At 37.3% G+C, this 72,089-nt stretch overlaps 1 protein-coding gene across 2 annotated transcripts; it reads left to right on the plus strand.

Moving 5' to 3' along the window:
- Positions 1-2,049: 2,049 nt before the first annotated feature.
- On the plus strand, positions 2,050-38,301 carry ThrRS (threonine--tRNA ligase). 2 transcript variants are annotated; one of them, XM_089240060.1, is made up of 19 exons: positions 2,050-2,185; positions 4,863-4,895; positions 7,966-8,147; positions 11,118-11,233; positions 11,333-11,580; positions 11,774-11,838; positions 14,090-14,168; positions 16,085-16,231; positions 17,194-17,292; positions 19,450-19,545; positions 22,835-22,905; positions 23,065-23,227; positions 25,129-25,266; positions 26,535-26,612; positions 27,484-27,584; positions 29,173-29,277; positions 32,689-32,761; positions 35,102-35,216; positions 37,912-38,301. In XM_089240060.1, exons 1-19 carry the CDS (start codon positions 2,132-2,134, stop codon positions 38,058-38,060), a joined length of 2,112 nt encoding a protein of 703 aa, XP_089096186.1. In that variant the 5' UTR covers positions 2,050-2,131; the 3' UTR covers positions 38,061-38,301. The 2 variants fall into 2 exon arrangements, with proteins under 2 accessions (XP_089096186.1, XP_089096185.1); XM_089240059.1 differs by having other exon boundaries at positions 2,077-2,352.
- Positions 38,302-72,089: the final 33,788 nt, after the last annotated feature.

A 72,089-nucleotide genomic window follows, 5' to 3' on the forward strand; every position in this document is an offset into this window, starting at 1 on the left:
CCGTTCAGAACATCCGAAAGCTGCGCAAGTGTTGACCATTCTAATCAAAAATAAGACAGCACGTGCAGATCGTCATACGAATAGCCATAAGGAAAGCATTGCCAGCGAGATTCCCTGAACAGCCTTTTGACCGGAATCACGTGACTCCGATCTTTGCTTCACATTGTAACCCCTCGCGCGCTCTCTATATCTTAATCTAACTCTGTGGTACCGATAGTTCAACATTATACTAGGCAATTCCAAAGAAGATTTAAAAAATATTGTAGAGGCATTTTCTCATCGAGTGTGTGTCTGTAGCGAGGTTTTACTGTATATACAAACCCCGTTAGCGTACGTGGGATTTTCTAATCGGGGGGGATAGGCGGAGATAGACTGGGGAGTTGGAGGGGCCACGATGATGATGTCAGTTCATATATACATTAGATAAGTCGACTTCACTTTGACGCTTGGAGCGTGGTGAACGCCCCTCCCCACGCCCCTTCCCGTATTTCCGCCTATGGGGGGAAGGAAGCATTCACTCAGCATTTTTTCCCTTCCCGAAAGAGGTTTCGTTTCTTTTACTGCAAAAATAAACCATAATCTCAGCTCGGGGGGTGAGGGGGCCCGTGAAAAATTCTGGCCTGGAGGCTCGGCACTAGCATGGGGCCACGGATTTGAAATTCTCTAATGAGGCTTTTGGGATCACGATATTTCCCTCTTGAGAGATATACAAGGTAACCAGGCGATTTCCTGTGTGACTCATGAAAGAAAGAAATCTAAATTAAAGAAACAGAAATAAAAATAGTTTTTTTTTCTTTTAATAGGAGCTAGATATTTCCAAATTTTGTTTTAAACTTCAAGTTATCTCAATCTGCCTGTTTTTCTTTCAAAAAATGCTTGATTAAAGCTGCGGAATTTCTTCAATGCAATTTATATGGGCCCACACATAATTAATTTCAAAACATCCTAAACTATATGGATTGAACCATTTGGATTGAATCATAAGACAATACGGACAGGGGCGTAGAGATTTCATTCGGGGGGGGGGGAAACCCAAAGTGATTGAACAATAGATTTGGCCATCTTTTCCCCTTGTTCCGGTCATTTTCTCACATTTCGAGAGGGCAGGGGGCGAGGAAGAAAGACCCCCAAGTCCTCCCCCCCTTCGCCCTTGAATACGGAGACGTTAATTCCAATTTTCGCGCTTGAGAAGATATAAATAAAAAACTGAAATCAATGTTGTTGCATGGATACCCACCTCAAAAGTGGGTCTAGCTAATTATTTTGTATTTAGTTTTCTGGGCTTCGTATTTCTAAGCGAACTCAATACTTCGAAAATCAAAAATTCGATTCAATTTTTAAAATTATTGATGTGGTGGAAAACTCCACTAAATTTCCGCATTTCTATACTAAAATCAGCAATTTTAACATTGATCTCTGAGGATAGTATTTGTTTTCATCGAGTCACGTGATCTTCCGACAGAGATGTTGGGGGACACCGTTCTCAGCAATGCCAACGCGCGGACCGCTGACGTTTAGGCTGACCATTTTTCCTCGAGAGAGATACGGGACATCGCCAATTACCGCAAAAAACGACGCCAAAACCAAAAAAAGTTGCTAAATATTGTTGAAATTACAGAGAAATCACAATGGCGGGAAACATTACTGCGAATTGCAGTGGATTAAAATGTATTCCACGAAAAAAAAAAAAAACCGTTTACCAATTCAAATGTGGGAGATTAATATCCCCATATATAGTTGTAATTATCATAAAATAATTTATGAGTTGAAAAATAATTTCAATCTTTGACTTCAATAAAGAATAAAAATGCAAGTAGGCTTCGTGTGAAATACGGGAAAAACCGAGACACTTTTGCCAAAAAGTCGGGACGGCGAAAAAAACAGAAAATACCGGAACTGTCCTGGAAATTACGGGGCGTATGGTCACTTTAGTGACGCCATACTCCCTCCAGCAATATAAGCTTCATTCGAGGTAAAAATACCATGGAGCTGCTCCATGGTATTTTTATCTCGAATTCTAGAAACCTCCAGATGGCCTTTAGGCATAAAGCCCTGTATAATTGAGGAAGAAGTAGCGTCAATGCGTGGATATTATCCCAGCGCACAGTATAATTATTTGTGATCAGTGAGAATGCCGGGGAATAAGTCAAAGAAAAACGATGTGATTATCGGTGATCATGAAAAGGCATGATTTAATTATTGTGTTTTTTTTTTTTAAATCTTGGAAATTATTTAATGATTTTTGTGCAACGTGTATAATTGGTAGAGTAAATGTTGAAACGTGCCAGTGTATTATTTAAGCGGCTGCGGACGAATCCGGCATGTGTTGTTTTTGTTGGACAAAGATTAATGGTTCGTTTTGTATTTGAATTGGTGTGTGAAGTTGTGTCCTCTGTATAGTTTAAAAGAAAAATAGAAGTGTTCACATTGTAATCGCTGTAATTTTTATTTTGTTGAGTGGATTCGTCATCTACATGAACAGGTGCGCGGATATTACAAATACAAATACAACGCCACAACAGGCAAAATGCCCAATGAGGTGTCTGAGGAGGGCTTGATTATTTTTATGTTCAGGGTGCAATCAGGGTCGTCTCAAGAACATCATGGGCCCCCAGGCCAAGTGATGTTTTTGAGGCCCCCTACCTGGAAAATTCTCGAAAATTTAAACCACCTTTCATTTTTGAAACCACCTTTCCTCTTGAGACCCCCGGGCCGTGCCTGGGTGAGCCCATGCGTTAAGATGGCAGTGGGTGCAATGCATTTTTGATTGATGGTTAAATAATTCCTGATTATGTGATTACATCACATTCTTTGTTGTGTTGCATCATGCCATGGCGTTATTGCGTTACGTAGGGTACTACTCTTGAAAATCCATGTTTTATTTAGTGCTCATTCAAGTATTACATCAGCATCGATGGGGGAAAGGGGTTTTCTGATTTGCTGACTTTTGATGACGGGGGGGGGGGGGGGTTGGATGATGCTTCTGTCATCAACTACCTTTTATGAAGATATGAAATATTCTTAATGGCATCTTATTCGGTGTGCCAAAAACGGAAAAAAAACCCTTTTCGATAGTTATTGGGCACCTGAACTAACATTCTTCTTATTGATGAGTCCCCTACAGAGCCACTTTAATGATCTTTAAATGTTTCATGGATTTTTCCTTCAAGTGCTCTGGAAATGTTTCCGGGCTGCTTAAGTGCTCTGGAACTGTGCAACGCACCACTCAAGTGACCCGTAATTATGTCGGGGATCACTCAAGTAATGTGGGAATGTTCTGCGGGTAACGAGTGATATACAATCGCACTGGGCCGCTTAAGTGTACTAAAACTGTGCCACATGTCACTCAAGGGATCTCTAAACATGCTACGGATTGTTCAAGTGTTCTGGAACTGTGTCACAAGTTACTAAAGTGATCTTTGAATGTGCTACGGGCCTACTTCAGTGATCTGAAAATGTGCCACACCAGCCACTTAAATACTCTGCCATTGTGCCACGGGTCATTTAAGTGCAATTGTAAATGTGCTGTTTAGTTCATTTTTATGAAATTGAGGTTTGAGGGGCAACAGCTTTACCATATATGGCTTAAAGGGTGGGTTGCAATGAATTTCTTAGAGAAATTTTGAGTTCTTACCTTTCAAATAGCATTGCAATTAACATAAATCGACTATAATTACATATAAAGGTATTTTCTTTCGAAATTTTAATTTTTTCAAGAAATATTTTTTACAGTAAAATTTTTTTTTTCATCTGGGGGAGGCACACGAGACCACCCCCCAATGCCCTCCCTCCTGCGTATGTAAGGGGCAGTGCTGACAAAATTTTGCTGGGGAGAGGGTCAGAGTTTTACTTTTGCTGACAAGTGGGGCATCAAAAATGGCTAAAAATTTGCTTACATAACACTTGAACCGCCTCTTATTCTATTCATTATAAGGTACCATGCTCATATGGCTTTTGATCAGTCAGTTAAACTGTCATATACTTGTATACAGGACAAGATCAGTGGCGGATTAAAGTCGGTCGAGGTCCCCGGGCAAAAAAGAAAATATTGGACATCTTAAATTAGGAAAAAAATGTGGATTTTTGGTTTTTCAGGGCCCCCTTTAGAAGTCGGAGGGGGCCCTGGTGCACCCGCTGTTAAATCCGCCTCCGGACAAGATGATTTTAGAGATCAGAATAGAGAGAGCTATAGTATAATATCTGTTATTTCTTTGATGATTTCTTTTCTAGCCTGTTGGCTTTTATGAAACTGCTCATTTGTAAAAGAAGTCATGTGCAGAGATACCGGGGGAAGTGGGGGGGGGGGTAACATTGTTCTTCCCAGTGTCAAAGGTGGAGTCGACTGGGTTGAGAAGGGAGTAATGTGGCCGAACTGGCATGTGGTGGTGCCATTTCGACCCCAGCAAGTATTTATATGCATTTAACAAATCAACAAAAAGAGTTTTCATAAAAGTAATGGGTTTTCCCACATGACTTCGATGCTGGTCAATTTTTAGGATGATCACTAATCGGCGATGAAAGAACCAGCAAGTCTTATGTAGGAGTGTGTTGAGTTGCAGCTTGAGCAAGCCGCAACGAAGTGGAAACACTTTATTCGGGCTATGATCAAAATCATTGTGGATCAAGGGCAGTTTCAATAACTAACCAATAACCTAATCTGTATCAGTATTATCTCTTATTCTGTGTCTAGTTTCATCAAATCAGAAGTTTTTTTGATAGTCCAAAATCTGTGTGTACACAATATTTTTGATAAACTTTAAAATCAAGTTTATAATTGTTTTGAACTGTTTAATTTAGCAATATTTATTGATTTAGTTTGATTATTTAATTAGTATATCAATTGTTTTTTCTTTTTTTTTTAGGCTGCAAAAGCAACAACGGTCACCGTTGCAGAAGTAAAATTTTTAATTATTTATTCATGCAAAGTTGTTATTGCCCTACCGACTCATTTCTGTTATTTCATTTGAAATTATCTTTATTTCCATGTGATGTCCATATATTGTTTTCCTTAACTATGTGTTCATTTCATTTGAATGTTGTCATTGTGACCCCTCTTTACGGCTGGCGGGGGTGTTGGTTCTCGTTATCACGGAAGAAATCAATTTAAATGGAGTATATTAAGACTGAATTATAGGATCAAGGGAGTGATATCGATATAGAGGAAATTGCTATATAAGATAGTTATTTATAGTATATTACTTCTAGCATAGAGCAGGCCTGGACAAATCACAAGAAAATCTATTCGCGAGAAAAATTTTTTTAGGTGCCAAAAAATTTTGCCCTGAGAAAACTGTTCAAAGTAATGCTTCTTTTGACTTTTCAGAGCATAGTGACCCTCCATCCCTCTTTCATGTTGGCAGATATGCAGCTATATATTCCAAACATTTTGTACTGCTATCAGCCTGCGATTTAGTAACTACACAAATACAAGGCCACAACAGGCAAAATGCCCAATGAGGTGGCTGAGAAAAAGATACCCATAACAAATATGGACGCCATATATTTCTAAAATACAGCAGCCCAATTAAAAATGCAATTACAAAAACTATAAACAATATATATATATATACATGATAAAATATTATACAATGCCCATAAAATGTATTTATGGTTGCCGTATTTTAAGTATTCAAGGAAAATACCAATTTTTTAGTCATTATGACCTGGAGCCTGGGATTTGTCCATCCCTGACAGAGATGGAGAGGGACTCTTACGTACTATACGTATTTCTAAACTAAAGAACTATTATTGGTTATATATAATACGAGTGTCACTTCATTTATTTTGGTTATAAACCAATTTTAATTATGATTGTCGTCAATATTTCAGTTCTCTCTCACTTTATTACCACCAAGAGCTCATAGCATTAATTTTAAATGACTATCAGAAGCATTATATGCCCCATATCTCCGCCCATGTCGTGTTTCTAATTCATTTGATATATTTTTTAACTCATTACCCCCACATCCTGGAGCAGAGTGCATAGACTTTCAGACCTGACAAGGTCCGGGTCTGTTCCTTCCGGGGCATGTGGGCTCCCCAGGCCAAACTTTCACGGTCCCTTTTATGATAAATTTATAGTGTGAAAAAACAAAAATTAGCGAGAATCATTCCGGGCCCCATTGCTGGACCCCTGGCCATGCTGGAAAAAATATTATTCTTGAAAACAGGTGGCAATTTCTAAAAGGTTTGGTGATTTCCATTATGGCAGTTATATTGTGGTTCAGGGAAGTTTTAAAAACTGCTTAACCCTAGAATACTAACTCTACATCTCAGAAAAGTAGATGTATAGGCAGTTAATATGTGGTTTTTATTTAGTTTTTTTACAGTTAGTATTATAGGGTTAATGCATATGAAAGATTTGTTTTGCCCGATAGTGTGGAATTCACATAATTATGCTTCACGGTAAGGTTTTGCTGCTGTTTGTAAATTCAAATGTGCTGTGTTTGCTCTTCTGTGTAAACATTCCCTGATGTGATGTTTACTTTGTAGACGTTGCCTTTGCAGAGTCTATGCAACTTAATTAGCCGTAGTGTACGCGATATATTTATTTTCTGAAGATACGTAAGCATTCCCTTGTGCGCACCTGACAGGTTTTTGCTTTTGTACGAAGGTTTGAATATTTGTGTGAGAAAATATCTGGGAATGTTTAAAACAGGGTTGGATTTTTGACACGAAGCGTCAAAAACTGGTTTAAACCGTCAAAAACTTAGATGAATGCTTTAAAATAATGTTTTGAATGAAATATGTATAAAACACGATGAAAAACTTATTGCATATTTGCACATACTCTTTTGCATATTCCAATGTTTTATGTTTAAACGTTAACCTATTGCAATAATTAAAACAAAATATTAATAATAATTTGCAATTTTGATGTCATCAACATACAAAAAGATTGTGGAACATATAATATATAATCATATGGTTTCATTCAATATGGTTGATTACCTGTGCTCAATTTGCTAAGCGAAATAGAGTTTATTCAAAATATGTGTGGTAGGACATCAGGGTTAGGTTTTTGACTTCAGAAACCAACAAAAACAGTCAAAACAATCAAAAACTTATTGTAAATGTTGTCAAATAATTTTTCTTAACTTGGTAGATAAGTTAAATAACAAAACACTTACTTTTCTGTAGATGTGTTCTATACTTTGAATTATAATTACAGAGCATAAAATATTTCTTTCGATACTTTATTGTTTCTTGTCTGCTCAAAATTTTAATCCACCTAAAAATTTTTGTGCAGCATCTGTTAATACACTAATTAAACTCATTTATTCCCACTTAAAATTTTTTTAACAGGTTGTCTAAGTCTAGAGTTTAAAAATTTCCCATAGACAATAATGTCAGGTTTATAGTTGCCATGATGGCCTCTCACAAGGATTTGTTAAGCCCTTAATCGTTGATGGAATCAATTGAAAGGTTTTTTAGGTTTACTTATACTTTCACTCACGGGGCAAGACTTGACAAATACCAGGTCGCCACAGCATCTGAAAAATTTGTATTGGCACCTAAACTTTTCTATGTGTATTCACTAACTTAAAGTCGAGTAAACCACAAAATGTTTGGGACTTAGCCAACATAAAAGAGGTGTCACTATGTCCGGAAAAGTCAAAAGAAACATTATTTGTGACTTGTTTTTGTTTTTCTGTGGATAAACAATTTTTGGCTCCTAAAAAAATTATTCTCACACCTAGATTTTTTTTTGCAATTTGTCAAACTCTAACTCGGGTTTGATAAATCTTGGGTGTGAGGTAAAAAGGTTATTGAAAAATTGGTATTGGCACATCCAACTTTCTGATCGTGGTTGTTATATGAATTTACTATGGTTCTAGCAAGTTTGTGCTATTTGTCATCAAACATTTCAAGCCAATTAGTATGATTTACTGTCCGATAAATTGCTTAGATAATGTAATCTTGTGTTTCACTTTATTTTAACACCTCTGTTTTTTAAATCTGTAGCTGGACCCATGGCCAGCATACATTCAAGAAAGATTGGAGCTGTGGGACACATGGAAGGCTGAATATGTTGAGGAATTGGCTGCCAAAACCCCAGAAACTATAGAAGTCACTCTTCCAGATGGCAAGGTCGTATCTGGTGAATCGTGGCGTACTACCCCATATGAAGTTGCTCAGAAAATAAGGTATTTTGCCATTTAAGTTATCATCAACTCTCATGTTCGAGTAATGTGTCATTGCTTGAATAATTGCTAATTAGTAATAATTGCTCAGTAATTATGCCACTGCATATTGATAAAAAATGTGTTTTGGTAGTATAAAGAGCTGTTCGATGAAGAATGAGTCTGCTTTGCTTACCGGCAAGACCCATCTTTTGCTATTTCAGCTAATAGATTGAAGCATGATTAGCAGCTCAAAATATTCCGTTCTACTGCCCCATCCTGCAGAATTCCCTCTCCATTGCCCCTAAACTTTAAACAGCCCATAGGATCCTATATCACAACAGCTGCCAAGTTTCTGGATTTAGTCCAGCAATTCCGGATTTCACTACTTTCTTATGGCTTCTGTATTATGAATTCATATTGCTGGTTTTTGAGTATTGCCATCAACTTAAAAAGGATAAACTTGACAAAAGGAAAATAAATATTGTGTTTGCAGTTTTTTGCTACTACTATTTTTACTTTTTTAGAAAGCGACGCTCGTCCCCATTACATGAAAAACAGGCAGAGATAGACTTGAAAGTCTGGGAGGAGGGGCATAATGCTGGAAGGCATGATGATGTTAATTCACATATATACATATGCAGTGGTACCTGAGCTAACGAAGGTGATTCGTTCCACATTTATGTTTGTTAGCCAAAAACAAATCGAATTTTTGTTAGCCAATTTCTCATAGGTTTCTATGTAAAAGCTTCTGATTTGTTCAAAGTTTGGCCCAAAATTTAAAAATAACTTTTATAAATAAGGAATAAAGGATTTAAAAAGAGGATAAAAAACTTTAAATAATTTTTTTACTCGATTTACCCAACTTCTATTATCCAACTACTATAGCTTCTTCCAGAATTTTAAAGTCTATTCAGGGTAAGCTTGTCAGAAGCTGATTCTTTTTCAGAAGTTGCTTCTTTTTCAGGGGAAGTTTAAAATCTGTCCAAATCCAATTGAACTTCATAATTTTTTTTTAATGTTTTGGAAGAGAGTGATGCATTTGTGTCTAACCAAGGCACACAGTCTGTTTGTTTCAGCTTTGTCTGGATGCCACTATTTGGCTAAAGACTGAAAACACCAAGAGTGTAACATTTTTTGTACCTCCTGTTGGCACATTTTTTCCTTTGTTGCTGCTTTCTTCCTCTGAACATTCATCTTTGATGTTCCTTTCTTTTTTAAACTCTTCCAGTCCTTCTGCCGGTAAGTCTTTTGAGTGTTCTTTAGGTAATTCTATTTTTTGCATCCTCTTCATTCACCTCTAAATGTAAAACTTTGTCCAAAGGAGACTATTTATCTACAATGTCAACATTTTCAACAACAAGTTCCAGGAAAGATATTAAAAATCAGAGTGATATCATTGGATTTGTCTTAATGAGATCTATCTGCAGACATCACAAACTCTAATATATTCTGAATAGTTTCTGAGATATGAGCATTTAAATCCCTCTCCCTTATTATCCGTCCTTTTAAGGCATTTTGTTATGCAATTTCTTGAGGATGCACCCAGTAGTGTCGGATGAGACATATTCATGTCAAAACACAGGTACTTTTTAAAAAGATTTTCGGTTGACAACAATGAGATGTGAGTGACATTAATTTCAAAGAACTCAACCAAAAATTTTTGTTAGCGCTCCTCCACAGAATCAAATGTGGAAAATCTGCCAAAAGTCTTCGTTAGCAGAGGCAGTAAAGACCTGAAAAAATGTTTGTTAGTAGAAAAATTTGTAAGCCAAGGTACCACTGTACATTAGATCAGTTAGCTCCATTTTCTATGCTGGGGGTGGGCAGTGCCACTCTTGCCCCCATATCTCTGCCCATTATGAAAAAGCTATCGGGATATCATATTTTCTAGACTCCAGGCACTGTAGCCTGTATGAAAGGTGGTCAAAGTCCTCTAAATCTATGAACGTTAACAAACATAGCAACCCATTCATGTTGAAAACATTTTTTTTCTTATATATGTTTTATCGTAAAACTGCTGGTAATCACCATTTTTCTCTATGCATTACTATACTAGACTATCTCCATACTAACCATACTTCATAGCAGAAATTACAAAAATCAGGATTTATAAAACAGAAAATACAGGACATAGGAGTTGCTGACAAAATTCTTAATTTATTGTTGGAAATTGCTGAGGGGCAGGAAATTGAGGGCTTCTACAAAAATCTGCCAATTATAATGATTTTATGAAAAAAAAAACACATTCAATATAACAAACAATCTGCAGTGGTGTCAAAGTAAAGGGTGCTCAAACACCTACAAAAATGTGTAAAATGGATTTGAGCACCCCCAGAATTGATTCAAAACTTAAGATTTCTCACATAAAACTTGGTGACAAACAACTACAGGTTTGAAACATTTCCGACACCTCTAATGCTCAGCAAATGTCAGAAATTCATGAAAGCATCAGTGAAAAACTGGACATTTGTTTAGAATAACAGTCGGACACCAAATGATAATAAAAAGTATAGCTATGCTATATTTTATATGAAATATAGGTAATATATGGTCACCTTATGTATTACTTATTTTGATTCTTATTATGCCTGTAAAAAATTTTGAATGTTCACAGGTATGGTTGCCAGATTGTTGAGTAAATTGTCTGATTTTTGTAAGAAAGTGCAGGATTTTTACTTTCTTAAGGTTGGCAGGTGGGCATATCCATAACTTTTACCACACCACCCTGGATGATTCCACTGCCAACTTTGGGAAACACTAGTCTATATCAATACAAAATTTTTGGACTTCATATAAGCGTCATGTTTCCTGACATCTATGATATGAATCCTGCTGCGTTTGGACTCGTACTTACTCCATATACGCTGATAAATTGTTCGATGAACAAACACAGTTTATTATAGTGACATTTTTCATTGCATGTATTTTCTTCAGTAAGCATTACCAAATTTTGGTCTGAAATATTGAATAATATATTAATTTTTCTATCAGCCAAGGGCTTGCTGATAATACAGTTATAGCAAAAGTGAATGGAGAATTATGGGATTTGGATAGGCCCTTGGAAAAGGACTGTTCTCTGGAATTGAAGAAATTTGACAGCGAAGAAGGTAATTATTTATCATCCCAAAACTTATAAACACAATTTACAGGCTATGTATGTTAATCTTGCAGTTTTCTGATGTGTGTTAAAAATTTTCTAATTCCAGGCCAACAAGTGTTCTGGCATTCAACTGCGCACATGCTTGGAGAAGCTATGGAACGTGTGTACGGTGGATGCTTATGTTATGGACCGCCGATTGAGAATGGGTTTTACTACGACATGCACCTGAGTGACAAAGTCATCTCAAAGACAGATTTCCCATCTTTAGAAAACATCATGAAGTCGATCAGCAAAGAAAAGCAGCCCTTTGAAAGACTGGAAGTGTCCAAAGAAAGGTTATTGGAAATGTTCAAGGTAAATAAAAATTATTTCTGTGTTAAACGTAAAGGTTTTTATTTTTCTACTATAAGCAGAGGTACATTACTTTACTCGTGCTAATACAAAAATGATACTGTATCTACTTGAATCTAAGTTCTCTCTCTTGCAACTGGTACTGAAATTTTGCTAAATATTTAGCACGTGCTAATGTATTTAATTTCTGTTTTAGTATAACATGTTCAAAGTTCGTATTTTGAATGAAAAAGTGAAGACACCAAAAACCACAATATACAGGTAAATTGAAATTTTACGTGCATCCAGTATTTCATTTATGTCTCTGGTCTGAGTACTTCACATTTTGGACAGTTTGACAGCTGCCCAGATGTTGGATATTGTCTGTAATGTGTCCTTGAAGAAAGCTGTGATGTTGAAAAAACATTAGTAGCGGTAGCTAAGAGACAAAATCACATTATCTTATTCTGCCAAATTTAGATAATGTATCTATTGTTATTGTTATCATCTACAGCTGCCAAAAATTAGTTCTTTGATCCCTCTGTTAGGCACAATACAAAAAGTATTATTAAAACTTATTTGTAATGAATCTATATCAGATTGATTGTGTCCACTGGAGGGCTAAAGAAGGATATGGTGTTAAAAGGATGAATGAATGAATCGATTGAATGTGTTATCCGTGAAACTTTGAGGGCATAAATCATATTTAGAAACAAAATTACTGTAAACCAGGCATCTTCAACTTTCTGATCAATCAACCATCCTGATTAAACACCTTGTACAAATTGCACTAAATGCAATGATTAATATTTATAATATTAATATATGATTAACACATGATTAAATTCATCATGCTTTCATGTTGACCTTACCGTAAGGGTGCTCTTTTCTTCAATGTATACAGGCAGTGCTCACGAATAGAAAATTGTGGAAGACCTTCCTGCTGTGAACTATTGCTACTTAACTGTACATGCACCTAGTAGACATTCCCCTGCGGGAATTTCTGATTGATAAGTGCATGCCAAAATGTGTTGTATGCTTATATGTCTGATATCTCAGACATATCTGACTTCTATCTTGTAAAATTTTTTCCGTTATCTAAATTTTTTTGCAATGAATCAAGCCATGGTTTAAGTAAAAGTCTGATATATACAGTCAAACTTGTTTAAATCAAAGTCCAAAGTTACGTAGGAAAAAAGTTTGAATTATCCAATTAATCTATCCTAAAATGGCTACAAATTGCAACATAATCATCAACATTCACATAGAATAATAATTATCAATTATTAAAACTTTATTGCCAGTTATAAAATTGTTTCCCAAATTTAAAAATTTTTTATAATTAAAATAATTGATCTTAGCTTCTGCATTATTCCACTGTTCTGGAATTAGCAATTCTGTAGTGATGTGCAAAATTTCTTGATCATGCTCAAACCCTGATTTGTGGGAACGGTTCATGATCACTTATTACAAAACTGTTTCCTAAATTTTTTTTATCATTCTTATGCTAACAAGGAAATATACTTCAATTAATGCAGCGGTTCTCCGTGTACACCTCCCAGGGGCTCCGCGGTGACTCAAGGAAAATAAAATTAATCAGATTTGATAGAGATGAGTAAATAAGATATGCCTACAAGGCTCTGCCATAAAAAATCATGTACAAAAAAGGGCTCCTTGAGTCAAACAGGGCTCCGCCATAGAAATTATATACTGAAAAGGGCTCTGAGAGTCAAAAAGGTTGAGAACCGCTGAATTGATGTATTACAATTTGTACTTTGACTGTGAAAAGATTTAGAATTCAGATTTTGAATGGTACACTGGCGTGGTAGCCCAGGTGGTTAAGATACTCGCCCAAAGTACCAAAGGATGTGTCGCGAGTTTGATACCCAGTTCATCTTTGTCAGCATACTTTCCTGACACGAGTACACCAGAAACACTGAACATGACCACAGAAAAAATTGCTACCATAGGGAGTACTACATCAGAGGGTTAACGCACCAACATCTCGACGAGTATAAAAAAGGCTGCCGTTTGGAATCTGCAATAAATTGCAGGTCTCGGTCTAATTAGCCCTCGTGTGTAGAAAATAACCATGGTGCAACAAAATGATAAAATTGAATGGTACACCTTGATCCATAGGTTGAACAACATAATCGGTATTAAGTGCTACACAGTCTTGATGCACTTCGGCTGAACAATGTTAAAATGGACATTAAATTATTATAGAAATAGTAGAGAAAAAAAACCGAATTCTCTCAAACTTTTATCCGACTTTTAAGATTTGTTTTGTTAAATTGTTCAGAATGTTCGAAAAAAAAAGAAGTGAATTATGAAACAAGAAATTTATCTTAAAATTAGATAGAAAAACTCCAAGGGAGATTTCATAAAAGTTCGGATTATTCAAAATTTCAATTACTCAAGTTCTACTGTAATTGGTAAAACTTATGAGAATCTTTATATTAATATTGCGTTTTTGTATGATAAATCTTCATAAACCTAATATTCATGTATCTGCTTTTTGAAAATCATTTAGGTGTGGGCCTCTTATTGATTTATGTCGTGGACCTCATGTTCGACACACTGGGAAAGTGAAAGCTTTGCAAGTGGTTAAAGTAAGTATGCCATCAACTTGTATTAAATGCATTGGTTGCTGTTGTATTTTTTACTGTTTTGTCAGTCTTTTGGGTTTTCTGGGCTGCAATGAGAGGAAAAATTGTTCCGAGTCATTCTCAAAATGGTATTATCAAGGTCAGTGTGAGAAATTTGAATTAGTTTTCTTTTTTTTAAATACAGTGCACATTACAATGTGTGATACCATTGAGACTTTGGTGTAGTGACCGATCATAGACTATGCTTTATGGCATCATGATGTCCGTTTTTTGTGTTGCTGCATTTTAAACCTGGCAACAGATCGTGAGACATTTGAATGTCTTTCGTGTGTGATGATGTGTAGTCGTAGGTAATGGATGTCATGTTTAACTTGTCCGTGTTTGTAAATAAATGTTTGTATTTTTAAAAATGTAATTTGCATCTTCTCATTGTCATTGCCTTTACTGTGTTTTTCATAGCAGTAATCATTTGAAAACTACATCTAAACAACCAGATTCAAATAAGATGACTGTATGTCATGTTTATCCGGGTTCGAACCCCACAGGGGTGGTCGGCTGAAGTAGGTTTTCTCTGGTTCCCAACTTCAAGGCGCGAATGCGAGCCGATCTCCCCGTTAAAAAGTCTCGCCACAGAGAGCAACAGCCTACAACGTTACAAATATTCAATCATTACACTTCACTCACAATTTGAAGTATAGATGGCAGCACTGAAATATCATACACAACACTAGCTACACACTCAGACTGTTAGGTGCACTCACTTTGTTCCAGACTCTGCCACAAAGCTGGGCTGGAAGAGATCTCGGCAACGGGATAAGCCCGGTGGCAGAGACCCTGGCATTCATTCATTCATTGTATGTCATGTTTGGTGAGAGAAAACAGTGCAGCTCTGCTTGCCAATGTGAGTTCTATATCATCTGCCCCCTACATTACCAAACTGCTTCTGTACTTGATGCTGTGATTTTGATAAGCCATGTGCAGTAAATCAGTTGCTTCCTGAAATCATAAAATTTTTCGGAAAAGCAAGCTCTTCTATGGCACAAATCAGTGCAACAATTTGATTTCCAAATGATATGCAAGACTTACAAAATTGTATGCCAGCTGCTTTCCATGATTACAGTGCTGAGGATTACATAGATATAGATGACAATGCACAAACTGAACTGACACAACAGACATAGCTTTATATTATTTAAATATTATTTATTATTTTAGAAAAATTGCAATATACAGGGTGGATAACTATCGGTACACACTACATTTTACTGGCAAACCACTGATCCTAGAGGCATACTTCTGATTAGCAAAAAGTATCCAAATAATGTAAAGAACTCAGATGCATTGTTCATGTTGCAAGGTGTTTGCACAGTTATTAAAATAAAAATTAACCTTTTATACTGTCCTCGCATGCCCAAAAATCAAATTAGAAATTTGTTGTTCGTTCTCTGGTGATGCCAAAAAAAAAAAAAAAAAAAAATTACTGAAATATTTGAATTCAAAAACTGGAGAAAAGTTGGGGGGGGGGGACATAAACTAATGGAAAACACCCCCATTTGTTGTTTTTTCCTGATTTTGGATATCTCTGCAAATATAGCACTTAGAAATGTGAAATTTCCTTTGTTGGCCTCGAGAGAGATGGCAACTCTCTAATTGGGTTTTTGAAAACTGTCCATATAAAAAGTTAATTTTTTATTTTAATGACTGTATACCCCCCTTCCCGTTGCAACAGTAGTGATAACATTGATTTTATTTTATTGGGGGGGGGGGAAGAATACTTTTTTGGCGATGGTGGGACATATAAAACATTGTTAAGTAGATAGATAGAGAGTGTGTATGCCAGTCAGTCATTGAGACACATGCATTTTTAAATTCGACATGATGTTCGTGTCTTTACATGTTAATTTTTTTTTTTCTTTCAGAACTCATCAACTTACTGGGAAGGAAAGGCAGATGCAGAATCTTTGCAGAGGGTGTATGGAATATCATTTCCTGATTCAAAGCAACTTAAAGAATGGCAGAAGTTTCAAGAAGAAGCAGCTAAAAGGGATCATAGGAAAATTGGAAAGGTTATTTATATATACTTATGTCTCTTGTAAGTGGTACTTATTTTTACCCCTTCACAGCGGTACATCTAGAAATTCTCAGTGGCCTTCTCATAGAGATAAATGAAATCTGTCAGTGAAGAAAATATACCGGGCTAGTTTATATTGGGTAAATTTTGTACCAATATTATGGGCATAGAAACACTATTGCTGCATGCATTAATAGTTTGGAATTTTTTTTTGCACAATATCATATAGCATAAAATTCTAGATCAGACCTTAGGGTACCATCTTGTTTTGAACGCTTAGGCTAGTATTACACTATAAAAGTTCTATAAAACTTGACAAATGCAAACGATAAGCTTATTTGCTTCATTCGCTAGAATCTGCATTTGCTCCAATGTAACCAATAAGCTTATTTGTTGCATTTTTCAAGTTTTATAAAAGAACTTTATCAAACTTTTATAGTGTAATCCCAGCCTTAGACACTACTTGAAATAAAAGTATTTCAGGGATATTTTTCAAGCCATCTGAAAAATTGGACCCTTCACGAAATACATATTAATGAAACCATAAATTTGGAATTTAATTTCTTCTATGAAAAATTAATTACACTATTTTGCTTCCCACAAAATTACTTATTTTTCACAAAAATGGGAAATTTTCACACAAACAGGACCCTACAAGAAAAGTCTAAACAGACCCCTGTATTTGTACATTTTAAATCCAATTTAATTCTGCGTGTGTGTACTTATGAAATCAAAGCATATAATCAAAGCATTTTGAACAGTAATTTAAATTACTTGTATTTAATATTTAGCAAGTAATTGAGTTATTAATTTTCAAGTCTGTATAATTAAAAAAAAAAAATCTTTTGTAACAATTTAAAATCCATTTTGCAGCGTAGATTGGATTGTAATGTTACACTTGCAATTGCTTTCCTGATTTGTTGACTATACTGGTTTCATTTTTTTTTTTTTCACCAGGAACAAGAACTATTTTTCTTCCATGAGCTTAGTCCTGGGAGCTGCTTCTTCCTGCCTCGGGGAGCTCATATATATAACACGCTAATAAAATTCATTCAGGTGATTATGCATTTTGAATCAAATTTGGACAGTGTAATGTTAACTGAGGGGATGATATCTTAAAATCAGTTTCATAAATGAACAAAAACATTAAATTTGGGATGCCGGGTAAAATATTTAATGGGTTAGTAGAAATATTTTACCATGAATTTACAAAATTAATAGTAGGATATGCATTTGAAGTAGCAGAAATATTTCTACAATTTTGATGATGAATTATCTGGCATTTTAGTATAAAAATTTGAATGCAAAAGAAATTGAAAAGCAGTATGTCTGTAGCAATAACTGAGCAAGTTGATATATACATTAAAACCTGTCTTTAATGGAACCTGTATTGAGCGGAAACTGGTCTTTGACAAAAAAAAAATCTTGGTCCTCTGATGGCAATACCAAAGTAGACATTAAAAAAACGATTGAAGAGAACCTGTCTAACTCGAAAACAGAAAGAAAAATATCATGCTCTTAACAGAAAATTTCACACAAACACTAAGAGTGTTTCCCAAATCAAGGGGATCACACACAAAATGTTGAAGTGCTCAACCAAAATTTTTTAGCAATCTGTTTGCAAGTTCTGTATCATCCACCCTTACATTAATGAAACCGTACTTGATACTGTGATTCTAATAAGCCATATGTAGTAAGGCAGTTTGTTTTCTGTGTGTATGTGTGGAATTGTTATAAAATTTTTCGGGACAGCAGGCTTTTCTATAGGAGAAATCGTGCAAAGGTTGAATTTCCAAATGATATACAAGATTTACAAAGTTGCATGCAAGCTGCTTTCTGTGATTGCAACGTTGAGGATTACGTAAACATAGGAGGCAATGTACGAACTTAATCTTACACTCACATTAAAAATTTTATTGAAAGTAAAAAATTTGAGTATGAAGATGAGATAAATGTCATTCCAGAAGATAAACAGTGTAGGGTGAAGTTTTATACAGATGCTGCTACTACTGAACCACACATGCACCTCGTCCATATTCCTCTGCAGAACTTCTAACGAATTGGTGCATGTTGGAATGTGCGTGTCCGTGTTGTGAACCTAATGTGAAGCTTGTTTCTGTGTAATGCTTGTTATAGTGCTGCCATCTTCCTCCTATTTTTTGAAATAATATTTAAGTGTAGTTATTGAAGATTTTACTGTTGTAGGCCTGTTGCTCTCTGTGGCGAAACTTTTTAATGGGCTTGCATTCACACCTTGAAGTAGGGAACCATAGAAAACCAATTTCAGCTGACCACCACTGTGGCGATGGTGGGGTTTAAACCCAGATCCTTGTGATGAGAGTCTGTCACTATGACCACTCGCCCACCACAGCAGCTTATACAAATGCTGTCAAAATCTTGAAAGGAACTGCAGTAGAAAAGAAATTAGTGTGCCAGCCAAATTTTCCAGAAGTCATTTTTTTTTTTTTTCAAGAGTAACGGCAAAAATTTTTTTTAGGCTTTTTCGGTACTTGGTGGACTTATATTGGTAAAAACAGTTACACAAATTTAGAAAATTTTGTGCCATCCTCAGTCTCTCATTTAGTTGCACACTGAAATGCCATTTGGTGCGTGTGGTATGCCAGTCCTTGGTACCGAACATTGCCAAGTTCTATCTAACAATGATGTAGCAATGAAATACAATAAACCTTGATTATGTGATGTAATTGGAGGGAGCATAACTTGGTGAATCTCGATAATCAAATACACACCAATTTAATAATGACTACCAAATACATTTACCAATTGTAATTGGATGTGCATTCATTAAATAGATTGCCAATTTCGTCATCCTTTGCTTTGCAGCTCAATCCACAACAATGCTACTGACATATGTTTGTCTTTATTAACATAATTTTCATGGACTAAGAGCACATTGAGAGAATTTTAAATTTGCGTGATTTCCTCATCACTGAGGAAAAACTTATCACTTGAAAAACAAACAATATCAGTTGACAGAGTGTACTTTATACAAATCCATTGTAATATAATGATTTACCCCCTTCCCCTATAATTTTTAATTGCTCATCTGTTCATTTCTATAATTTTAATAAGTGTATTTGAATGTGTGTGTAATATATGGAATGACTCGAACATAGTAGGCCTAATGAGTTTGTTAATGAAAAATTGCTTTCTCGAAACCTTGCTCATAACTGATTTTTCTCCTTCTTGCAGTCTGAGTATAGGAAGAGAGGATTCCACGAGGTTGTCAGTCCTAATGTGTATAACAGCAAATTGTGGGAAGTTTCCGGTCACTGGCAGCATTATGCGGTGAGTATTCCAATTGCCAGTTTCTTAACGCCCAATTCATTAACTCTTGCATAATATTGTGCTTTCCCTGGAAATACGACCCAACCAAAAAATTAGCAGTTGTGTTAAAATCAGTGTGTTGATATTAGTTCTATGCTGAAAATAAGCCCCAGTTCATGTAATAATCTATCAGATTGCATTCAATATGTTTGCTGCTATTCATGACAGATGTATTAAATTATCTATTAAAAATATATATATAATTAAATAATATTGACACATGTGTATTAAATAATTGATAATACATGTGTATTAAATAATTGATAATACATGTAAAATAATAGTACAGTAGATGCCACTTATTAGAATCATGGATAATGTTACCATTCAGTTATTTTTTATCACCCTTGCTAAGTATGGAACAGACCAATATCATAAGATGGGGGAATTTATTTATATCTTTCATACCCCTGGTAGAACAAAGTAGTATGTCTAACTTTATAGCGGTGTTTATGAGGTGAATATAATACTGCTACGATCTGTAGGCGATAGATGGCACGATTTGATCGATTGCTCTCAGAAATATCGAAATAGTTTGATATCGGTTTCGGTTAAATGGAAAAAGTTCCGATTGGCAGAGGGCTAGAAGAAAATTCCAGAAAGCCCCGCCCTTCAGGAGAATGGTTCAACCCCCTCCAGACAGACCGTATGGTGGCGCCGCCGACTAGGAAACTGTAAGATAGACTTTTGTGGAATGTTCTTTTTCTCGAAGTTTCTCCGTTGTTATAAATAGTGCGGCACTCACAAGATGGCAGGACACAAGAGGCTAGACAGGCTCAAGCAGACTCGAATGGAGAGAGATCCGATGAACAGTGATTTGTGATTGAACGTTGTTAGCTCTCTGATTAGCTTGTAAATACGTGTAAATTGCTGTTCTGTAAATAAATCTGTGTTTGTCCGTTGAACCGCTTCTTGTTTTGCAATCTCGAAGTCTTGTGGAAAATTATCCGCAACAATACTTTCCTTGTTAAATGTATAAATTTCAACTTAAAACAACATTTTAATTTTAAGGAATAATTATCTTTCATTTGAATTTTTAAACATTCAAATTGTTCAAATCTTTCATTTCAATTTTAAAATATTCCCTTTTCCTTAAAAATTGATATCTTCTAATTATCATTTTATATATAGTCAATTTATTTATTATTTATCATATTTACTCAGGTATAGGAGAGAGGAGGGGTTTTAGTAAATTTTCACTGCTTTAAAAACCTAGGTCGTCCTATATGCGTGAGCGAATATGTAAACAAAAAATGTTTTTGAAGGTAAAAAAAAGTTTAAAATGGAAATTAATTTAGAAAATAATTTTGAAACTAATGACAGTTTTGACTGATTGAAAATGGTAATTCAGGATTCATTGAAAATTTGATGTTGACGAAAAAATTAAGTGTCAAAATCTAAGAGTAAAATAATTCAAAATTAATTAATATGAACTATGTGGGAAGTAAGAAGGCTGTTATTAACAAAAATTTCCATACTCAATTCACCATGTCCTAATCTGGCCATAATAGCTGGTATGATCGATATACCTGTAGAGCTGCTGTTTCAATGGCTTTCCTATGGTAAAGGTAAAAAAAAAAAAAAAATTATTCAGTTCTTGGTTAGTTTCTTTCAACTGACCACATTCACAATTCCTCAGCCGGAAGACTTTCCCTTGGGAATATATTGAACGTTCCCCCATGCATTATAAAAAGTACCTTAATTCTCATAACACATATTAGACAGTTTCGTTCTAACTCCTCACAATTTCTGAATGACAAAAAAAAAGGATTGTAGTTTAAAGGGGGGGGGGGAATCTGGTTTTAGAATAATTGAGAAGAAGAAAAAGACTTTTTTTTACATTTCGAAACTTATGTGGGAAAGAAGAAATTATCCCATTAGACTGACGGACATATGGTCATTGTGTATACAACCAGGACTTTTCTTGGATATAGTTATCAATTGGTTATTGTTATCACTGTGAGTCTCGTAAGTGGTATACTCTGTAAATACCCCTAAACATTTCCAGAGTAGTGATTCCTGTTATAATGACTGCCTATCTCCAGACTCTTGATATTGTAATATTAAAAACCATCCGAGGAGCATTCGTTTATGGAAATAGAATGTACAAGTAGATGAAATCGACTGGGGGGGGGGGGGGGAGAGAAACTATATTAAGTCTACCTAAGATTTCAGGGTTGTGATTCAGGTGAAGAATTGAAAGGACAAAATCACTTACCCTTTCAAGAGTTGTCCAATGCATTAGAAGCAGACTACTAGGACAGAAAATGCTGATTTGAGACGAGCTCTATTGCTGGACATGAAATGAGCACCTCTTTTGTTCACGAAGTGCTCATTTTAAGAGAACTCTGCTGGACATGAGAGATTGAGACCAATCAGGTAATCGTAAGAAAATTCAAACAGTACTTTGTACGTAATGCATAAATAAATGAAGATTTTTATACATAAGGAAAGGAAAAAAACACCACCTCTGAAAATAAGCCCTTAATCCATCTTTTGGAGAGAAAAATATAGTTGATGCTCGATATAACACCTTCCTTTGTCTGGTCAAAAACAGATGTTATATTGGGAAGGTTGTTATGTCGGAAAAAAACAAACATATGATAGTCGTTATATGAAATGTTTGGGACTTATCCTACTAATCATTATAATGGTATGGTCACTATAATATGGGATCGTTATATCGAGCATCGACTGTATAAGACTGCCTTATTTTCTAGAAAAAACTAAGTGATGCTATGAAATGTGTTTCTGTGATTTTATGAAGTCTAGTTCTATGTTTAGCAGATTTAAATTTGTGCAATATATTTTCTTTTTACTTGTTCAGACCTGTTTTTTTTTTCTTCTTTTCCATGCATAGTAAGGCAATATGATGTATTCTTCTGATCAGTGTTATGCGAAAATGTAATTCTGAAGAGTGTGATTTTTCATTCCTCTATAGTTTAAGGAGCATTTTTGAGAAAAGAGGGGTATTTTTTTTTTTTTTTGACTGAGAAATAACTATTAAAAAAATACCTAGAATTCAGAGGAGTATTTTCACTCTCAACAAAATTTGAAGGAGTAAAATTGAATTTTGATGTTTCAATTATATGCATGTACATGCCTATTGGCAAACACTGCTCCCTACAGTGTATTTAGTGATTTTGCATGCAGAAACATTTCTACTATGCACACCTACACAACACATAGGGATTGAATATGAGTGTAACTATTTCAGTTTTTATAGTATTTTTTTTATCTTGATATGCAGGACAACATGTTCTCTTTTGAAGTTGAGAAGCAGAAATTTGCTTTGAAGCCTATGAACTGCCCGGGACATTGGTGAGTTTTTCTCCCCATGATTATAGGGAGAGATTGGGATGTCTATACAGTTGATTTATGTTGAGGATCTTCGAGAATGTAACAAACTATTTTACATCGTACAAAACAGAAATTTTATCTCAATATGTGTTAATATTTGACCAACTTTTCTCTTTAAAGCCTAATGTTTGACCACCGTCCTCGATCATGGAGAGAATTGCCTCTTAGGATGGCAGACTTTGGTGTCCTTCACCGTAACGAGATATCCGGAGCTTTGACAGGACTCACCCGTGTCAGAAGGTTTCAACAAGATGATGCTCATATATTTTGCACTGCAGAGCAAGTAAGTGTATTTTTATAGCTGGAAGTCTCTCAAAGTAAATTAGGTGGGGAACAAAGTTCTTGACAGAAATTTGTTTGGAAAAAAAGAATACAGAAAAAAAGAGCAAGAAATATCTTTTCGGAAGAAAGTCATACAAGATTATTCCACGGTGATCCCATCAGACAGACATTATGACCTTCTTGTGTGTCAGTGTGCATCTGGCAACCTTTTTTTGCTCTTGCATCGGGCAGTTTCAAGCTGGATTGTCGAGGGGAATGTCTGTAGCAGAAACAGTATCCTACTGTTCTGACACTTACAGTGGGCTCTCCTGAGACAGAATTTATCATGTTTGCAGCCCTGAAAACACTAAATTTGGATTTTTAGTGGGACTAAATGATGTGAATTTTAGATTTTTCAACAGACATTTTACATGTCCCATATTACACCTAAATATTGCAAACAGCAAACAAAATTTTGCGTAGTACTAGAGCACACTTTAACGTTTCTAAAATGATCAATATTATGCAAATTGGACTGTAAACATGACTTTACTGCAGTTTCTCTGGCACTACTAAAATTTTTGGCAAGAACTTTGTTTCCCACCTAATATGTTTTTGTTTGAAATTTTGTATTTGAAAATATTCGCACCCCCTTGTGTCATTTCAAAAGTAGTTTTGAAACTTTAGGTAAAAAAAGTCTCTGAAAATGCATTGCTGCATGCAAAATTTGGGTAAAATAATTTTCCGTCAAATAAAAAAAATAAAATTCTATACAATGAGACATAAATGGGGGAAAAACATAAATGAGACTTCCCTGTTATCAGGATTAGAGTGTTGAAATGGAAATTCTAGTGTGTGATCTGTCCAAGGAATAGCTGAAGTTTTGGTTACAATGGCACCCCATGTTGTCCAAACATAACTTCAATCCCGACCTGTTCTGACAATAACTAATCATGATAAGTACCTAACTACTAGTTAACCATACGTATCTCACATAAACATACCTCTGAAGAATTTCTAACAAATTGGTACATGCAAGAACATGTCTTGCTTGTGTATATGCATGGCCCTAATACATTTGTTTTCAGAATTTTTGTTTATATTTTGGTTATAGTTAGCCACCTGATTGTCAGATGTCATTTAACACTTTCGGGTCTGAGCTATTTCGACCATGTCCCTGTGAACTGAGGGTTTTTGGCACTTTTCGTGATTTTTTAAAAATACTTAGAAATATACATCTCAACAGTTTTTTAAACTACAAAATTTCAAACTCTTTTCTTTCATAATATAGCAAGTATTTAAGGGTACTAATAATTAATATTTAATGAGAAATAATTAAAAAAAGGATGTTTTAGAGTTTTAAAAAAGTTCAGCATCATTTTTAACAAAATTTCAAACAATTCTGAATTAAATTTTTAATATTTTAATTTTGATTTTTTTTAAATGAAATAAAAACCTAAATTTATAGATGACATTTATAGATAAAATTGATTGATATGATGAAATTCATAGATAAAATTGATTGATATGATGAAATTTATAGATAAAATTGATTGATATGATGAAATTTATAGATAAAATTGATTGATTATTAAAATACTAGTACTGCAGAACCGTGATAACTTGATTATCCTGGTACTTCAGCATTTAATCTTATGGCTGGCACAATACTAAATTCAAAGGGGAAGAGGAAATCTTTTCATCTTCACACAAGAAGGCTAAACCTTAATTTACCTTCACTATTATTACAGTTTTCACTGTTATCACAATTAGTTTTAAGAAATTGTATGTTCGTTTACTAATTTAAAAATTTGTACTGTTTGCTCTGCCAAGAAAAATTTAATTAAAAAATTATTTTTTGAATGCATAATTTTTTTTAGAATTACGAGTATAATTTATTTTTCCTTCAAACTTCAATTGCAGATCAAAAGTGAAATTAAGGGAGCTCTAGATTTTCTTCAACATGTGTATGGGGTATTTGGATTCACATTTCTGTTGAAGTTATCTACCAGGCCTGAAGATTATTTAGGTGATATTGAATTATGGAATGATGCTGAAAAGGTATGTTTAAAGTGTAAACTTCTGGTTGTTATCTTAAACCACACATGCTCAACCCGTGGGCCAATTGTGGCCCTCAGAGTCATCTCAGGGGTCTGTCCAGCTGCAATTTTTCCATTATTCAGACTTCAGAAAATTCTGCATCTGAAAAACGAACCCTTCACAAAATTTTGGATCTGAAAAATGGGTCATTCACAAATATAAATTAATGTAATTTTAAATTTAGAATTTCATTTCTTTTGTTATAAATTAGCTAAATTATTTCACTTACCACAAAATTACTTATTTTTAACAAAATTAATGATCCTTTTCATAAAAATAAGGGAAATTTTCACAAAAACAGGACCCTATAAAAAATGTCTGGACAGACTCCTGTATCTTATGTGGTCTGCAATTGATAACCAAACCACTCAAGTGACCCGCAAAAGATTATTGTATCACTTACGTGGCCTGTGGCACATTTCCAGATCATTTAAGCTGCCAATAACACATATCCAGATGCCTTTAAGTGACTCGAAGCAGATCAGATCACTTGAATGACTCACAGCACAATTCCAGTTCACTTAAGTGGTTTGTGGTGCATTTGCATATTACTTGAGTGGCTGGCGGCACATTTCAAGATTACTTGACCTTGGGTGACCGGTGGCACATTTCCAGATCACTTGAGTGGTTGGTGGCACAATTCCAGATCACCTGAGTGTCTTACAGTGTACCTACAGATCACTTGAGTGTCTTGCAGTATACCTACAGATCACTTAAGTGGCTCTTGACAGATTTTCAGATCATTTAACTAATTCAAAGTATATTTACAGTTCACTATGGCCAGTGACACATTTCCAAACCAATGAAGTGGCCCACATGCACTAAAAAGGTTGAGCACCCTTGCCTTAAAAATACTAATAATTAAATCATAAAAAATGAAAGTCAAGGTTGTTTAATGCTTCATTTTATTGTTTCCTTATGATGACGAAATAAATGCTAATTTTTTTTCTAAAACCTAATCGAACACTTGATATTTTTAACGGGTGCATAAACATGCGATTGATTTTAGCACTTATCGTTGATTGACTAGATTTATAAGAATATTTTATTATCAGAGAATAGGATGGTCTTTTCTCAAACTTTTTATTATAATAGAAAGTCTAATAGATCAGATGGCTTACCATTTTAAGGAGTTGTGATGATTTTCCAGAAAGATAATTATTTCAAATTATCCTTCTTAATTATAATAGGGATATAATTTTCATTTTCTATCTTTCTTTTATCAACAGCAATTGCAAGAAAGTCTTGATGACTTTGGAGAACCCTGGTCTCTGAACCCTGGTGATGGAGCCTTTTATGGACCAAAGGTAATTTTTATGTGTTGCACCATTAATAATCAAAACCTGATTTCCTATCATACATTTTGTTTTAGATATTAGCTATCAGAGATTTGCGCCATTCCTTTATGTTTAAATCTGTTTTCATTATGCCGTTCTGTCTGAAAGAAAAATTAAGAAATGCTTTATACAGAACTGAATTTGAAAAAAAAAATATCTTACTGATTTATTCAAATTCGTTTGTTTGAACTGAAATAAATTTTATAGTGCTTCTTGATTGAAAAGAAACAACAAAAAACATTGCAAATATGCATGCATTCACTCAAAACTTTTATATTTCACTCCATTTTACTTGTTCTGTGCTCTAAATCAAACAGGTAGATATCACAAATCTCCATCATGATGGAGATCACAATCTCTGTGTCTGATTGGTCGGCTCATTTCTGTGTCTGATACATGCAGATGGAAAAGATGAGCTCCTAGAATGTCCAAACTATTCAGTTTAATGCTCAAAGTCTTGCACTGAATGAAAGCACGCTCTGTAAACATATACTCCTTTTTTTCCAATGCATTTTCTATTAACTGAATCTTTTATTTCATGTGAAATTGTTAAAAAACTTTCAGAAATAGAAGTGGAGGTGTATGTGAAAAAAAGATTTCGAGGTTGACTTTGAGTAACAGTAATTTTGATGATGATTGGCACTAAAATTCAGCTCGCAGCACAGCGGTTTTATGTTAGTGAGTGCATCCATATCAATGAAAATGTTTGTTTAGCCAAGGCAAAAAAATTAAGAAAAAAAATTGTCATTAGCCAAAAAATTTGTGAGCTATGTGTATCACTGTAATTTACTTGACATTTAGTATGTTCGGACGCTTGAAACCATGTCATAAAATTTTCTAGATTGATATCACGATCACAGATGCTCTAAGAAGGCCTCATCAGTGTGCCACTATACAACTAGATTTCCAGTTACCGGTTAGATTTGGACTACTTTATGACAGGTACGTGTGTATTAACTACTATAATTTTCCGTGTACAATCTGCTTATAAAATAATGTCCTTCCAGCAATTTGATATACATATATCACATCAGTCATGTGAAATTTCAATTTTTAAAAGCTTAGCTTCGAGTTAATGAAAAATTGTGACATTTTCACAAAATGTGTATGCAGAACAAATATTCATCATATGTGTGAGCTCTTCACAGAGAAAAACACACAGCATCCATTTTCTAAACATTTATTACTCCCATAAAAAATACAAGACGTTCACAGACAGACATAACAAAAAGTGTGGCCTTCCCGCCAAGTTCTCCCAGCAAACTCTGTTGCCAATCTTCTCGATCTTAATCTTTTTCTGCATTCTGCAGTGCCATCTATTGATGATAAAAAAAACTATAACTAAAAATCCTACAACTCTGCCATCCTGCGACTCACTGACCTTAGTGACATTTTAAATGAACACAATATTCATAAAAGCATGAAAAATTCGAATCATGGTTTGTATAACCATAAAAACAAATGAACATAATATAACTCCATCAATTGAGACATTATAAATATGCTCTATGACAGCAGTTGAGGCAGTAATAAAAAATATTGCTTTCTTTTTAACCCCTTAATTTCCCTCACATGCATTGTTGGGCGTAGATATTTCAAAGTATAAAGACTGTATAACTACTTAATGATTACCAGATGACAGCACAAGGGACAACTAGTTTTTCAAATATGATGAAAGTTTATGAATATAAAAATTCACTTACATGGTTGTCATTTATTGCAGTTTTTCTTGTAACTCTACAGAACCATAATACTAAGAAAATAGGTGAGGTGAATGCATATTTTTTTCCCCTTACTTATTATTATCGATCTATATTTTTTATTGGCAATTTTGTAAAATAATACTTATGTTTAAAATGTCAAGTACATTTGTGACTGGTAAGCACTGTCAGTATTATAATGAGGTACCCCTCATTATAATACTGTCCCCATAATGATTGTATTGTTATTCCATTGTAATTTGAAAATGTTAATGTTATTTATTATTGTTTTTACTTTATTGGGAGGCAGACCATCAACACAGTGTAGATTTTTATGCTGTTCTTGATATATTTTCTAAATCCAAGTTGTTAGTATCACCATTGATGTTTATTTGCCACCAAAAAATTATAATTAATAGGTTAGTAAAATTCAGATGTTTCGCCCTGTAAAAGTGTTTAATGCATTATACTTTTGTATATTACACCCCACAAAGTGTTTCCTAAAACAAATGTATGAAACAAATTATGGGTTTCTTAGTAGTAGAATGAATAAATATTCCCACACAACTATATTATTCAACATATTTGAATTGGTATTGTTCATTTTTACTGTAAATGTGCTGACGGTATTTTAAAATACCATGTTAATCAATTAATTGTATACAAACTAATTTTTATAAAAATAATTATTTTTTTATTTCTAGGACTTAATTATAACCAAAATGACCCACCAAAAAACATTATACATGATAATGATTTCATTTTTTCGTAATGTGGTAGATAGAGTTTATTGAGTTCTGTCTTATTAAGTGGAATATTTCTGTTAATAGTGAGACTACTGGAGAGAAGAAGAGACCGGTCATAATCCATAGAGCTATATTGGGCTCGGTAGAAAGGATGATAGCTATTCTTACTGAGAATTTTGGTGGAAAATGGTGAGTAAAACATTCTTGTTTAAAGCACGCATTGTATGGTGACACTGGGTTCATACATTTTATGATGTTCTTTGATGGTACATTTTGTATCATTCAAGTAGCTTTGCCACTTGAGATCACCATTACAGCTAGCTATTAATTTGAAAGACTTGCAGCAGATTTTTTGGCACTTTGAGTCAAGTCCACTTTTTTGTTCAAGGGTTCTCCTATCACTTATCACAGTAGAAAACTTTATGTAGAAATATTATAAAAAATATTATTTATCCATTGATTTATTTTAAATTTTTACCATATACAGTCGAGTATGGTCATAGCATACCCCCTAGGTGATTCGAGAAGTGTGTGTTATAACTGAGGTCTCGAAATTAGCTTATGTTGCTATAGCATATATGCATAAAATGCATTATTGAGATTGTCTCAGATAAAATTAGCTTATGCAGCACATAATTGAAATATAATATAGCACGAATATAGATTTTGATTTATATCTGAAAGTTTTGAAAATTTATTACAGAATACAATACAATTACAACGCCACAACAGGCAAATTGTCCAACGAGGTGGCTGACTTAAGAACATCATGGATCCCCGAGCCATTTTTTGGAGGCCCTACCTACTACTGCTACACCACACATGCACCCCCCCACCCCCCCCCCCCCCCGCGGAACCCCCAACGAATCGGTACATGCGGGAATGTGCGTGTAGTGAAACCTGATGTGAAGTTTTTTGTTTCTCTGTAATGCTTGTTATGTGTAGTGCTGCCATCTGCCACCAGTTTTTCTAACTATGAGTGAAGTGTTATGATTTATCGTTGTAGGACTGTTGCTCTCTGTGGCGAGACTTTTTAACGGGGAGATCGGCGCGCATTTGCGCCTTGAAGTTGGAAACCACAGAAAACCAACTTCAGCCAACCACCACTGTGGGGTTCGAACCCGGATCCTCTCATCGCGAGTCCGTCACTATAACCACTCGACCACCACAGCGGCCACACAAGATATATAACAACATACAGTAGTTTTTAAAAATATTAGTGACTTTTTTGAGTTTATGCTGACAGTTTTCCTTTGAAATTGACAGTGTTATACAATTTATTCAGAAAAAAAACAGATGTTTATAAATTTTATATGCATTTCACAATCAATAATACACTTGAATTATAGGATAGCTTTACAACAGTGAGTGAGTGCATTTACAGTAATTGTTCTTTTATCACTGCCATCCATAAAGTGATCACACAGTTAAAAAAAAAAATAAAAATTCAATCATTTACAAAAAATATAAACAATGCAGTTTGCGCAAAAAGACAGGATTTTGTTAAATGTCAAAATTTTTATTTTCATAATACTTACATTTATTACAGGCACTTATTATATTGAGGTATCACAACTTATTTTCAGAAATCGCCCATGTATTGATCAGTTCAAAAATTTTTACATTATTCTCCATGGGTTACAAGTAGTCCGTCCATGTTCCATTGATCAGTTCGAAAATTTTTAAATTACTCTCCATGGGTTTCAAATATTCCATGTTCCATTGTTTTTATGCTATTTGTTTGTTGATTGAGATGAGTTGAAGATTTTCCCTTGCACCTTTTGGGTGTGGTTGCTGTGTAGACTATAAAATCTACAGATGTTAATTATTTCTGAATTTTTTGAGCGGGAGATGGTCGAGAAAGCTAAATCAAAATGTTCTAAGTGAGAGGAGAAAAGTTATTCTATAAACAAAATTGCACTGTTCATTCACAAATGTCATTTTTTCCAGCAATCATGTTTTTTCCATTTTATTTGGGATTATTCTTAATACAAAAATGTCACGTAGAAAATTGTAGATAAAAGCATTTTATAAATTTGTAGATGATGGAATGTGTAGAATTCAAATTTCTTTTATTTAAGATTTTTAAACACAGTTACAAAACATTTAGGGGCTAAGCAAGCTTGTGAGCCCACAAAACAATATCCGATACATATCTGTTGGCATAAATAATAACGAGAGAGAAAAAGAAAGAAAAAAAATACATATACATATAACACCAAGAAATAAGTGGCAACAGGAATGGAATTGATAAACAAAAAAATTTGGCATTTAGCAGCGTATGCAAGATAAAAGAAGATTACATTACAATATCAAACAGATAATTTAAATCTTCTTGAGTTAACAACCAAGATTTTAAATTGATAAAAAAAGATGTACATGAATATTGTTCTTTTATTAACTGAGGATTTGTTCAACAATATATAGCAGACCTGCCAACTCTCCGGATTTGTTAAAGTTTCTCTGGATTTTGACAGAAAATTAGATTTTCCGCGAGCTTTCACATTGTTGTGACGTCAATGACTGCTGTTGTCATTTGGGAAAAACCACCCATAGAGGACAGCTGTGGTCATTTCCATCGAGCAGACATAAAAAAAAGTCTTGGTGATTGCATTTAAGCAACTGGCAAAGACGTAACTTTGTTTACGTAGCGTTTATCTGCAATCATTTATTGGGGATGCCCTTGGTTGCTGAAATTCCTCGATAATTGTTATTGAATTCCATTAACAGCCGTGCGGTGAACACAAGTTTTTCATCAGCAGCTTTGTATTTTGAAGTTTTTAATTGTTTCCTCTTATTAAATGTCTTCAGAAAGAAAATATAAAACTGCTTTTAAGAGTTCATATATCCAAGATTATCAATCACTGATAGCATCCACGAAAGGAAACACTTATATTTTATGAACAGTATGTAGATGTGATTTCTCTATTCTGCATGGAAAGACTGATGTGGAATTGTATTTTGCTCAGGGGCAATGCAGAACCCGCCTTGGTGGGGGAGGAATGGAACTTTTTCTTAATTGATTAAAAATGTCTTTTTTTGTGAATTGTTTTTTTTATCAAGTCTATGAGTGCCGGAGGGTACCCCCTCGGGAGAATCTCCGCATTTCTAGATTCCAAAAGTTGGCACTTCTTATATAGGTATGTATGCATACATAAAATATTTTTGAAAATGCTCAAAGGTGAAATGAAATAAAACCCCTCCCTAACTTGACATCCGCTTAAGTCAACATGTTTTTGATTTCTTTGAGATGTCAAGTTAACAGAGGTTTCCACTGTAATAGGCGATATCCCAGAAAATGGGTCATATGGTCAGTCTATTCAATAACTAAAAAAGAAATCTCCATTTTCCCTCTGTTGCTTGTATAACATATTTTATCTGGCAGTGAAATATGTCATCATGTGACAAACTACACATTTTGCAAGTCTGGGAATTGGCACCTATGATATTCATTATTCTGTTCAGTGATAAAAAAAAGTAGGTAATGTGGTAGTGAGGGTGTGAGGAAAAAGGGTAAAAGTTAAAATGGTTGTGTATTTCATGTTTTAGCAGCTATGTATATTTTCTGTATGTTTATGATTCTGTTCTGTTTTATGACAGGCCTTTCTGGTTATCTCCGAGGCAGTGTATTGTTGTACCGGTGGGACCAATGTTCGATAGCTATGCTCAGGAAGTAAGATACTTTTTATCCCTGTAATCTTATATTCAGCCATGGCTAATTGTAAATGCATTTAAATTTTATGCTTGTGTAAAAGGATGAAGCTTCTTTAATTTGTTTTGAAACCAGGGCTGGACACACAAATCTATTGCCCGATATGCCCAAGGCATGTAAAAATTTTGACCAGGCGTGTATTTTTTTCTTTGTCAACCACATGCCCGCTTGCATGTGAAATACTGATTCATTCTGACATGCATTCGTTTAAGGTCAAGTTACATGTCCAGACAGGCATGTAAATTTTTGGAGACTTGTCCAGTCCTAATATGTATATTCTTGTGATGGTTAGACAACCAGATTCTTGTGTTACTAACATTAAATGTCTGGCATGCATGCACATTCAAAGTGCTGCCATCCATTTTCTAAATCAAAAGTGAAATCGCTGGTGTATGGATTCTACATTTGTAACAACTTTGATGTTTTTGAGTCAGTATAGCTCTCTGTGCAGAGAATGCTGCTGTTATATGATCAGTAATAACCTGTCTAGTCCCCTGTCTAATTAGCCCTCATGTGCAGAAAATGATTGGTTCGTTTGTCCAGGATGATTATGCAAGCATATCCACTTCAAACCTGAGCCAAAGCTGGCTATTAAAAAAATTTCTTTTGATTGATTCATGGTATGTCAAAATACCCTTTAACCCTTTCCGGCGCGGTGTTCCCATAGTGAAACCGCCTTTTCAAAATTCCATCAAAAAATAACTAATATTCGCACAGAAATAATTTAAATCTTATTAACTAGCTTAAGATTTAGATTTTCTGTCAGAGATGACATCATCATACTGTCTTTGTTATCGAATGGTAAAAAAAAAAATCACTTTATCTATTTTTATGATACTTGTTTTAAAATTTATTTCCTAATAAAAATTTTTTTTCAAAAATTGTGGATGTTTTTTTCATAGATTTTGCTCTATTTTTTGAAATCAAGCCATTCAATAAACTTAAGAATAGTTTAAAATGAAATTATGGAAGTTTCAAAAAGGTGGTTCCATACTGAGGACACCACACACGTAGAGCAATGAGTAGGGCTGAAACTAGATACTTTGTCACCTGGGGCAAGCCGGAATTTCAGCGCCCCCTTGCATGTAGAGGAAGCAGTTAAAGGGTGAATTCAGCGCCCCTTCTAGTTAAGCTCGCCCCCCCCCCACTAGTTGCGGTCCTGGCAATGAGATACCCCAAGTGCCGTCAGTATGAAACCACCACTTTGAGACCAAGCAACCTTGTTTTTATTCATTTTCTCCTTTTCTTGTTTACTAGAAAATGGGTGACAGCAGTAATGGGGTCAAAACATCTCAGATGTTTTTGTGGAGGAGTTTCGGGGGTTAGAATGGAAAGACACACAACATATGCTATTTTTTTGTCCCACACATAACCATTCTTTCATTCCAGTGGTTTTAAAGCGGCTGTTGACGACTACTTTCTATGCTCTCTCTTTATTGTTTTAATTTAATTTTCTGGAATTTCTTTTGCCTTGAGTCTTTCCCCTCGTGAATATTGTGCATTTACTACTTTTATTGGTGATGAAATGCCTATATATTAAATTCCTCAGTACAGAGGAAGCAATATTATAGTAATTTTGGAGCTCCCATCTGATCCAGAGTCTAGATGATACTCCAGATGAAGAACATAAAACAAAGCTTACTGCATAGATGATGACAAAAATGATGGTGATGGTATACTCTCTCCCAATGCCTGGATCTTCTCGACAATTTCAGATGGTTCCGGGCAAGAAAGCAAGAACCAAAACCCAGATTTCAAGGAAGAAGTGGGACCATCTCAGGAAATTCTATCAATGCCGGTTACATTGCCAATCTCTATGATGATGTTCTTTTTTTCAGTATCACTGATAGAAAGTCCTTATGTGCATGAAATAACTGTGGGGTGACAAAAATAATCCAATGTTAGAAAAACAAAAGCCTGTTTTAATTTTACTTATTTGATTTTCAAATTGGTGTATACATATGTATTTTGCTATTTTGTGCTATAGCAGTCTCAAAGTTCACAACTTCTAGAGGCCTCACAAATCTTTATCAGTGGCGTTGCTGCAAGCTGGCGATATTGATGTGTACCTCTTGGATGTTTTGAAGCGGTTGTTTGTTAAACTATTCTGGAGAGCTGCAAATAAACCTTGATTAGGGTGTTAGCTGCTGGTGATAAAAATTTGAGAATCATTTTGCTAAGCAAATGTTTGCAACTCAGAAAGCACTGCATATGATGAATCATGATAGAGGAGCATTACATTGTGAACAATTTCTTCCTTAGAAAAAAAATGTTTTTAATTTCCTTTGCATCATATTTTAGGTTAGTTCTGAAGTAGAAGCAGCTGGATTCATATGTGATGTTGATCTGGATCCTGGTAACACCATGAACAAGAAAATTAGGAATGCACAACTAGCCCAATACAATTTCATATTTGGCAAGTATAATTTTTTTGTTTTTATACACAGAGAGTCTGTAATTAGAGTTGGCATGTTCTGAGCTTCCTACAGCCTTAACTACCCATCAGAAAATTATTAAACTTGATAAACACGTCACTGAACGAAAGGAAAAATTTTGGAAGACCCCGCGAAGACGGGAAACAGCTGCGGACAGCTCAGAGCAAGTCAATTTGAAGTATAATTTTCTGAGTGTAGCATGCAGGAGAAAAGTTGAAAAATTCAAAAGTTTATTTAAATCATAAAAATTAAATTCCTTGTAATTGAGAAACTCAGTCTGTAGCTTACAATACTCTATGACTCCCATTCGATATTTGTTCTTGCAGCTCTTTCAGAAGAGTGCAAAAATTAGATTATCGGTAACACATATACTCCCAAAGCAGAACATGCCAAAAATTGTGACATACTCCACTGAACAATCTCAGGGTGAATTCTAAGACAAAAAACTTTTCTGTGTAGAAAACACCTTTTCACAGGAATTTTTACTGCAGAACTTTTTTGTCTCAGTTGAGAAATTACAAAACAATGCAAACTATTTGGCTTTGGAAGACATGCTATTTTTTCCAGTCAGAGGATGAGATTTCTTGAGATAGGCAGGGCCATCTTAAGAGCATCATGGGGTCCCCGGACCAAGTGGTTTTTCTGAGACCCTGCCTGGTAAATTCTATAAAATTTCAACCGGATCTCATTTTTGTGAGGCCCTTTTCTTGAGTGCCTCATGCATTAAGACGGCACTGGAGATAGGGTCATTTCAAGCATCTCCCTAAGTTTTAGAAAATTTGTCCTTTTGTCTTTTCAGGTTTCCAGAATTATTTTTTTTTATAGGGAATTTTTTTCACTCTGAAAAAAGTGTGTGTGTGTTTTTCCCACATATGTTTACACGATTTGATCGATCATCATCACAGAGCAGATGCTATTCTATCAACCTCTTAACCATGGCCCAGTTTCCTCCTGGATAATATAAAAAAAGACTCTGAAAACAGCTCTGAAAGAAGAAATCACAACATTCATTTTGAGAACACTATTGTTTGCTCACCACAATTAGTGTCCTGTACTGAAGTGGGAAGGAAGGGAAGGTGTTCAGTGGAGAGCTTTACAAGGCTATGTAAGCTTTCAGAGATGCTAATGAATGTAACAAAAAGGCAAGGTTCTTTGCCAAAGAAAACCTCTGGCTTTGCCCCCGGCAAAGCGATAAAATTGACCAGATGATGGGGAACAACTCATTATAAGTGAAGGGAAAGGGATTGCTATTTGCTCTTTTGAGTAACTATATTAGTGATTAAGTTAGTGATAATATGAGTGACCACACTCACTTGGTCTCATACAATCACATACTGTAACTCATTCATATGGTCACCTACCCACTGACTTGTTCACTCATGCAGTTACTCACCCACTCACTTGGTCAGTCTTACGATTATTCAGTCGCTCATATGATCACTCAGCTGCTTGCTTTGTCACTCACACTATCAGGGCAGGAGAACTGTAAGGGACAAAAGATACTGGGAAACAAAATGTGTGAGAGGTGCATAGCTGCCAAGTCTCCCGAATTTTTCGGGAATCTCCCGAATTTTAGCTTCATCGCTCGACCTCCCGAAAAGTTCTTAAATCTCCCGAATTTTTACGAAAATCACAAAAATCCCTAATTGTCCCTAAAAATTCCCTACTTCATTAAAAAAATCCCCGCTTATGAAAACAATCCCTAAGGAATTTCTTGTGGGGCATGAAGCCTCTTTTTTTTCCCCTTTCGAAATGACGTCACACGTCGTAAATGGGGAAATTCCCTTTTTAAGGAAGTTTTACAAACCCTCTGATGGTAACAAGAAAGTTGTTTGTCTTATCGTGCAGGGAAATGGCTTAGCAGCCAATAGTCCTGGATAATAATTGAAGATTCTAGTGACGCGCATATGGCCAAAATTTCTTTTGTTGAAGTTACGTACGTGCGATATAACAAAGCATGAATAATGATAAGCAAAAACATATTTAATCAATTTTAAAGATACTTATTCCGATGAATTTCCTTTCATCAAACGTTCCAGAAGAGGGCCGACTTTTCCTTTTTGTACAAGTTGTGTTACGGACATAAACATCGGTCATGGAAAGACTGCCATCATCACTCGTGAAATGAAAAAAAAAAAACATCAAGCAAGTGTCACAAAAAGTCAGTGTTCTTCAAAAATTGACGCTTTTTTCCTTCATCTTCCGATGATTTTAGGGTCATTCACGCAGAATGTTTGTTCACAGCATTTCTGATTGAACACAATATTTATTTTTACATCATTGAAATTTTGGCCTCCAATTTCACTTCTTTTTTGCGTAGGAATTTTATTCCCAAGGGTTTAACTTCCATGTGTGTAAAATCCCTATTTTAATTTGACTTCAGTAGGGATTTTATTCCCTACGCTTTAACTTTTATGTTTGGAAAATCCCTATTTTATTTGGAAAAATCCCTATTGTATTTATTAGGGAGTGGTTTTAGCATAAAATACGGGTTTGCGCGAAAATCTCCCGAATTTTAATTTTCAAAAGTTGGCAGCTATGGAGGTGGGATGTCGGAAGCAAAATTTCCATAAATCATCATTCATTTTATAATTGTGTGTGGATGCGAGATAGAATTGTATCAAAAACACAGAAACATGATTTTGTATTGAAATATTTTTCATTTGTCTTTTCTAGTGGTTGGCGAACGAGAGAAGACCTCCCATACCGTGAACGTGCGTACCAGAGACAACAAAGTCAGAGGAGAATTTTCTGTCAGTGATGTGATCATTAAATTCCAAAAACTGAAGGATGACTGTGTCCGAAACTCAGAAGATTCATTTTGAGAATTTTTGAAACATTTCCTCTTTGTATTACCAGATACTAAGCTATTTCGAAAAAAAAATATTTATGTTCCTCTCATTACTTTTTATTTATGGACCACAGAAAAAGCTTCAAATGGTAGAAATTCTCTCGCAACTCTTTTCATTTGTTTTCCACCGTACGAGTCTCAATAATTATTTTCCAGTGGTGTCTGACATCGTTGTTACGTCCTTCAGCTAGAATAAAATATTCTAAGAAAAATGATATTAGTCTCTCAACATTCATTTTATAAATGCATTATTTTATTCATCGTTATATTAAGCAGTTTAATTTGATTCTCAAAGTGTTCAACGTAACAACCATAGATGTGCCTACTAAAATCTTGGTTTCAAACCCCTTTTAAAGATGCTATACTACATAATTAACAATGAGGTATTTATTACATTCCATGTGGTGATTGCCTTCTTGGTTGCATAGGACAGACAAATAGACCCATAAAAACTGGATTAAATGAGCATGCTCATTGTATTAAAACTCAAGAGTGTGAAAAATCAACCTCTCATTGCTGCAGGAATGCTAGAGATTCAAGTTTCAGGAAGTAGAAGTTTTCCACAAAGTAAAGTCCACAAATGATTTAGACAACTACAAAGGCATATGCATTCGGGCCTTCAAAAATAAATTAGTAAACAGAAAAATATATCAACACCACAAATCGCAGAGCCATGGTTTAGGTTCTTAGCGAGTGGGAATTGTAAGAAAATTTGAATAAACCATTATGGTAACTCCATTTCACAAGCATCTAATCAGAATGTTGCATTAGTCTTACATGCAGGCTCTCGGCTTCATTCTTGTCACAACATTTGACTTGGACAGACCTATATTTTCTTTCCACTGAGCAACAAGAGGTACGATTTAGTAACCAATCCAAGTGGAATCTCTTCGGTATGTCATTATAACCAAGTTCGACTGTATGATCTCGCACATGTAAGCAGAAGCAGATTTTCCCATCTAATAAAGATCGAAACAAGCGTTCTGAAAAGAGCTTTCGCGGTACAGCACATTTACTAGCAAAAAAAGAAATCAGTCCCGGAAAATCGGGGCACATGGCCAGCCTATGCATGGGTCACGTGGCATGGTCAGCTGATCAAGGTTTCACAGATAAAACTTTTGGTCAAAAAGGGGGTTGCACTTCAAAAAGTTTGTGCAACACTGATATACAAAATGCTGTTTTTCTGTTGGTGCTATAAAAAAAAAAGGTATGCAAGTTAGGTATTGCGTAACTTCCACACTATAGCTCTGATAATTTAATCTGCAAATCCATAAGGTATTGATGAAAAGAATGTCACATCTCCCAGTATTTTGTATGTGAACAATTTGGACTACGAAAACATTTTTTTAAATTGTTAATGGAGAAGGGTTTAATCAAACTACGGGCTTCTGAAACCAAAAGTGATACTTTATGAAGATGATCAAGACTAAGAATTGGAAGACAAGCTCATTATACGAGCAACATAACGGCTTCGTAAGTTTGAATCGGCAATGGATTGCTTCCATGAAATAGGCCCTTCTGTGGTATTTAGAAGAAACAACTTCTTAACCGTGCGCGCGCGAACATGTACCTCGTGCACATTCCTCTGAAGAATTTCAACGAATTGGAACGCGAGTGCATGTACGTGGATGGACCTGACGCATTTCTGCTGTTAAGAGCCATGCTTGTTTCGTGTTCTTGCTAATGCTGCCACGATTGAATCTGCAAATCAGTCAGCATTGAGGGAAAGAATTGAGTCACATCTCTCATTAATTTTTTATGAACAGTAAGAAAACTTGGACTACGAAAACACTTTTTCTCTTGGATTGTAAATGGAGGGTTCACTGATGTAGAAGTTAGAGAATTAATCGACAGCAATTCAGAAATCGATATAGGAGGGGTTAATCCAGCTGACTACTTCTGAAACCTAAACGATACCCCGTTAAGATCTTGATTGACATTGGATCTAGTGGATTCGTATGTCCCTTCTCAGAATCCCCAGCGAATCAAGTTTGGGTCGCGACTCATAGCTCGAGTCCTTGGGTGTCAGTAGATTTGAACGACCCAAGTTAGGATCGAGACCCGTAAGTTAAGAACCCTTGCTAAGCAGTAACAATTTAACAAATTTAGAAGAAACGGCTAACAGACATTGAATTTTTTCAGGAAACGCTTAGAATCATTGGAGCTCCGCCCACTTCCACACAAAGCAGATACTACACAGTCGAATACTGTTATAGCGAAAATCTCGTTTTAACCAACAATTTTCTAATCCCCCCAAATAAGTTTACATAGGAACGATGTTAGGTAACCTGAAATTTTCCCTAATTACGAAATTTCGTTTTAACGAAGTGATTCCTCCGGTCTCTTGGCGTTCGTTATAACGGGATTCGACTACAAACGAGGTGCCTGAAAAACAAGTTTATGGTTTGGGTTATTCGCGGATTTTCAGTATTCGCCCCCGTGAATACCGAGGGACGACTGCATGTCACATTTTATGTGATACGTAAAGTTTTTTGTGATACAGCGCCATCTGTGAGCGAAATTTTGAACGTTATTTATTTTGCTTGAGAAAAAAAAAACTCGACGCTTGACCCAGTACTGCATTTTGGTTGAAACCGTAATTTTTCCGTGTCAATTGGTTGATTTATTTTTTTTTATTAATTTTTGAAACTTATCCAAGACTTTTCGCCCACCCTTATTACATATGTTACGGTAAATGTGATAAATCGGTTATTATGCATAATTGCCGATCGTCTCGGTAAGTTTAACAAATTACGGTGGTTACGTATCATATACGCAAGTGTTATTGGTAACCTTGTAGTAAAACACTTTTGTCGGTGATTATGCATAATACTCGTGTCGTGTTGGTAAATTTGATAAATAATAAATCACTTTTACCCGTGATTACACTTGATACCCAAGCGTCGTTGATTATAGCTGTTATTGTTAAATGAGAGTTCACACATTATGAGAGTCCAATACAAAGTTATATCGGGGTAAAGTTGTGAAATATGAGTTCGTTATATGGGCGCGGTAGCCCAGGTCGATAAGATACTCGCCTAAAGCACCAAAGGATGTTTAGAGGTGTCGCGAGTTCGATACCCGGTTCGTCCTTGTCAGAAAACTTTCCTGACACAGAGGTATAACAAAAACGGCGACTTGACCACAGCAAAAAATTGCTACCGCAGGGAGTCCCCCATCGAGGGGTTAGCGCACCAACCTCTCGATGAGTATAAAAACAAGCCTGCCGTTCGGAATCGGCGATAAATTGTAGGTCCTGGTCTAATTAGCCCTTGTGTGCAGAAAATGATCGTGGTGTGACAAAAATGATCAAATGAAGTTTGTTATATTGGGGCCCAGATTGTGAAAATATGCAAAAACTTCTAAAAATTGTTGAATCAAAGAAATTATTAAATGAAAGTTCGTTATATCAGGGTACGATCGTAAAATTTTTTAAATACAGTCAAATCCCGTTATAACGAATGCCAAGAGACCAGAGGAATCACTTCGTTAAAACGAAATTTCGTTATAAAGGAGTTACAGGTTACTTAGCATTGTTCCTATGTAAACTTATTTGGGGGATTAGAAAAGCGTTCGTGAAAACGAGATTTTCGCTATAACGGTATTCGTAAGAACGGGATTCGACTGTATGATGTATCGGGGGGGGGGGGGGAGTATACGATCGCTAAATTTGTGAAATGAAAGTTCGTTTATATCAAGTGGAATTTCAAAATATGTTAAATGAGAGTTTGCTATATCGGGGTAAGATCTTGAAATATGTAAAATTACAGTTTGTTATATCTGGATACGATCGTAAAACTGGTTAAATAAAATTTCGTTATATCACAGTGCGATTTTAAAATACTGTATGTTAAATGAGAGTTTATTATATCAGAGGTATGATCATAAAATTTATTAAATAGGAGTTCGTTATATCGAGGCTAGATTGCAGAATTCGTCAAATAGGAGTTATTTCGGAAAAATTTGTTAAATCAGAATTCATTATATCCGGTTCAGACTCACACAAGTACGGTCATCCAAATAAAAAATCTCATCATGGCAAAGGGACAGATTTACCATATTTACCAAAATGAAATGACAATTATGCATAATAACCGGCAAATATGATGAATTTGGCACGATTCATCATGTTTACCAAAGACGCTAGAGTATATCGCATAATCGCCGGTAAAGGTGAAATTAAGTGAAATTTATGAAACTTACAAAAATCTTTGGCAATTATGCATAATAACCGGATTTATCACATTTACAGTAAGGGGTCATTCAAGTCATTCAAGTATTACGTCAGCATCGGGGGGGGGTTCGGACTTGCTGACTTTTGATGACAAGGGGGAGAGGAGAGGGGGGGGGGTTTAAAGTTTGTTTACGTCATCAACCACCCTTTTTGAAGATATGAAATATTCTAAGCTGCTGACGAAATTTTGCTGACGGGGGGGGGGGGGGGGTGGAAGGGGGGTCAGTGTTTCGCTGACTTTTGCTGACACGGGGGGGAAGGGGTCAAAAATGGCTAAAAATCTGCATACGTAGTACTTGAATGGCCCCTAACGTGTATAGGCTCATATCAGAATGCGATAAATTCAAAATTTCACAGTTCATTTGATCATTAGGAACGCTTTTAAAATCTAAAAACGTAGTAAATGATCGGTCATTCAATGTGGGGGGCATTTGATTGGTCAAGTCCTCAGTCACGTCACATGAAAGATATCCGTATTCAGTAGCAAGTACAGAACCTCTTTATATACGTCTATGAAGGCGTCTTAGTAGAAAGGATTTACGAATAATGAACTGACGTCACAGGGTACGTCACCAGTATCAATTTTTTATGAATTAACTGCGAAAGTTGTATGAATGAATGACGTTAGAGGTAAACTTCCATATATGGAAGCGACCTTCATTTGACTTTTATTGTTTACATCCGTATAGTACTACGCTTACTATTCGTAGTACTACGAGAGAGGTCATTGACCAATCAACGTCTTTCGTCATTCATTCATGAAAATCTACATGAGTTCATTCATGGATGGGAAATGAGATTTCACCCGCGTTTTTTGTTGCCCAAGTGACCGAATAAGAAATTGATAAACAGTAAACACTACAATGTAAAAATTGCAATTACGACAATGGGTTTGTCAGGGTTCCCCTCGAATTAGTTTTATTATATACATATAACATATACTAGCTATAATACCCGGCGCTGCCCGGTTTTACTTCCATGAGGCTTTTTGGATGAGGACATACTTTCTTTGAGGGACATACAAACCGTGTCCAAGTTAACCAATACGGCGATTTCTTGCTCGACTTATGAAATAAATAAATCTAGATTTAAAGAAACGTAGAAATGAATACATTTTTCTCATTTTTTAAGGGGCGCGCGCGCTAGGTATTTCGATCCCCCCTCCCCCTCAACTTCACGTTATCCATCTGTCTGTTTCTGCTCCAAAAAGTGCTTAATTAAAGTTGTGGAATTTCTTCGATGTACTTTACGGGCCCATAATTGATTTTAAAACATCATAAACTATATGAATTTATGCAGTTGAACATTAAAAGGCATTACGGAGACATTAATTTTCATGTTTGAGAAGATGTAAATAAAATGTTGAAATCAATGTTATTTGCATGGATATCCAACTCAAAAGTATAGGTCGGGCTTAATTACTTCATATTTAATCTCCTGGGTTTCGTATATCCCTAAGCGAAGTCAACATTTCAAAACTCGAGAATTCAATACAATTGTTAATGTTATTGATGTGGCGGAAAATCCCCCACTAAATTTCCACATTTCTACAGTAAAATCGGCAATTTTAACACTTTTTATGGGGGATCATCCTTTGCCTGACCCTTAATGTGATGATGATGATGATTCCGACGTCTATTTAAAAAAGCCTCGGAGTAAAATCCGGAATTTCAGCTAAACACAGAAACTGTAATGGTTTCTATATTCTACGCCGCGTGACCGTACTCTTCGGGACACTGAGCTTATATCACTGGCGCCACAGAGCCTGGTCGTGCTCAGTTCATTCTGTTCTATGCGCTGAAGATTGTGGCTTTATTTTAGCGGTCCTCAAACCTTTGCTACCTGCGGCTCTTAACCAGATCATGGACCGTCACTCCGTCTCAATGGAGAGATTTCAGCATATGGCCGGAGAAGAACCACGCCACGCTGGAAGATGCGTACGTGTTGTGAACCTAACGTGAAGTTTGTTTATGTGTAATGCTAGTTACAGTGCTTCCTTCTACACTTCGAACTCTGAGTGAAAGTGTGATGACTGAAAATTGTACTGTTGTAGAGAAAACTTTTTTGCACCTGCGGCTTCCCAGAACCGTCTGTTGAAGGATTACTCCGAAGTACTTCTTACTGAACATCAATATCAAAATCTTACCGCAACGCCCAGTTTGAGAAAGAGTGCCTTATACTGTTGTGCAGGTGTTTCATGATATTAAACAATAACCGCGTGGCTGTTACCTTATTCTCAAAGAACCATTCTCGGAAGTCACGATGAACGAAACAATATCAAGGTCCCACATGCTTATCTGTCCCGGAGGCCTCTGTTTCTGAGGTTGGATTAATCGATTTAAGCAATGACAAAGTTGGCACCTATCCCTGGAGTTGGAATAATTTTTAACGGGCAATAAACGCAATTTCACAGTGAAGGTAATCGGGAATATCAATGAGGTCAAGCCCCAGTCATTGCCCCATTTTGTTTTCTTATCAGCAATCATTTTCCCTGTATGAAATTAATTCACGGATTAGGATTGATGAAGCTGTTAGATCATGGTTCTAAACATGCCCCCCCCCTCCAATAGGTGGGCTGACAGGGTTTCGGTCCTGGGGGCGTTACGATTATCAAGATTTTTTTTGTTTATCATGCTATAGATTCACTATAGAAGGGCTCGTGAAAAATCTGGCTTGGAGGCCCGCCAAATGTCACAGCCTGGGGGGCCCTGCTACAGGATGTGGGGGCCGTGGTTCTAAACTTTTCATCTCTGAGAAGTGGGAGGGGGAGATATGACCTCCCCCCCGTTCTCCAAAAAAAAGTTATATTTCTCAGCATCCCAGCTTGCTAAGCCTAACCATATCTTATCAGCGACTTCTACGACACCGTGGTCCGTTCAAGCGCCCCTGCCCCCCCCCTCCAAGGGGCAATATCAGCCACTTTGAGGAGAGTAGTGCAGTTTCTAGAACTGCGTCGTAGGTCACTTAAATGATCTGTAAATGCGCCGCTACATTCTTACAATAATAGGTTGGTTTGAGGCAGCGCGTCATATCATTTGACCCGCGAGCTTTGGGTTGAGCATGCATGCTGTAGACCTGGTGTTCTTAATCTTTTTCAGCCACGACCCAAATCAACCAGATCAGCTTCGCGACCCACGGGACTTTATATTTCGAAATAAGTGAAACCAGTGCCAATCAGTGAAACCAACACAAGTGCATTTATAACCGGACTGTATATGGATATGTACAACTCATGTAGGAAGTCGCTGTGAATCCAGTTTGGATCGTGACCATAGCTCACGAATCCCTGGCTGTAAATAAATCTACTTCTCTGAATACCCCCTGCGAATAAAGCCTTGTTTGTGACCCGTAGCTCAGTAATCGCTGCTGTAAGTGGATTCGTACGACCCTTCTTGGAACCCTGTGCGTTTTCAAGTTTAGGTCGTGACCCATATCTCAAGAATATCTGATTGCTAGTAGATTTGAACGACTCGTGTTGGAAGCCGCTGCGAATCAAGTTTGGGTTATGACCCATAACGCCAGAATCCTTCGCCTCGCAGACCAAACAAGCAACACGCTTACAACGGTACAAATATTGAGTCGTTACACTTCACTCATAGTTCGAAAAATAGATGGCAGCACAAAAAGAAGCTCGTATGCTTTACACAGAAACAAACTTCACGAAACAAGACATACACGCACATTACAATATGTACCAATGTTTTAGAGGTTCCGTAGGGGAATATAGACGATTTGCACATGTGCGGTTTAGTCGTATCTTAAGAATTCCTGATTGATAGTGAACGGCTCACCTCGGAAGCCCAGTCGTTTGGGTCGAGACCCGATAGGTTAGCAACCCCTGCTGTTGGCTATGATTTTTCCTGTGCCGTCCGAATTCTGCTCGACACAGATTAATGGGTTCTCCATCTATATCCGGTACATTGCCAACAATAAGAATGCACCGAAACAGAAATGTACCTGTTGGAGCAACAACCGCGACACCATTCTTTCGACAGAAGATGTTTTGACTCGACATTTCAAGCGATAAACGCACCGTATCAGCTAAATTCTCGTAGCAGGAATACAGGAACTCTTAACTGGAAGGCAGCCGGCGCTGATGTCGTCAAAATTCCACTGACCAAGAAGCTGAGCGGATGGACCCAAAGCGCAAAGATCCAGTGGAGCTAACCTTGGATCTGGAGGAAGGGCAGCAATCGGTGAGTTTCCGCATCGGCGACGAGAGACACCCCGTCCAGATAAGCTACGCGCCCACGCCTCCGACCGGCAGGGGCAAGAGAGCGGCGCTGCAGGCCGCCGCGGCGAATCGCCAGTCGTACAGGCCCGGGCGTTCTACGGAACACGACAAATCCTTGCGGCTCTCCCTGCCGAAGAATGTCAAAATCTCCAACGGGAACGACGTGCAGATCGTTGTCGAAGACGAGGACCCAGGCCCGTCGGCGAAAGCCGTGCGCGATGGGATGGGATCTCTCGCCAGGACCGCCTGCAGACTAGAAGAAGGCACGAAAATCTTCGTCGACGTTCTGAAGAACCATCGCGAATTTCTGGACGCGTCGCGGACGCGCGACGACAACAAAAACAGTACGGTGGACAGGCTCGCCTCGGAGTTCAAGAACCTCAAAGCGGAGCTAGAAGAGCTCAGGACTGCCAGGACCTCTCCGCGTCCCGCCGAAATCGAGAACATCAAGTCGAGGATGAGCGATCTGTTCGAGGCCCTAGGAAGAGCGACCCGGAAGCTGCCGGTGCACCGTAAATCCACTAGGGGGAGGAAGGAACGACGCGGGCGTAGTCTGGACTCGTGGGAGAGGAAATTCGCATCGGATCTGGAAGGGTTGCAGTTTCAGGCAGGGAGGAAAGACATCGGAGGCACCCTGACGAGATTGCACGCCATCGCGAAGGAGAATAAGAAGCTCATGAGACAGGTGTGCAGCAAGGAGATGGACGTCATCACCATCCAGAAGTCGTATATAGACAGGGCGGAAAGTCTTCTGGCTGAACAGGAATCCCTCCTGAAGAAGCTGTACAAAGCAATCGAGGGACGGAGCATGCTGTCGCAGGAGGATGTCGCTCCCACCAACGCGGAAGTGGATCTACTGAGGATGATGGAGAGCATGGCCGAGAAGATGCGCGTCCAGCAGGACGCAACGGAAGCCCTGAAGGCTGCCGTTACGCTGCTCGAAAACAGGATCAAGTTCAAAGACGGAGAGATCGAGAGCCTGTTGAACCAACGCAGGGAAATTTTCGATGATTCGATCCGACCTGATGTGGAGAGAGGGATGACGGTGCTCAGCGAATTATCGAGGAGGCTTCCGGAATTCAGGACTGAGATTAAATCAGCCAAAGATCGAAACGAGTGCCTCGAGCAGGACCTAGTTAGGAAAGACGAGCAGTTCAGATTCCTGTACAACGCTCTGGAGGAGCAGTACAAGAAGCTCGACGATTACGTACAGGCCTTGGTCATCGGGGCACCGATGGAATCGATGAACGAACGGATCGTGGAGATACGCGAGTACATCAGGCTCCTGCTCCGCCTCGCCAAAGAGCCCAACTCCGAGCAGAGGCAAGCGGAGATGGTTGCCGCGAAGCTGATGCAGCACGTCTTCCCCGAAGGCGGCGGCTGGCCGCTGACATTATCGGATCTCAGCCGGAATATCAAGAATCCCGTGGGTGCTAGTACACCTTCACGTGGCGATCAAAGTGCGTGGCCGCAGACATCTCTAGATCTGAGCCGGAACCCGTTGGCCGCAAGTACTCCGATACGTGGAGATCAGAGCACGTGGCCGCAGACAACTCTAGATCTGAGTAGGGGTCCAGTGGCAACTAGTACTCCTAAACGTGACAACCAGGTCGGGTACGCAAGCAAGGACTCTCGGGAATTCACGCCGACCATGGGGACATCGTCCGGGTTTGAACCGATGACCCCCATGCGGGAATCTGAATTACCTTCGAAGAATTTCAACCGGTTCATGCAGCAAACGACTGTTCCGAAATACCAAGGCGACTCTTCCTCGGGTGGTTATCCGGACCGTCGATTTCCACCGATGCCATCACGAAACGAAACCACTTTCAGCAACTCCAGCCGATTCGAACCGATGACACCACGGAACGAAAGCACCCTTTCATCTCCTGGCCGATTCGAACCGATGACGCCACGGAACGAAAGCTCCCTGTCATCTCCTAGCCGGTTCGAACCGATGTCATCGCGGAACGAAACCACCTACGACAACTCTAGCAGATTCGAACCGATGACACCACGAAACGAAAGCTCCCTGAAGTCTCCTGGCCGATTCGAACCGATGACGCCACGGAACGAAAGCTCCTTGGAATCTCCTGGCCGGTTCCAACCGATGTCATCACGGAACGAAACCACCTACGACAACTCCAGCCGTTTCGAACCGATGACACCACGGAACGAAAGCTCCCTGCAATCGCCTGGCCGATTCGAACCGATGACGCCACGGAACGAAAGCTCCCTGCAATCTCCAGCAAGCCGATTCCATCCGATGACTTCCCGCAACGGAAATGACTTATCGGGTTCGTACTACTAACGTATTATCACCCGACGTGGATCCCGAGGACGCATACGCCGTTCAATACGACTGATAGCCACAGGGTGCGAAGGGACTCTCTACACCACTGCTTTATAAGTAAAAAAAAAAGGAATTCGATTGGTTCTCGTATATAATCATTCATTTTTTTTGGTTCTAGCTAGATTTGAGATTGTATTAGACGCATCAATTAAAAGAACACTTCACCGAAATAGCCCAGGATTTGGAAATTATTTGTTTGTTCGTCCATCCCTACCCAATGACTGGAAGAAGCTCTGAACCGTTGAACATTCTAATTCCATTTTATAGGTATTGGCGTGGCATTCAAGGGATCCTGGGTAAATTCTGGGATCAGGACAGCACCTCCTGGAGATAGAAGGCCTTTGACAGAACCCTCTATAGCAGAAGGCCTCCTCAGCGCGAAGCTCGTGCCGTCACTCAAGAAGGCCAACTCATCTATAGCCATTGGATACCACAGGCCGACGCATGCGCCATCTTTACCTTTTTTTTGTAGTGTATCCAATCGGGGTTCAAACCTGGAATCGGGGCTCGAACCCAGAAGTATCTCCGCAGAGAACAGGCAGACCTACAACACGGTACTGACAAAACATGAAAATTCAAGCATTCCCATCTTCACTTCAGAAATTGGAAGCCAGATGGCAGCACGGACACGAAACAAAACGCAACTCGACAACATAAATACGCTAGGGCTCTGAACACACATTCCGGCATGTGCTGATTCGTTAGAAATTCCGTAGAGGAATACGTACGAGGTGCATGCACGGTTTAGTAGTAGTATATCCAATGGCTATAGGTGAGAGATTTGCGACCTTCTTCAGTGACACCACGAGCTTCGCGCGGGGGCGTTCTGCTATAGATGGTGTTGCCTCCACACGCTGCTCGTGACTAGAGCAAGTAGTCCATCCTCATTCAGAATATTCAGAGAAAAAAAAAAATCCACTGCACTTGCTAGTATCATAGTTGTGGAAAAAGAATCGATCGGGCACAGAGTTGGTGATTTCTACGCCTTATTTTCCCCTCTCACAACCAGACCAGACCAGAATTGAATTTTGGCCTGATTCCCAGCCCTATGGGCCGCTTATCAGCATACAAACCGGCCACAAAGAAAAGAAAAGTATATATTGTTTGCGTAAAGAATTATGTTGTGCATTTTTGTGTTTGTGTTTGATAAGAAAAAGTCCAATCGCGGTCATGGCCTGTCTGTCTCTTCCAACACACTCAATGCCACCACAACACATCACAAGAGAGAAAGTCCATGCGTTCGTAACATTTTCTATCAACAAGGTGATTATATGCGATTTAGAAAAACAATAAATACTACTAAATATGGATAAATGCAGATAAAGTTCTATCAGAACACAAAAACACAATTGTATGCAATTGCTGGTTCCTTAAATTTACAAATTACAGGGATGAAAATAAAAAAATACGAACTCATTATGTAAAATATTTACCCCTTTCTGAGAAATAACTTATGTTGCCTTATGTATAGCAACTCCCAGTCCAAGTGCATTATCTGTCTAGGTTTCCTATATTTCTCCTTAGGATCCTTAAGTCGTAATTCACTATTTCTTTGAGGTGTACAAAATCAGAATTTAGCGTTCTGTCAAATTGTTCGGTATTTAATTGTTTAATGTATGTAAATATATGTGGAATATTCAAATCATTTCTTATATCAATTCCTCTTACATACCAGGGTGCACCCACAAATCTCCTCAGGATCTTGTTTTGAGTAATTTGCAATTTTTTGATGTTTGTTTTGCAAGCCTGGCTCGACGTTGAATGAATGAACGCCACAGGCTCTGCCACCGGACTTATCCCGTTGCCGAGATCTCTTCCGGCCCCAGCTTCGTGGCAGAGTCTGGAACAAAGTGAGTGCACCTAACAGTCTGAATGTGTAGCTAGTATTGTACTTGATATTTCAGTGCTGCCATCTATACTTGAAATTGTGAGTGAAGTGTAATGATTGAATATTTGTTACGTTGTAGGCCTGTTGCTCTCTGTGGCGAGACCGGCTCGCATTCGCGCCTTGAAGTTGGAAACCACAGAAAACCAACTTGAGCCGACCACCACTGTGGCGCCGGTGGAGTTCGAACCCGGATCCTCGCGATGCGAATCCGTCACTATGACCACTCGACCACCACAGCGGCAACCTGGGTCCCCCCCCGCTGGGGACGCATATAACATTGTTGGTGTTGCAAATTGACTCGTAAAGGATTATTTTAGTTTTTAACGTGAGTTTAGCCTGGGGGAAAGTAATTCGGTTTAACATTCCAAAAACTCTGTTGGTTTTATTTCCGACATGATCAATGTGATTCGTAAATGATAAGTATTTGTTTAATATGCAACCTAGGTATTTAATTTGTCTTTCTGGCCTTAAAATTTGATTACCTATACGTAGACGTCTATCTGGCAATTTACGTCTCCTTGCGAACCATATGAATTTACACTTTTCAAAATTTAGCTGTATAGTTGATTCTCCACACACCAATCCTCGATTTCATCTCAATTGTGTCTTGTAGATTATTATAAACTTGATTAGCATCTCCACTACTGAAAAGTACAGCACAGTCATCAGCGAAAAGGGATATTATTTTCCATTTTGAGGCCCCGGGATATTATTAATATATATCAAGAACAGTTGGGGCTCCAACACACTTCCCTGTGGCACAGATGCTTTTATAGATTTTATTGATAAAAGAGAGTCATTTATTTTAACCTGAAAAGTTCTTTCAAGTAAATATCAGTAAAAGAAAATAATCACGTGAGGTGGAAAACTCTGTCATGTCAATTAATTTTTCAAGTAGAGTTGCATAATCACACTTGTCGAATGCCTTTCATATGTCTAAGAAGACTGCCGCAACAAAATCAAAGTTGTTGAAAGCATCAGTTATGAATTCAGTGACTCTTACAGTAGCTGAGTCACACATGAATGTTCAGGTCTAAAGCCATGTTGCTCAGCTCTAATTATGTTGTTGTCCATCATATATTTTGTCAATCTAGATGCAATAATTCTTTCAAACAGTTTACTACAGTTACTCAAGAGACTGATAGCTCTAAAATTTTGAGCAACTAGAGGGTCTGTTCCTGTTTTATGTATGGTTTTAATTATAGAATGTTTCCAAGATGATGGGAAAAAATTAGAGGAGATTGCACAGTTGAAAATATTGGTCATATAAGTGATAATATTGTCCGGTAAACATTTGAGTGCTTTATTACTGGTTTCATCAACTCCAGGGGCTTTTTTAATAAGTTTATGAATAAGGCCCGGAGTTCCTCATTTGTGGTAAGTTCCATATGGTTTGTAGGATTGTTGATATGATTATATATAAACAATGAGACCTTGCGTCTAATTCGTTGTGCTGTGGTAATCGGTTGGTTTCGGTTTGTAGAAAATTGCCTCTCATAAGCTTCGCAAATGCATCTGCAATTTCTTGGTTCGTGCGTACAATGTTATTGTCACTAGTTTTAATTTTGTTAATGAGCGTACTTTTGGGTTTACAGATTCGCCACTCTCTCCACAAGTTCCCATTCTCCGCTTTTGCATTCCCAACAAAGTCGGAGAATCTTTCATTCACATAAGCCGCATGAAAAGCTAGGTCTCCGTGAAAAGCTAGAAAGACTTCGTACATCTAGTGTCATCGACTGCTCTATATACCCTTCTGAGGCAATTCGATGACACTAGATGTACGAAGCCTTTCTCACTTGTCGGGGAGATCTACGTCCGTATAACTTCAGAAAGATGTCTACCACAGATCTGGGCGAAACGTCAGGAAGAAAATGTCTTAGACCATAGTTTCCCAACCTTTTTTGTCCCATCGCCCCCCTTCTTCAGAAATTATTTTCTCCCATCGCCTCCCAACGCAATCTAACCCCTTGGATCCTATGTTATACCCGTTGCTTCTACCGCTCCCCTGGAACATTCCATCGCCCCCAAGGGGGCGTTAACGCCCACGTTGGGAATCCCTGTCTCAGACCATGGCCTAATTGACCGGAAACGGCTTGCAAGTCATTGAACGCCGGCCATGAAAGCCTCAGAGGGGTTGATTATTTCGACTGCACCAGTTATAATGCGGATCAATGAAATTTTTAAATCCGCAGAAATGGTTGAGAAGTGGATGCAGTTATGTGTTACGCGCATTCCTATCTCCCAAGAAAACCCAGTCTTTGCGAATCTCATTCTATCGACCCAATGCATTATCTCGAACATTAACTTCTGAAAAAAATGCTCGTATATTAGCTTTTTTTATTTAAATGATCTCCAATAAAATATGAGAAAGGAATAAGACGTCGTTTCGCATTCATAAACCGTTGTGAGAGCGCATGCAAAACAAAAATTTCATCTCACGCGAGAACTGAAGAATTTTTATGAGATCACATTCAAGAAGATCGAATTCTCTAAGATTCTATTCTTTCCTCTTTGTTTTACGATTTTTCGCCTACGACTTGTTTTACGATTTTTCTCCTACGACTTGTTTTACTCGACCGTTCAAAAGTAATGACTAGGGCTAGGATTTCTATGACTCTGCATATTTTTTTAAGCATTTTGCATCTTTCGCTATTTCTATGCGATAAAGCATTTTTTTTCGCGATTTTCAGAAATTTTAGGTTATTTTTTTTTTTATGGTCTTTAGAATTTAAGGCATATTTTAATATTTTGGAGTATTATTTTGCATATTTCAGCACAACAATGAGATTTTTTCTCTTAAGATACATCTTTCTCCCCCCCCAGCTTCATTTCCTGCTATTGGCATTTCTAGCAATTATTGGCAATATTACTTACCTTCGACTTTGTTTTTGGCAATGACTGGCGATTTTTCGGTGTTCGTAGAAACCATTTGCTATTTTATTTGTGTAAATTTAGCATCATTTTTGCACAATGATCGACAATTTCCTTTAGTTCCCGTATTTATCTCGAAGAAACATGGTCAGAATATTTTATAAAATCATATTTTTAGCTTTTTTTCTGGCACAAAGGCATTTTTACGGAGTTATTTCAGATTTGACAAAAACAATTTGTATTTTCAAAACCCAAACACTAAACCTCTCTCAACATACAGGTCACATGATCGATTCCAAATACCTACTGTGGGAATTATGCAAGTAACAGTAGCAGATTTTCTTGCGCTGCCATCGGAGGTTAGTGATAGTAATCTCGCGACGAGCAAAATTTTCCCTTTAAGTGAGTGAAACTAAAGAAAAGAATACGCGAGACACACACACACACGCACGCGCTAAAATTCCAGAACAATCTCAATTGAAGTTAACCACGTTTGAAAACTCGAAGAAATTATACACCAACGTCACATTTCTATTGCGAAGTGCTTGGGAAAAGCAGAGTCGAAAATCCAGCCTTCAATGGGAATCCTTTCTACGACCGTACATAAAGGATCTACTGAATCTAATGAGTTGCCGAGAAACTGGAAAAAAATTCAGCTGTGTGAGAGTCAACCCCAAAAATTTTTTCCCAGTCCATTTTTGTGGACTTGCGAAGTGGACCTCCCGACTTTGACCAAAAACTCGGGAAAAATTGTATTAACTGTGCAGCCAGAAGCAGCCTGTGTTACTTACTTTCTGACTATTTGTACTTACTCACGTACATTAAATACACCTTCCTAGGCTGTTTACTAGCCCGTCTGTAATTCCACCATCAGCTGGGCATGGGGTGGTAAACATTTGAGTCTGGTCTGGTAGTAGTACTTGTAGCTTTTTACGCTGTTTCTCCTTCTGAACTGATTTCACTGTCTTTTGAGAAAATACATAAATACTCTTTTTCCAATAGAATGAAGAATTCAGTTAATAATTCATTAATAACTATTTATAATTAGTATTTGACCGTTACGGGACATAGTTTTTATTTTCAAAAATATCAAATAAAAATTGATTCAAACATTCCCGGTATTTTATCGTATATAGACGAGAGTTTGAAGTATTTTTTGAAATTAATTCGGAAACTCCGAGTTGGATTTAAACATTTTTGATAGAATTTTGAAATTTGCCAACTTTTGGGCATTTTTTCCCCGTTTCGATTAAAATTTGCCAAAATTTAAATTTTCAAGTAAATTGAAAATTGTTTTGTGTGTTTCTACCACTTAATATATCAGTCAAAGTAAATCAATTAGTTTCTTTGTACTGATAAACGTTGAAGAGCTACGCGAGTTCAAAAATGGAACATATTAATTATGGAACAATCCATTTATGGAATGGAACAATCCATTTATGGAACATTGGCCATTATGGAACAATCCATTTATGGAACATTGGCCATTATGGAACAACCCATTTATGGAACATTGGCTATTATGGAACAATCCATTTATGGAACATTGGCCATTATGGAACAATCCATTTATGGAACATTGGCCATTATGGAACAATCCATTTATGGAACAATCCATTTATGGAACAATCCATTTATGGAACATTGGCCATTATGGAACAATCCATTTATGGAACATTGGCCATTATGGAACAATCCATTTATAGAACATTGGCCATTATGGAACAATCCATTTATGGAACATTGGCCAATATGGAACAATCCATTTACGGAACATTGGCCATTATGGAACAATCCATTTATGGAACATTGGCCATTATGGAATATTGGCCATTATGGAATATTGGCCATTATGGAATATTGGCCATTATGGAACAATCCATTTATGGAACATTGGCCATTATGGAAACAATCCATTTATGGAACATTGGCCATTATGGAAACAATCCATTTATGGAACATTGGCCATTATGGAAACAATCCATTTATGGAACATTGGCCATTATGGAAACAATCCATTTATGGAACATTGGCCATTATGGAAACAATCCATTTATGGAACATTGGCCAATGGAACAACCCATTTATGGAACATAGGCCTTTCAAAAGAGAGGAATCTAGGGATATCTAATGTGTAGTGCGCTGCTTCGATTTTTCCCGTTCGAACCCCACGGTGTTGTCATCATTCTACATGTGTATAGGGGGCTAATTCTCGGTAATATGACACAGAGGAATGTGCTTTCTCGGGTGGATTGTTTGTATAAATATATATATTGGGTGAGTACTTTATTATTCTTGCATTCTTAGAAATACATGTTTTTGTGAACCGCAGACTAATCAAACCGAGTTCGACAATCTTAGATAGTCTTGTTGTGTTCAGCTAGGTGTAACCATATCAAAAAAGATATCTCACATTAGAGGAAGCTGTAAGATATTTAGAAACTCTTTCAGATTCAAATTAGAATACGTATAGATAGATACCAATGGCGTGCTAATGAAAATGGGAACATCATGGATGAAGATGATATTGTTGAAAATGATCTAGTATCAACAGAGCCGCAATTGATGTATGTGAAATGCTAGATAATTTTGCAACAACGAGGATGAGGTGTTAGAAAACTCCCGGAACGTATTCTTCAAAAGATGTGGGACAGAAAAATGGAACAAAACGTAGGTGCAACTCTCAAGTTTCAAGAAAAAACAAGACATTTTGAGCAATCCGAAAAAAAAAACTATTGCATGGGATAAAAAAAAATTATTTCTAGAATCCGATTAAAACCTCGTTTCTGGGTTCCATTGGAAAAGATTTGCCATACGTCAATTATAACACGTTGGATAATTCATTCAGAGTTGTGAGAAGCGGAACTTATTTCGCATTTGGAATTCCGAAAAGAAGTGACAATGGACCTTCTACGACGAGCGGCTTAGGTTTCCCGAACATTGTTCAGCGGTGGTCAAAAAAGCGAATAGTATGCTTGGTCTCTCATTTTCAAAAAGGTCTCTTCGCGTTCTCCTAAAGTCATTCCTCCGCTTTTTCGAGGCTTAGTTCGTCCTGGGCTGGAGTATGCTGTAAGGTTTTTGAGACCATATCTACAGAGGGACGTAGACTGGGTTGATGAGGTGCAGAGAAGAGCTACGCGTGCCCTTATTGGCACACAGGGCTTGAGTTATGAAGAGAGACTTCATTTTTTGAATATGTTTACATTGGATGAACGCAGGTGTCGAGGAGATATGATCGAAATGTTCAAAATTTTCAATGGGATGGATAGGATGGACCATGAACTTTTAGTACACCGCCAATCGACTGCTTTTACAAGGGGACACCAGTATCGATTGGTGAGGGACAATGCAAGGTTGTGGTGTCGCAGGGAATTTTTCTCTAATAGGGTTGTTAATAAATGGAATAGCTTACCCCCGGAGGTAGTAAATTGTAAAACAATTGACACGTTTAAAAAGAAATACGATAAGCATTGGTGGGGTAAATCGAGAAACTATCCATACTTAGAATAAGATAACCATAAGTATTCTTCATGGGCATTGTATAATATTTTATCATGTGTATATATTGTTTCTAATTTTTGTTAATTGCATTTTTAATTGGGTTGTTATATTTTTGAAATATATAACATCCATATTTTTATGGGCATCTTTTTCTCAGCCACCTCGTTGGGCATTTTGCCTGTTGTGGCGTTGTATTTGTATTTGAACGAAGGAGGGGTTAATTATTCATCCAGGTCCACGTTGTGAACTGCGAAAAAGATGCTGGGTCATTTGAGGGCCATTATATTGTGTTTGCGACGCAAGGACGGTGTGCGGTTTGCCAATAAAAACAAAACACTATGTATAAATGCTACCAACGTGACAAACGGGTCCTTCAAATATAATGTTTTCCTTCTTTTATCACGGACATTAGAAAAGAAATTGAAATTTCTGCATTCATTTTTATGTTAAAAAAACCAGTACGTGTTACGAATTTGTGGTAGAAAATAGAAATTTTCGTGTGATAACTGTATTCCAGAAACAAATAATCTTGAGAATATAGACGATACCAGAGTTTCCGCTTTCACCTCTCCCCAAGTGCTAATGTTCCATAAATGGCCCGTGATGCAAGCAATCATACTGGGTGCGTCTTATATTCCGGAGTTTTCTCCTTTGTCCCTCGTGCATGCGGCGGCTTATATACCGGAGTTTTGTGTTGGCCACCCGTTTCGATAGGCAGTCTGACGTGACCGCTGAACGCACAGAGAGAGAGAGAGAGAGAGAGAGACCATCTTGGGATGGTTCGCGCTCTTTCCCAAAGGGTTGGGCGGACTCGGATAGTCTGATGATGATGTCAGACTCGATTAATAGAAACAGAACCCCGCAAGCATTCACTAGAAATGAACAAAGCCGGGAGTTATAACACATACACGTACGCACACACACGAATCAATGAATGAAAAGTCCCACCGCTCATCGATTCCGATAGTCTGCATGCTGCGGATTTGTTTGATAAAACCCTGAAATTTCAGGTTTTAACGAATCAGTCCTTTGCGCGCTCACTGTCGGAACCGGACAATCTTCCTGCACCATGTGTTAGAGGAATTGGGACCAAGTCAGTGCGCATTTTTTCCGACCAACCCAGTGGGCCCTCTGAAATTGCCGTTGAAAGAGGCTTGCCTCATGAAAGGTATTAAACTTTTAAATTAGGTTAGAGGTTAGTCGGGGTGCGCATCCCTAAACACATTTCAATCGTTCGCATGTTTGCACACGCCCTATGCTCTTTCGGACTCACTCTCGATCCTTGCTACCTCTCTCTTTCTAAGCCAATCTTCAAGTCACTCGCATGCTGGCACACTTTTGACCATCCACATGCTTCCACACACACTCTAGGTCACTCTTTTCGTCACTTGCATACTTTCTTGGTCACTCACTCACCTAGTCTCTCGGTCTTTAGGCCGAGGTGGATTTGTGGTTTCACCGCCCTTGACCTATACAAATTTTATTGCGCTTCTACTAATTTTCTTCATCACTCATTCCTCAAATTTACCACTTCTCCGAATTTTCCATCCTGGGAAATAGCCCGCCAAGCTACCCCCCTCCCCCCCGTAAATACGCTTCTGCACATGAGTAAAGAAATGGTGACGTTTAAATAAGGCCACTCACCCTTACGAAAAAAAAAAATTATGAATTAAAATGGCATCGTTCGATATATTTCCAGATATCGTTGCGTAAAACGACTGATATGAAAATGAAGATGAAGATTCTGGAGAGAGAAAATATGTAAGTGGTTATTTTTTATGCCTTGGAGCATAGTTTATATTTTTCTCTTCTGATTCGTTCATCTCTAGATGGCGCACAGTTATTTCAACACTCATCGTAGGGAAGCTATCGATTCCAAGAACTTTCTGGGATAACTCGATTTACTCGTAAAAATATTCAGACGGAATATTAAGAATAATTTAGATATTCATTCCCTGTGAGCAAATAAATCCAAACGCTTTCCCCGATCGGGACTCGATGTATCAAAAATCTAAAGAACGCTTACGAAATCCGAAGATAAATATTTGACTTCTTGATGTCTAATTTAGAGTACACTTTCGCAGCAGAGATGGCATTTTGCACTGACTTTTAGAGAAAAATCGAATTCAATTTGTAAACGAAAATCTTTTTTTTTCCTCCTCCCATTGAGATTAAGTGCAGGGTCAACCTCTTTAAGATCACGGGCTTAATATTAAGTCCATAAACCGGTGGAACAAATTCAAAAATCAATTTTAAATGAGATGAAATTCAAAACTTTTGCTTCGTTTCATGAACTGAACAATTTCTTTTATTCTGAATCAATTTTCATTCAATTACATTCTGATGTCATGGTATTTTATCCTGCGCGCGAGCTGGTATTTTTCTTTTAATTTACAAAAACTTGAGTGTCTAAGACATAGTTTCCCAACCTTTTTTGTCCCGTCGCCCCCTTCTTCAGAAATTTTTTTTCTCCCAGCGCCCCCCCCCCCAATGCAATCTGACCCATAGAATCCTATGCTATACCCGTAGCTTCTACCACCCCCCAGGGGGCGTTAACGCCCACGTTGGGAATCACTGGTGTAAGATATATAAAACTTTTTACCACAATGGGATATCACACATACAATCAAGAACATGTGTAGCCCCCCTTGCGACAGAGGGGTGGCAAATTTTATGAGATAACAAACCATTATAAAATCATCGAATTTTACGGTGGTGAGGGTGGCAAAATCATTCCCCTCACAAAAATACTAGTTACGGACCTGCCTGCCGTTCCTCATAAGTTCGGGCCATGGACACACAGGAATTCAAAAAGACCTCCCCTCCCTATTTCTATATAATTGTTTTTTTGGAATATTTAGAAAAACGAAAAACAGAAGATATCAAAATTTTCAGAATGAAAGCATCACAGGCAGTAATAAACAACAAAAATTCTTTATCTCTTATAAAGCAAATAATGGAGGGGAAAAAAGTGTAAAACACACTATACAGGGTGATTCAAAACTCAACGTACAAACTTTTAGGGGAGATAGAAAAGACAAAACAAAACAGAATCACACACGCATGTATGAACGGAAACCCCAATCGGATCAGTTGGAGGATGAACGAAGATACAGAAATGATAAGCCAATAGTTAGTGGAAAAAACTCTATATTTAGCGATACTTTACACGAGGACAGCACGTGTACACGTTAAGTATCACAACAAGTGCCCAAAGTTCTTACCATCCACAGTTATACACGATGGAGGGTACTGTTATCCGCTGGAGGGCGCTGTTCGCCTGCACTTGGACTATTTTTGAAAGAGTTCGACAATCAATGCGTCGCCATTCTGAAGCGTTCATAACTATGGATGGTAAGAACTTTTTGAGCACTTGTTGTGTGAAACTTAACGTGTACACGTACTGTCCTGGTGTAAAGTATCGCTAAGTGAAGAGTTTTCCACCCATTCATTGACGTGTCTCTCTCAATTCTGCATCTTAGTTTATCTCCAGGTGATCAGGTTGGGGTTTCCGTTCATACATGCATATGTGATTCTGTTTTGCTTTGTGTTTTTTCTACCTCCCCTTAAAGTTTGCACGAGAAGTTTTTTTGAGAAAGGGGGAAAAAATAACTCAAAAACAGACAATAGGTGGCGCTGACGTACACAAGTCAAAGAAAAGACACCCAAATAACGTACCACACAGGGGATAACAGTCTCAATCGGTAGTAAAATTGCCCATAGCAATAGACCGGAAACTTATGAAATCAGCCGCAAATCGTACACATTGTATTTTATAGGACACTGATTTTTGATTTCGCGCAGCTCCCTCTATCGACAAAAATTTGATGACACGTTTTTGAAAAAAAAAAAAAATGTAGAAACTCGAGAATAAAAATTTTTCTCAAACAACATTCGAATTTTTCAATTTTTATGTGAATTCCTAAACTATTTACGAACTTATGAGAGCATTTTTTTCACAACCACCCACGAACACTGGGATAGGAACGGACAAAAACCAGACAGTACATCATTCAATATTCAGTTCATGTCACAAGGAAAACATGCTTGTAAAATGCGTTGGTGGGACGCGGTTGATTAAATGCATTGAAATATCTTGATGGAAATATTCTACATACGTACGGAGATGAATATTGAGGAATTTCTGCATATTCCATTGAATTTCTAACTTTTTGAGCAAACTCTCTCATCAAACATGTCCTTGGCATCTCCGTATGATAAAAAAAAAATCTTAATTAAATTGCAGAGGGATACTTGAACATACAAATACTTGCGAAATATAGTAAGTATATATAACTTAATAGTCACCAATATGTGTGTATATTCCGGAGCACACTAAATTATAGCTTATAATACACAATTTCTACATGATCATGCATTATTTGCTTATATTTATTGCATTTATATCTGAAAAAAATGAGTTTTTCGTCTCGAGTAATATTTCTCTTCATTATTATGCAAATATTTACTTGTCTGTCTCGCGAACGTGTTAATTAGGCTAATGAGCCAAATTAGTGACGAAAACAAACTTTTACTGGACATTATAGTTTTTTGTTTATCTTGAGAGAGATTTGTTTTTCTTTAATTGTACATGGAAACAACTTCTTGCTACTAACGTTGTTATCGTAATCAAAATAAATTAGGGTAATTTGTATAGCTGTATTTTCGTTATCTTAATTAGTGAGATAGCTGATATCGAAACAGATTTTGCTGATTAGATTTCCTCGCTGAATAAGATTTTCCTGAGCTAAGGGGCTGTCGTGGGGTCCGGGGTTTGATATTAACTCGATGTTTTCCCTACTCCGGTTGGCATGGTGATCATACGTCCCGTATTTTCGGGACATCCCCCGTATTTTCACGTAATTTTCCCGTCCCGGCTGTTTCTGTAAAAATGTCCCATTTTTTCACATATTTTCAGCAAAGAGACTTGAAGCTTTATCCATTATTGAAATCAAAGATTGAAACCTTCCGAACTCTTATATATTATAATATTACTATGACAATTGTGGATATAGATAAGAAATTTTATCTCACATATTTATCATGTTGGAACAGCTTTGGTATAAGGGCAACTTGGAGATTTTCAGCAACTTTTTTTTTCGTCGCCAAACATGCCCGACTACCCGACCAAAAGTCGCCTAGGCCGTTAGACACTACGGACGCCGGGAACAGCCAACACCTTCTGCTCTAGAAGGTGTTGGAAGAGCTTTGGTATAAGGGGCAACTTTTGGCGATTTATGTTTTATTTCGTAGAATTTATTTTAATCCACTGCAATAATGCAGGAGTGCTTCATTTCTTGCCATTGGCGATTTCCGGTGATTTTAATAATAGTTGGCAACATTTTTTGCATCTATCATCATTTTTGGCCCATAATTGGCGGCCCCGTATTTCCGCGTGTTTGGAATCCTATTATACCGTTTTTTTTTCTCTAGGAAATATGGTCATCATAAAATACAATCGAATCCTGATTTAATAGGTAAAATAGATATTTTCACTCGTTAAATCGGAGAAAATTGTTGTGTAAGGGTTGAGATTGACACGAATGTTTACAAACAGTGACTTTGTAAGGGATTTTGACTCGGGGATTTCGTTAAATCTGGGTTCGTTATGTTCAACTCTGTCGGATAAAAATGACTAATACTACTACCTGACTTTACCTGCACATCGTGAGTATTCCTCTAAGAAATTTCTACGAATGGGTGCCTGCCGGAACGTGTTGTATATGTATAGTTGCTGGCACCTGACTCCCATATTTTGGTTTCGAATGCTGTAATTCACGGGATTATTACGCAGGAGAATAAGCGATACAATATATTTTGCCATTTCAATTGCATTATAGCTCGAACTTCCAAGCTTACTCTTTCGGGATCAAAACCTATAATATAGTTCGGATTTCAACGATAACAATTTTTTTTTTTTAATTTACTTTTTCGAAATCGCGTTACAACAAAAACGCATCAAGTGAGAACGCATCAGTGGGACACCTGATTTGAAGTTTTCTCCGAAACAAAACACATTGACGGGATCAGAGAAAAGCAAGCACGGAAGAGTTGGATCGACTGTAAAAACATCAGATACAGAAGAAAATAGGAAATCTAGAGACTCTCTTAAATCCAGCAGAAGATGGCAACGCTGATATTACATCCAGGACGGAGAACTCAATAATAGTGTCTGCGACGAAAGTAAATTCCATAAGGAATCAGATGAGCTATTTTCATTTTTTGAATCTTCTAGAGCCACTTAAATCTCCGATTATTTCTTCCACGTGGGTAAAAGTAAAGCCTAAAGTCAAAAACTTTTAGTGAACCGAAAAGACACACACTCTATGAATTCCCGAAAATACTTTATTGACCATTGAAGCTGGATAAAGAGCCTCAATGAAGAACGATATACAGGGTGTACCGAAGTTGACGAGTAAAGTTAGGGAGGGGGGAAAGATCGAGAAGCGAAAGAAATCACGGGGAAACAGTAGATTTTCAGAATTTTAGAAATTAGTTGCAAATTTTTTTTGCAACATATTTATTCAATATTGTTTGGCCGAGGCCTATACAAGAGGATGGCGGAAGTTATGTGTGACGGAAACGACGATTGATGGAACAGGAAAATTCGGAAATCGTAGTACAATCTACAACAGTGATTTCCAACGTGGGCGTTAACGCCCGCTGGGGGGGGCGATGGAATATTCCAGGGGGGCGGTAGAAGCTACGGGTATAACATAAGGATCCTATGGGTTAGATTGGGTTGGGGGCGATGGGAGAAAAAAATTTCTGAAGAAGGGGGGCGATGGGACAAAAAAGGTTGGGAAAATATGATCTATAATATTTGGTGGTAGATTGTTCCAGTCGATAATACAGTCGAATCCCGTTTTAACGAATACCGTTATAGCGAAAATCTCGTTTTAACGAACACTTTTTCAATCACCGAAATAAGTTTACATGAAAACAATGCTAGGTAACCTGTAATTCCTTTATAACGAAATTTCGTTTTAACGAAGTGATTCCTCCGGTCTCTTCGCGTTCGTTATAACGGGATTCAACTGTAGTTCTTGGGAAGAAGCTAAATTTGTGACCATCTGAAGAGGCAAAGATGGGCTGAAGTGTTTGGGAATGATTGAGTCTAACACAGAGAAATGTGAAGGTATAATTAGAATGTTGGAAGTGCCGATATTAAAAAAGCCATGGAGGATTTTGTAAAGAAAAGTTAAACGAGAGATAAGTCGAAAAGAGCAGTTAGATATTGAGTTGGCGCTTTAGTTCCGATATGGAGACAGATGAAGACCAACAGTCTTTGGAAAAACTCATCTTTGCCTCTACCGGGAGACGAACCCGGGTCCCTCGATTGCCGGACGAGTGCTCTGATCACTAAGCTACAGAGGAGATAGAGATTTTCCTTCGCTCGATCGTAATATATGTGCCGAACGGAACCGTGCAATGAACGATGAACCGATCAGCCAATAGCTCATGGACGACGAGCCACCAGATGGCTATATATATATGACATGAATGTCGCTCTTCACTTGCTAATACAAGATATACGGAGGAGAGATTATAATCCCCAGGTATTTAAAATGGGAAACCTCAGAGATCAAAGAACTGTTTATCGAGTAAAGGGGGAAATCGTGGCGAATTCTTTTACGGGGAACTTTCATAAAAAACAGTTTTTGAGAAGTTCAGGTGCAATTCCCAGGTTGAGCACCATTCGGAAATAATGTTAAGAATGCGTCGGACAGATTCTTGGTCGGAAAGATTGGACACTAATTTATAGATGGCAATCATCAGCGAAGAGTCTGATACGGTAGTTTATGGGAGATCGGGTAGATCATTGATATAAATTAGAAATACAGTCGAATCCCGTTACAACGAACGCCAAGAGACTGGGAGAATAACATCGTTATGATGAAATTTCGTTATAAAGGAATTCCAGATTACGTAGCATTGTTCCTATGGAAACTGATTTGGGGGATTAGAAAAGGTTCGTTAAAAAGAGATTTCCGCTATAACCAGGGCCGTCTTAAGAGCATCATGGGCCCCCGGGCCAAATGATTTTTCTGAGGCCCTACCAGGCAAATTTTCGAAAATCTCAACCAGATCCCATTTTTGTGAGGCCCGGGTGGGCCCATGCCTTAAGACGGCACTGGCTATAACGCTATTCGTTAAAACGGGATTCGACTGTAGTAATGGCGAGTTGACCGAACCCCGGGTTGTGCCAGACTTGACATGAAGGAATGGGGGGAGTTCTGGTCCTTGTATGAGACAAACTGGCTACGGCAAACGAGGAAGGCCTCCACCCATTTCAGCAGCGCTAACGTTTATGGCGCTAACGTGTGTAGGGCCCTCTAACGTTCAGAGAAATCTGGTGATACGATATTTTCAAAATATTGTATTAACGATTTGCAGCAACAGTGTTGGGGATGTCTCGGAATAGAATTCGCAGAAATCCTCCAGTGCAAACCTCTCAGCCAGGATTTTGTAACACAACCGCATTTTAGTTGCACATACTGCAACGCCGTCTGTTAACAAATTTTGGAACTAATTTCGTAGAAACCCGATAGTAATTGGGATCTGGTCTTCTAAGCGCAATGCAGCAAACTGCGAAGTTCTATCGCTTTCCTTCTTTTTTATTAATTTTTCAAATGGCCTCCCCACCGTCAATTTTTTGGGACACCCTGTATGATGTTCAGCCACTCCCCGACTTACGAAACTAAAAATTTGCGCACTTCGCAATATTTTCGATTCCCGTTTTAACGAATACCGTTATAGCGAAAATATCGCTTTAGTGAATACTTCTCTAATACATCGGATAAGTTTACATAGGAGCGATGGAAAAACTTGGAATTCCTTTATAACGAAATTCCGTAGTAACGAAGTGAATTCTCCGGTCTCGTAGAGTTCACTATAACGGGATTCGACTGTAATTAATTGAACGTAGCGATACAGTCGAATCCTGTTTTAACGAATACCGTTATAGCGAAAATCTCGTTTTAACGAACACTTTTCCAATCTCCCAAATAAGTTTAGATGGGAACAATGCTAGATAACGTGGAATTCCTTTATAACCAAATTTCGTTATAACGAAGTGATTCTTTCTGTCTCTTGGCGTTCGTTATAACGGGATTCGACTGTATTTGGTGAAGATTTTTTTTAACGGACCTGATTTCCTCCTTTCTGTTCCTGTACGTTAATTAACATATCGGTGATTGATCTGATGTCGACTTACGATGGTGCTCAGAATGGATGCTGTTCGTAAGTCGAGGAATCCCTGTAATTGGTTCTGCAATAATTGCATCGTTGCTTTGCTTTTTGTTCACTCAAGATACACATAAATAACGAACAATAATTTTTTTTCAGTCATTTATATCATCTCACACGTCGGCGAAGCTCGCTCCTAATGTTGAAGACAGATGGCAGTACCATCTGAACGTGAAACGAACATAATTAAATTGGGGACAATCGTCATGACTGCCCCCAATCGAACTAAGGCCATCTTCGAACCGGGAAAGCATACTACCATCTACACCCACTGGGGAGACGCTACCCTGCCGTCCTTACTTCAAGCACTGTTAGGCGCTGAAGTGTAGAGGCATTAGTAGCCCCCCTTAACTTCAGCAAATAGTTCCCAGGCGGTACGGTAGAGAGAGAGAGATACAGTTGAATCCCGTTATAACGAACTCCAAGAGACCGGAGAAATCGCTTCGTTATAAAGGAATGCCAGGTTTTTGTATTGTTCCTATGTAAACATACATGAAGAATTAGAAAAATATTCATTGAAATGAGATTTTTGCTATAACGGTATTCGTTAAAAAGGGATTCGACTGCAGATGCCTTTTTTTGTTAAAAAAGCAAAAAAAAGCCGTCTATCTCCCGCTGCCGGTTACTTACGCTGTTTTAAGGGGGGTTGGTGCACGCGAATTTTCCAAAAAACACATTTTCCAATTTTTTAAATCCTACAGTCGAATCCCGTTATAACGAACGCCAAGAGACCGGAGTGGAATCACTTCGTTAAAAAAAAAATTCGTTATAAAGGAGTTGAAGATTACCTAGCATTGTTCCTATGTAAACTTATTTGGGGGGGGATTAGAAAAGTGTTCGTTAAAACGAGATTTTCGTTATAACGGTATTCGTTAAAACGGGATTCGACTGTATGATGTATCGGTGGGGGGGAGGGTATACGATCGCTAAATTTGTGAAATGAAAGTTCGTTTATATCACAGTGGAATTTCAAAATATGTTAAATGAGAGTTTGCTATATCGGGGTAAGATCTTGAAATATGTAAAATTACAGTTTGTTATATCTGGATACGATCGTAAAACTGGTTAAATAAAATTTCGTTATATCACAGTGCGATTTTAAAATACTGTATGTTAAATGAGAGTTTATTATATCAGGGGTATTGGTTTTCTAATTTTTTATTTATTTATTTATATTTTTTTCAATATTGATCATAAAATTTATTAAATAGGAGTTCGTTATATCGAGGCTAGATTGCAGAATTCGTCAAATAGGAGTTATTTCAGAAAAATTTGTTTAATCAGAATTCATTATATCCGGTTCAGTCTCACACAAGTACGGTCATCCAAATAAAAAATCTCATCAGGGCAAAGGGACAGATTTACCATATTTACCAAAATGAAATGGAAATTATGCATAATAACCGGCAAATATTAGCACGATTCATCATGTTTACCAAAGACGCTAGAGTATTTCGCATAATCGCCGGTAAAAGTGAAATTTTTGGGGGGGGAGGATTAGAAAAGTGTTCGTTAAAACGAGATTTTCGTTATAACGGTATTCGTTGAAACGGGATTCGACTGTATATGAAATTTCGTACGTCTAAGAGTGTTAAGTTTTTTAAACATTTTAATATAAACATTACATGCACATGCTAATGATTTTCACTAAAACGCGTCTCTTTCAAAACCAAGTTTTTTTGTTAGATAAGGAACATTTTCCCGAACACTCACTCAATCAAATGTCTTGAAACTTTCTGTGTCTCTCAGCACTATAGTGTTACGTACTTCAACACGAGGATTTTGTAATTAAAATTATTAAAAAAAAATTTATGGCACAAAATATTTGTAAATTTTTGTGATTTTTGAAAAAGTTGCATGTTGTTGGAGTCAAAATTCGATAAAAAAAAAAAATAACCAACAGTTAAAATCCTTAAAGCTCCAGTTAAAGTATGTAACACCATAGTGTTGAGAGACACACAAAGTTTCAAGACATTTGAAACATATTTTGCAATAAAAATTATATTAAAATAAGTGTGAAGAAGAGAGAGAAATGAACATGTTCATAAAAACATTATGAAAATTGTAATGTTGGCTTTTTTTTGGCACATATCAACACGTGCAAACAAAACCAACATTACCATTCGGAATAAGTATCCTGAACCATAGTTATGTTCAGTTAATCAAGTAATTGATTGACGGATTACCATATGTACCAACACGAGCTTGAAGGGGATTATACATAACCACCGTTGAATATGACAAATTCTCGATTTATGAACAAAACCCGATTTATGAACAGAAATCCACGGTGGGGGCCCTTCAAGAGGAAAGGGGACCTCACGAAAATGGAATCTGGTTGAGATTTTCGAAAATTTGCCTGGTGGGGGCTTCAGAAAAATCATTTGACGCGTGGGGGGGGGGGCCCATGATGCTATTAAGACGACCCTGGTGCTCTGGAACTGTAAGGCGGGTCACTGAAGTTCTCTGGATTTTTGTCGAAGGTCACTCAAATGATCTGTAAATATGCCGCGAGCCACTTAAGTGATCTGTAAATGCGTTCCGGACAGCTTAAGTGTTCTGCAATAATGCCTCATATATCTATTATTCTGGGATTATGATAGGCAAATATGTCGTGGGATACTTAAGTGATCTGGATCTGTGCTCCTAAACAAACGTGGAATTGCACCGCGGGTCACTTAAAAGTCATCTATAAATGAACTAAGTCATTTATACAAAATGAGGTTTAAGGCCCAGGGTCACATCGATGACTTCGAGGGCCACGTTTGCCTCGCGGGGTATGGGTTGAGCACGTATGGAATAGATCATGAATTGACGGACATTGTTCCGTTGCAAAATATTTACTAATGATATTCAATAGCTATCATTGACCTTGTGTTTCTTCAGAATTTACAAATACAACGCCACGACAGGCAAAATGCCTAACGAGGCCTCGAAAAAGATTGGAATAGCTATGAATAGCACGATTTGACATCGGCTCCGAATTTCACAAAAGTAAAGTTTTCTAGAATTTCTAATGCTTTTCTGATACAAGTTTCTATTACAAAAGGAAATTTAAATTATCCCGAAAAAGGAGTATAAAAAATACTTAAGCTCCAGGACATACACAATTTCATGTTTCAAATTTCGATGAACTGAAACATTTTGGTTTAAAACCTTTGCAAGGGAAATTGAAGAAATAAATAAAATCGATTGATTTTTTTCCTTTTCGAAAAGAGAATTCAACGAAAACATTTTTCCTTTTTGAAATTCCCTTCGGAGTCTTGAAACAAATTACACATGAAAGAAAATTCCCTAAGCATTTCATGCTGAAAAAAAAGAGAGCGGGAAAAAACCTGGAAAATCCCGCAAATTTTGTTTGTACAAAGTAGCTTTTTCCCCCCCAAAAAACTTCAATTCAAACTGAAAACTTTCTGTTGATTTTTCTCACTAATTCGAAGTCGCATGCAATTTGCGTATTTGTATTCACCGTGTTTAGTTTTGCTTCAGCTTAAAACTAAATAGAGAAACATAATCAAGGCATTCTCCCAGAGACTCTTAATGAACATCTAAATCAAAGTTAATCAATCCTAAGAATAGCGAGATACATTCAATTAGAATTTAGATCTGAAGAGGGAAAAAAGTTAGTTACTCTTAGAAGTTGAATACTAGTTGAATACTTGCACTTATAGAAGTCATTTTCGGGAAAAAAGTATCGAAAGAGTCCCTGAAATTAATCGTAATCAAGTTATCTCTTGATATAATTTATTTGCTTTTGAAATGGATTTTTCTATTCTTTAGAAACTCCGTTCTACGTAATTGAGGAACAACTATTTTTAAAGCTATTCTATCGATCATCGTTAAGTTGTTTTCCTCCGCCCCTTTGTACTTCGGCATTTTATATACATGGAAGTGAGTACGCTTGATGAGATGTGCTCTCAGGTATTCCCAACATGGCCACCCGCAAGGGCGCGGCTGACAGAGTTGTAGCCCTGGGGTCCGGGACAATTCTAATCATTTTTTGCTTTTCCACGCTATAAATTAGCTATATAAAAGCCCGTGAAAAGTCTGACGGGGGGGGGGGGGGCACCTGGAAGCCCTGTTCCAGGATGTGGAAGTGGGAGGGGCCATGATCCCAACTAAGATTTATGACTTGTATGGCGTTCTTAAATGCTTAACGATCGAGTCATGGGAGGAGCATTTCACGCCGTTAAAACGACGTTATTTTTAGAAATGTTTGAGACAAGACATTAAAGCAGAAAGAGAGAAACGTCTCATTTGTGTCTTGAAAAATGCGAAATCTCATTTTCTCTCAATGTTTTCTAAGAGATTTTTAGATTTTAGTGAAAAAATAGTGACTCTCTCTCTCTCTCTCTCGTTGGTGATTCCAATAATGTGCAACAGAAAAGAGCCACCTAACATTTACGAAAAATTCATGAGATTTAAAAATCTCCCTTCTATAGGGCAGGGGTGCACACCTTCCGTTCCATCCTGCCCGCAAGAGGTGTTCCGATAGGTGAGTATGAAATAACTGCAACACGATAAATAATTAGAATGTCCATATTTCCCTCATAAAAAATACGGGAAATAGCAATCCATATGGGACAGTGACAATTTTTTTTTCTCTAAACGTCAAAAGCAAGTGTAAAATTTTCAATTACAGCCAAAATTATTCTCAAAGGTAAGTAAAACTGTCAATGGCGGTCAAAAAAAGAAATTATCAAAGGTAAATACAGTTGGTAACCATCGCTAGAACTGCTTAAAGATGACAATAACGGAAAATGGAGGGCTACTGAAAATTGCTATCGGTAAAAATATAATTCACCATAAAAAAAAGTAGCAGTTTTGACAAATATGTAAGATAAATACTTTTATACGACTGTAATTATGATATAGATCATATTATGATAATTATTACTAATTATGATTCATGAAAATGTTGATTCCAAAAATCTGGATAAGCCTCGTTGAAAATGAAAATTTATAAAAAAGTTCATATGGTCAACCTATGTACAGATGTTTCTGGTCCACGTGCGGTTGTGCACCACCTGCATTAGACTGATTAAACAGTCCAATGTTTCTGACGTGATAATACGTCGGAAGTTCTATGGAACAATTACAGACATAATTTTTTCGCTTGGCAAGGTGTGCGTCGATTTGAGATAAGAATGCAACATAGAGAACACCTAGGATAATCCGGCATTATATAGTTCGTTAGCAGTATATTTGGCATTATATATTATCTGTTCATTATATAATACCCAATAGTTATTTCCCGATAAGATATAACGCTTGAAAATTAATTTCTAATTTTTTTATTTGTTATATCAAATGTCGGTGACACCCCTAGGAGCCACGTCACTCACACTACATTCCAACGAATGTAACCAATACGTTGATTGATTGTTGTCTTCAAGTTTTGTTTTAAAATTATAGGTTATTTTTTTGGAAATGCAAGTGTTGCGGATGTAAGATGCCATTGGGTAAATATCCAGTCAAATATTGACAAAATTATGCTTGCGTTATAACAGCAAAAACTGGGATATCAGAAAACCAAAGCATCAGTGAAGGAACCAACTAGAAGTTCGTAAAACTCGGATCGAACTCAAACCCTACGGCTTTTGAAACAATATCACTTCCACTAATTAGCGGAATATACGTTTTTATGCCTCGCGGCATCTGACAAAAAAATAA

The sequence above is a fragment of the Pholcus phalangioides genome, unplaced genomic scaffold, assembly GCF_987345545.1.
Source record: "Pholcus phalangioides strain wild (caught in Gottingen) unplaced genomic scaffold, Ppha-v1.0 ptg000012l_1, whole genome shotgun sequence".
Classification (NCBI taxonomy): Eukaryota; Metazoa; Arthropoda; class Arachnida; order Araneae; family Pholcidae; genus Pholcus; species Pholcus phalangioides.

Bases quoted from the DNA above. Each gene is read 5' to 3' on its own strand.
- ThrRS (XM_089240059.1), top strand. From the start codon at position 2,272: ATGTTGAAACGTGCCAGTGTATTATTTAAGCGGCTGCGGACGAATCCG. The intron at 19,546-22,834 runs GTGAGTATTCCA...CTTGATATGCAG, and splicing joins GTCACTGGCAGCATTATGCG to GACAACATGTTCTCTTTTGA. The intron at 29,278-32,688 runs GTGAGTAAAACA...GTTTTATGACAG, and splicing joins GAGAATTTTGGTGGAAAATG to GCCTTTCTGGTTATCTCCGA.